Genomic DNA, 72,089 nt, shown 5'->3' with positions numbered 1-72,089 from the left:
ATTTATTTACCAGCAGACATGAACTTTGAAAAACATTGCATGGATTATTACAGGCTATCTGGTTCTATTATTTCCACTTAGGAATATAATTCATTTAAACAAAGGCATATCTGATTAAAATGCTGTGTAGAAGTGATCTCTTTTATGTTCTCAAAAAAGTGGCATGATGGAGGTAAAAAATAGTATTTTGATCTGAGTTTTTATGTGAAATTGAAGGTGCTGCCATTCTTTTTGCTTCCTCTTTATAACGACTTGTGTTTGTGATTCAGTCTGTGTGTGTATGTGTGTGTGTGGTGTGTGTGTGTGTGTAGTCCCACTTTTGTTAATGTTCTTCATTCTCCGTGAAATGAAAGCTACCTAGAACCATGGTCATTCCTGTGTCAGTTGCAACAACTGTGGTCACTGAGCAATTACTAGGCAATCTGACTGGTCCTAAGGGATAGTTGTGTTAGACCAAGATCTAAAAACCTGTAGAAGGGAATGAACTGAGCTGTACCAGCTGAGTGAACTGTAATACAGTTTGATCTTGTGTCACTGTTTAACCTGAACAACCAAATTTATAAACAAATAACTTATTCTTCAGAAGGATTAAATCCTAGAAATCCTTTAAATGCTGTTTTTTTACGTAACTGCTTTTTCTTGACAATTTTATTTTAATACTGAAATATTGTAGAACTCTAAGAAATGACATAATGACTATGGGTTTCTATGTTCAAATAAGGGCTATTTTCCTTTTTTTTAGAAACATCAACAATTTTTGAACTGGTATGTAAAAAATGTTATTGGTTTCCTTTTTAAAAAATTGATCCTACATATTTATGAGGTGTGTAACTGATACAGATTATTAATATATGCAGAAAATTTGAAAAAGTGATAAGATATGTAGCAGTAGGACATGTATTTTTGTTCCTTTTTTTCTAGAGGGGTAATAGATTGTAATGATCCATCTACGTCCTCTCCTTCAGTCACATCTATAGTTCAGTTGTGAGATTTTTGTCTGCAGTTGAAATTACTCAGCTGGAAGTAAATGAATTTCCTGCTTTTTTCAAAACTTTTTTGGTTATTTCTTTATCTCCATTTTTTAATAATACACCAACACTTGTTTTATACCAGGCACTGTGGTGTGGTAGGGGTACCTTATTGAACAGACATATGGGCTTCCTTGATGAGTTTCTAGTTCTGGACAACTTTTTCCTTCTCTTTTCTTTCATTCTTGTATTTTCTTACTGTTTTCTTCTGTACTCTTTCTCTTCCTTACCTTTATTTCTTTCCCTCCTTTTTTTTTTTTTTATTTTTTTTTTATTCCTTTTTTTTGTTTGTTTTTTTTTTTTTTTTTTTCCCTTGCTTTCTTTCTTTCTTTGTCAGGAAATTGCTAAAGGGCTTTCCGTTTTTGTTCAAGCTTGTCTAGGCTCAATAGATGAAACTCCTTTCTTTGCACTATAGTCTTTTCCCGTGGGAATTCAGGGACATTCATAACTTTTGGCCTGACTTAGCTGTGTCTGTATCTCCTCTGAGGAAAATTGGTTGCCAGCTGATGAGAGTATCATTTCCTCTACTGCCATGGAATCATACTCCTCTGCCTTTCATCATGCTGCCAAACTTTGTGAAGAGTGAATCCTTTGGGGAAAGACATCTTCCTGTCTCTGTCTACAAGCAATCATTTTTTGTTAAAACCATTTTTAAAAAATTGGTTTTTATATCTATGTACCTAAATTTATCTCCAATTTGGTTCCATTAGTCGCAGAATAGTTTTACCTTGCTGGCTGAGTATTTTCATTTCTGCTGAACTTTCCTCAGTGATGATTACAGGGTATTTTGCAGCAGTATTTTTGGGAAAGAGGGGTGGTGATAGACAAAAGCCTAATATAAATTCAGATATGGCCATTGTCCTATTGCTTTCTGACACAATGTAGTAACAAATCAATGTAATCAGGGTCACAAATGACAGTAGATAAGGATAAACAAGCTGGGTTTATCTGAAAGCACAGATGAATTAGAATTATGGGATTAAAATTGTCTTAGAGGAGTTCTTTTGATCCTTTTGGCTCTTTAAAGTTGAAAAGTAGAGGGGCACCTGGGTGGCTCAGTTGGTTAAGACTTCAACTCTTGGTATCGGCTCAGGTCATGATCTCACAGTTCTTGAGTTCGAGCCCTGCGTCAGGCTTTGTGCTGACAGCTCAGAGCCCGGAGCCTGCTTTGGATTCTGTGTGTCTCTCTCTCTCTGCCCCTCCTCTGCTCACACTCTGTCACTCTCTCTCTCAATAAATAAATAAATGTTTAAAAATTAAAAAAAATTTAAGTTGAAGAGCAGAAATGTGATATGTTAGAAATCATACAGTCAATTAATGAGAGCTGGGGCTAGAACTCATATCTCAATTCCCATTTTTCTTTTTTTTTTTAGATTAGATTAGATTAATTTGATTTTGTTGAGAGAGAGAGAGAGAGAGAGGCAGAGGGAGAGGGAGAGGGAGAGGGAGAGAGAGAATCTTAAGTAGGCTCCATGCTGTGCATGGATCATGTTAGATCATGACTTGAGCTGAAATCAAGAGTCAGACCTTAACTGACTGAGCCACCCAGGTGCCCCTTAAAGATTTATTTATTTATTTTATTTTATTTTATTTTATTTTATTTTAAATGTTTATTTTTGAGAGAGAGGGGGTGAGGGGCAGAGAGAGAGAGGGAGACAGAGGATCTGAGGCCAGGTTCTGCACTGACAGGAGAAAGCCCGATGTGGTAGCTCAAACTTACGAATCATGAATCATGACCTGAACAGAAGTTGGGTGCTTAACCAACTCAGCCACCCAGGTGCCTCTATTGATTTTAATTATAAGTAATCTCCACACCCAACATGGAGCTCGGACATACAACACCAGATCAAGAGTTGCATGCTCTAACCAACTGAGCCAGTCAGGTGCCCCTCAATTCCCATTTTTCTTTTCACCCGGCAGATATAGGAAGTAGGATATAGGGAAAATTATCTTTTGGTGGCGAGTTATCATTTAATGGAAAAGTATTGTCAAACCCCACTGGGATTCAGACTTTCATAACGTTCAGCTGAGAATCAGAGAATCTAGTTGCATATGATCCTGTACAACCACCTGAGATGCTGAAAAAGAACTAGTATAATAAAATGCCCCTATGAATATTCAGTCTGTGTCTTTTAGCTCCTGTATCCATAGATGTGGGTGTATTTATGTCTTGGCTATTGATGTTGTTTATTGCTTAGGAGAAACATGATTTTTCCCTAACCCCAAGTGTTGCAGTTATAGGTTAAAGTTGGAGAAGATAAATTTGCTTTTGGTCATTCAGGGAATAAGTGATACAATGAAGAGTTCTGGATATAAAAACCATAGGAAATAAGGAGTCAGAACTCCAAGTTCATCTACTTAATTCATTGTTATTTGGGGTGGCTTAGTACACTTGAATCTCAGTTCTGAAGTCATTTTGACTGTGGCTTTCCACCCCCTAATCACTAAGAATCACTTCTTCTCTGCTCCATTGATGTGGATATTAATTTTTATTGGTGTGGTAGCCAGGCTCCAAGATGGCCCCCAATGATCTCTTGCCTACTGGTAATCACGGCCTTGTATAGTCCCCTCCCAACATTGTATCAGCATTGGTCTGTGTGACCAATAGAATATGATAGAAATAATGATATGTCACTTCTGAGGTTACCTCATAGAAGACATTGTGGCTTCCTTCTGCCTTGTACTGTCGTCTTCATTCCTTCACTCTGGGGAAGACAGGTGCCAGCTCATGAGGACACTCATATAGCTCTGTGAAAGGTCCACATGGCAAGAAACTGAGACCTTCTACTCAACAGCTGGTGAGGAAAACCAGCTTTCTGCTAATAGCCATGTGAGTGAGCCATCTTGGGAGTGGATCCTCTAACTCTGGTCAAAGTTTCAGATAACTTCAGTACTAGCTGATTGTTGGAGTGCATGAGAGATCCTGCACCGGAGCCGCTTAGCTTAGTCATACTCTTCCTGACTCCCCAAACTGTGTAAATAATAAATGCTTGCTATTTTAAGTTGTTGTATTTTAGGGATCATATGTTACACAGCAGTAGATAGCTAATACAATTCACAAGACAAAAAGTTGAACATTCTCAATTTAAAAGCAATTATAATAACAATAAATATAGATGTTTGACCCTTATAAATAAATGCAGTATCTATACTTGGCCTGTATCAGTATTTTCATTTTATTAAACTGGTAACAGGAATAGAAAAGTCAAATGATTTATATTGGAGGGAGTGGTGGTAGCTAAAAATTGAAACATACTTTAAAAAATTTTTTTCTACTTCTCTTTGAACTATGGTTCTATTTTTTTTCTAATTTTTTTAAGTTTATTTATTGATTTTGAGAAAGACAGTGAGCTAGTATGGGTGGAAGAGGGGCAGAGAGAGAGAGAGGGAATCCCTAGCAGGCTCAGCCTTGTTAGGGCAGAACATGATTCTGGGCTCAGTCTCATGAACTGTGAGATCATGCATGATGTGAGCTGAAATCAAGTCAGATACTTAACTGACTGAGCCACCTAGGCACCCTGAACTATGGTTTTTTTTTTTTTTTTTTCAATGTTTATTTATTTATTTATTTATTTATTTATTATTTTTTTATATATATGAAATTTATTGACAAATTGGTTTCCATACAACACCCAGTGCTCATCCCAAAAGGTGCCCTCCTCAATACCCATCACCCACCCTCCCCTCCCTCCCACCCCCCATCAACCCTCAGTTTGTTCTCAGTCTCTTATGCTTTGGCTCTCTCCCACTCTAACCTCTTTTTTTTTTTTCCTTCCCCTCCCCCATGGGTTCCTGTTAAGTTTCTCAGGATCCACATAAGAGTGAAACCATATGGTATCTGTCTTTCTCTGTATGGCTTATTTCACTTAGCATCACACTCTCCAGTTCCATCCACGTTGCTACAAAAGGCCATATTTCATTTTTTCTCATTGCCACATAGTATTCCATTGTGTATATATACCACAATTTCTTTATCCATTCATCAGTTGATGGACATTTAGGCTCTTTCCATAATTTGGCTATATGGTTCTTTTAAAATATAGGTAAAGACTAAGTACAAAGTGACACCAACATATTCAAAAGAGAGAGTTATGGTTTGAGGACACTTTTATTTAAAGCGAAGTTTTCTCAGAGCTCTTTTTTTTTTTTTAATGTTTATTTCTATTTATTTTGAGAGAGAGAATCCCAAGAAGGCTCCATGTTAAGCATGGAGCCCAACATGGGGCTCAAACTCACAAACTGTGAGATCATGATCTGGACTGAAATTAAGAGTTGGGCACTCAACCAACTGAGCCATCCGGGTGCCCACAGAGCTCTTGTTTTAATATTAAATCGTTTCAAGTGGTCTGAGTCATTTTATCTTTACATGCAGGTCAATTATGCCACTTTCACTTAATAAATGTGAAGGAGGTTTCAATGGATAATTTAACTCAGGCCTGGATGTGAATATATATATACACACACACACACACACACATTATCAATTCAGCAAACATTTGTCAAGAACACCACTGCTGGTCAGGAGATACAAAAATAAATAAGGTATCTGTGCTTATGAATAGTTTATAGGTTAGTGGTGGGGAAGATAATGCAATAGTGCGGAAGAGTTCTGATACAGGATTCACAGGGAACAGGTAGATTTGGAGGAGTGCACTTAACCCAGCTTGGGAGTTCAGGGAAGACAAAGACTTTCTCAAAGGGGAACAGCTACTTTTTGTAGCATTTTGAATCTGTCTTGGCTGTTTTCTAGACACCTGGGTGGTATAGTAACAAGATTGTATGCTGCCTGCCTATTATTTTTCACATATGGGTAAGGTGCTCTCTGTTTTTCTACGGAGACCATTATTCATTGATATATTATTCAAACTTTTTTTTAAAGGACTTCCTTTTTCTTTCAACCAGACTAAATGGAACAGGATAGAGACATTAAGAAAAAGAAACCTTAAAATGCAAAACAAAACCCAGTAAAGAGAAGTGTTGGAAATATGAATTAGATTGAAACATACAATGACAACCTGTATTCTTAGAAAACATACAGGGTGTAGGATTCTTTAAAAAATTTTGTTAAACAAATCTTCTTAGCTATTTGTCATACATATTTTTAGCCACCAGTCAGTAAGAAATTTGGGTCAAAGTCCTGATTTGGCTTTAAAGGAAAGATTGCACCTGTGGATCAATTTGGTGGAATCTGGAACTTCTGTCAGTATAAGCAAGCAAATTTCAGACATTAGAGAGCCAAAGGAACTTCCAACATTGTTTCATGAATGAGGCAGTATGAATGAACAGGCTTTCATATCTTCATTTTGAACTCTGCCTGCAAATCACAAGTCAGCGGGCTCTTCTATCCAGAGAGACTGCACAGTGCCCGGAGGCGCTTGCTGCTGGTGCTGTGGGATAGATGGGGTAAAAGAAGAAGGGAGAGGGGGGCAAAAGATAAATGAAGGAGAGTAGAAGAAGTGAAGAGGGAGAGAAAGAAAGGAGAAGGAAAAGAAGAATTAATAACTATGGTTTGTTGTGCACTGTTAGCCACTGTACTAAGTACTTTGCAGAACTGATCTCAGTCCTCACAACAGCCCTATCAGGTAGTTACTGGTAGTACGTACCTGTTTCACTGATTAGGATATTGAGGCCAAAAGAAGGTCATTTGCAAGAGTCATACCAGTAAGTAAGTAGTAAGTAGCATAGCTGTGATTTGAACTCGGGTCTGTCTGACTCCCAAATCCAGCACTCCTAACCATAATGCTGGGAAGGAAATAATATTCACCTACTGTGGTGTGAGAGAGGGTCACCTGGACTGCTCCATGGCTGGCTTTGGGATTTTTTTTTTTTAAGTTTGTAGACAAGTCTTTAACAGAATGAAGATCCCTTAATTGGATTTGCCTGTTATCCAATATTGCACACCACATCGCATGCTGTGCTTCAGTTCCCTACATGAATCAGTTAGAATCTTCCCATTTAGTCTAATGAACCCTAATTTCAGACAAAGGTAACTGTCACCTTTTGTTTCATCCTGTGCTTTTATTTTTCAAATACCAGAGCCGACCTCTGAACTCAATCTGCACTTGCCTATTGATGCATAAATATCTCTAATATCACAGTAAATTAAATTCTATTTTAAAGGGTTTCTATTTAACAATCTGTCAGAACTTTCACAGTATTTGATTTCTGGTCTCCTTCGTCCAGTGACAGGTTTATCTCAATATGGCTTGATTAATGAAACCTTTTATTTGGTGTAAGCACACCTATTATTACCATAATCTCTTAATGCTTGCTTAGGCAACATTGAGGTCTGGTGGCAGGGACTCTCAAAACTTCTAGCTTCTTTAGCTCCACCAGAACATTGGGTGAGATTAACGGGCCAGGAGACTGATGCCCTCCTAATGGGAAGTATGGTAATGTTAATGTCAGCTAAATGATATAGCACTCTGGCTCAGAGGCTTGGCCAAACTCCCTTTTAACCTCTAGGGTTTAAGAAATGTTTCGGACTTAGTGCCAACAAATCCGCCTTCCTCTCCGTTGCTACCTTGTCCTTGCATGTCAGTCATTGGGGGGCGTGGCTGACAGCTCCCTTGGTGGCCGGGAAATTGCAATGTGCACTGTGTAGCTGAAAACTGGGATGAAGTCTAAAATAAAAGAATATATTGAAAAAGAGTGTCTTAATGAAGCCAAGGGGCCAGGCACTAATAGCTCTTAAGAAATAGAAATGACTTTATGATGGATATTCCACAAGCAACCTTTACAGAAAAGAAGAGTGAAACTGAATTATGTTTTGTTCCTGACAAGTATTTACCTCGGAGAGAAGCTGCCATTACTGCCAGATTACCTCCTTCGCGTCCTACATGCTTCCAAAGCTCTGGGAAAAAAATATTTTGGATTTCACCTAGACTAATGCTCTCACTCTGCTTTACTTGGCTATTAAATATTTAGTAACGTTAAAAGTGAGACATTGAAAATAAAATGTGAAACTTGTTTGTGCTGCAGAAATTGTCTTCTCTGCAGGTTTTTTCCTTTCTAATATTTTCTGCACTGGTAAAATGATAGGCTTCTGCCATATTATACTGTGCCTTTATTTGTAACCCTGTCTGCCTCTAATACTTAAAACATCTCATACTTTTTTTTTCTTTTTCTTTTCAGTTTGTGGTCATTGTGGTTTTAAGTGCAATAAAATCCACCTGGAGAGTTTTGCTGTTTTTAACTTCCTGAGGTAGGAAAGACAACAAGGTAATATTGGTAAATATTACTCAAGGTCCTAACAATAATAAAATAAGATAAAAGAAACAAGTTTGTCTGTATTTAAAAAGAGCATTATGATTGCTAAAATTCTTTGTTCAGACGTGAATAATTAGACAGAAAATAACCCCTGAAAACGATAGAAAGTAGTATTTGTTTATCTAGTGACTGTATGAACTTGATTCTTCATTTGAGTTTACAATTTGTTATTAAAATATATATGCTTATGTAGACTTTAAAATGCAGAAGTTCTCTTTCTGGAGTTTCCATAATGAAAAGGAAAACACTGTAGAAAGTATTTCTTTTAAAGTGGTGACATGAGATTTTTATTATCAATTTAGCTTTAACTGGATTAATTATAGTATACTGCATAAATAGTATGGTTTAACTACTTTCAAAATTAGATAGATGTTTTAAGAATATCCATTCAATAAAATAAGGAAGCAGATAACCTGGTTCAATTTAAAATGATGCTGAAAGTCAATCAAATAATTATCAATTAACATAATTAATAATAAGGATCTTGTGTTCTGTTTGAAAACTATAGAACATTTTTCTTCATTAAAAATGTTCTTTTGCAAGAAAATATAGAAACCTTTCAATGAGATACTGGGTGGAGGATTATTATAATTCTCCAACATGTTCTTAGTTTTTAGTTTATTTCACATCATGCTTTTTAACCTTCGACAACAAATATTGTTGTACCATGAAGACAGCAAATCCAAACAATTACATATGTAGTCCAAAGGCATACACAAGAAAATCAATATTTGACATCTTTGCAACTCCCTCTTTGCAGTAGCGTTCAATAGCTCTTATTCATTATACACTTATATCTCTTTCAGATTCGCCTTTGTCACTGGAAACCCATTTTTTTTCTCCTTTGACTTCCACATAACTTCTTTGCCCTGTACTTTTACAGATGCCTTCTGGCTATAAATACTAATGAAATCTCTTTGCTTAATTCAATTTTGCTGGTACACTTACAGTTATGACCTAACTTTCCCACGAGAGAGACTGATTGAACATTCCACTACCTTATGGATGGGAGCAAACATTCTTACAGAACTGGACTGACAATTTCCATAATTATAGAATTCACAGCCTAATGACCTTAAAAAACAATAAAAAGATCTCTTGTTAATTCCATTTCTGTTACTGACATTCAAGATATTTCATTTTTCACGGGACAACAAATTTACTTTTTTATTTTCCAAAGAGCAGTCTATCCTTTCCCCCCAGATTAAATTTTCTGAATATTGAAGTATTCCATTGAATATTTAGCATTTCTTTGTCTTTTAAAAGTTAGAATATTTATGATCCTTAGAATGCGTTTGACTGATTTATAGCAATCAATTATAAGAGTACGTTTTCAAATAGCCCTTTTAAAAATGAAGAATAGAATAATTAAAAAGATCACAAGTCCTCCCTTGCATATAATTATTTCATTATTTCATTACAGTGCAGAAATTATTTTTGCTGACTGTGAGCAATTTTAATTGAGCGAGATCTGTGTTAATATACGATAGCAAGCAGTTCTTCCTAAGAAATAAGATCACTAATTGCCTAAATTTTTATTCAGTACAGTGAGTCTTATGAGTCACATTGCAATATAACCTAATCACTAGGTAGAGTGGGTACAATACCTTTTCTGTAGTATAGATATCCTAAAAGCATAACCTGCCTGCTAATTTATTCTTTCAACAGGTTTATTGCCTTATTAAGCATTTGTTTTGTAGAAAAATTTTAACCTATCCAGTTATCACAAAAACTATGCTGATGAAACATTAAAATTCAGACTCAAAGTCTACTAAAGCTAGCACAAGTAAGCAAAGCTAAAACACAGCTTCTTTCATTCTTCTTAAATACCAAAATGCTCAGCACCCTAGCACATATTCTGGAAGCTTTTGGCTTTACAAATAAAGACTACTCTTCAGATATGGAAATCTTGAGAGTAGCAAGATAGCCTGCTATTAAGTGAAGTTAAATTAAATGTTAACAATAACTATATTCTTGCAAAAATTTAACATTCATCATAAATATTATAGTATCTTTGGCATATCTAAAATTTTATATGTATCTGAGATAGTTTCTTCCCAATAAATATCTTACATATTTTTTGTTATGAAAGAATGAATGAACAAATTGTAATAAAATTAATCAGAACACTATCTTAATAAAGAGACTGTTTTGATCAAACCCGAGTAAACATTTAAAAAAGTATATTTGTTTTTATGTATAGTTTAGTATTAAATATACTGTTGAAGGTTTAACTTAGACCTTAACCACTAAGTACTGTATTTGAGTGTATTCTTAGTTTATATATAATTTTTGAAAGTGGAAACAAAATATTGAAAAACTCAATGATATTTATGGGTAAATTAATTTATTCATTCAACAAGTATTTAGTAAGCATTCTGTGTGCTAGATAGAATTCTAACATGCTAATACTACTTTCCCGCACCCTTCCAAAAGGAGTGCTAACATATTTGCCTTCTTTGCCTGCATTCAGGTAGTTTGCTGCTAAACGGAGAGGCTGACCAGATTCGTATTTAACCACCAATGTAGAAATCACAGAGTTGTTTACAATTCTAATTTGTAGATTCATATTTAATGTGTTAGCAGTGACTAAAACTTTTTGGAAATCTCTAAGAAATGAGTTATTGAGAAGAGAACAATTTTTTTATTTGGAACTTTATCACTGGAGGCCAAGAATTATGTGTGTTATGAAATGTCAGATATGGCTATAGAAAGAGGCTTTTTCTGGTGAAGAAGTTCCAGGGAGGGTGATGTGATCTAGAAGAATAAGAACTAGACTCTGCAGAGTCCTGGGTTCTGCTACCGCTTTCTGTGAACTAGCTGTAAGACTTTGGGCAAGTCTTGAAACCTTACTGGACCTTAGTTTCCAGATCTGGAAAATGTTAATGATAATCCTTTCTCTGCCTCCTCATAAGAATGCTGTCACGATTAAAATAGTAGCTTCCTTTTTGTAAATTGAGAGTTGTAAATTAGAGCAATTCTTAACCGGGGCAGTCCAAGAATCCCCATGAAATTTTGCAGATTTGTATGTATATGTTCATTTGTACATCTTTCTGAGCATGAGGTCTGTAGCTTTTGTCAGATTCTCAAATTGGCAAGTGACCCAAAGAAGGTTAAGAAACACTGGATTTGAGAATCTCTAACATCCTTTCTACTCTTAAATTCAAATTTCATTCTCCCTTTCTGAATAATATATATGAAAGCACTTTGAAAGACTGCTAAACAAATGCAAAGTATCATTCTCCATCTCTCTTTATGGATGTAGCCTATGTAAAAGTCATAGCCTTACTTGAAAAGGTGATATTATATTATGTTGCATGGATTATTGAATAACATATTGCCTGGGGGAAGTCCTCAAATACAAGGTTCCGTATTGGACCCCTAGGAGAATTAGAGTGTGTCACAGAGGTTCAGAGAAAATAGAAGGAAATCTAGGTGAGAGTGCAAAAATATTTTATTTTTTTTATTTAAAAAATTTTTTTTTTTTAACGTTTATTTATTTTTGAGACACAGAGAGACAGAGCATGAACGGGGGAGGGGCAGAGAGAGAGGGAGACACAGAATCGGAAGCAGGCTCCAGGCTCTGAGCCATCAGCCCAGAGCCTGACGCGGGGCTCGAACTCACGGGCTGTGAGATCGTGACCTGAGCCGAAGTCGGACGCTTAGCCAACTGAGCCACCCAGGCGCCCCAGTGCAAAATATTTTAACATAGATTTAGTGGAGTTTAGTGGGGAAGCTCTAAACTAGTAATTAAACTAGCATGAGGCTATTGATCTAGTTCTAGTCTGGATTTTGACACCTATAGCTGTGTCTCAATTTCTTCTACTCTAAAATGATTTACTAATTCATACTTCACAGGATTTGGGGGAAATTAAGTTATTTAGTTAGATTAAATTACTTAGTATAGGTGAAAGTGTTTTTAGTCAACTGTACAGTGTTACAGAAAAGCAAAAGTTTTCTATTCAAAGGAGGAAATTCCCACTATTCAGGATTTCCTGATTATGGAGGGGAGTCACATTAGGGAGGGCACATTGGGTTAGACTACTCTTCACCAGTCAAAAAAACCTGCATAAGCAGAAAGTTGTGTTGTTGGTTTTTTTTTTTTTTAATTTTTAAAACACGCTTATTTTTGAGAGAGAGCAAGAGCACAGGGGAGGTGCAGAGAGAGAGAGGGAGATAAAGGATCCAAAGTGAGCTGTACACGGACAGCAGATGTGGGGCTCAAACTCACGAACCATGAGATCATGACCTGAGCTGAAATCAGAAGTTTAACCGACTGAGCCACTCAGGTGCCCCGGAAGGTTTTTAATCTAAGCAATCATTGACATGGGTTTCAGTTTACCTCTTTTTTTTTTTTTTTTTTGGATTTGCATCAGAACGGAATGAAAAGAACATTTGGTTCTAGAACTTGTTTGCTTTCTTACTGAGAGTATGAGTTTGTAGGTAGAGATAGAGATGGGATTTCATGAATTTTTATATTCACAGCCCTATGGCAGGTACTCAATGAAGTCAATTCCATTGAATGCCCTTGGGCTGGTTACTTTCTCTAAAGCGATGTTTCCTCTATTTGTAGGGGATAATAATAATTTAAAAAAAATCCAGCTACCATTTATTGAGTACTTTGTACCAAGTACGTTACATATGTTATTTTGTTTTAGCTTCACAGCAACCCTGTGAAAATATCCCCATTTAAAGATGAGGACTCTGAGTTCACACAAGATAGCGACTTAATACTATAACATAACTGCCTTACAAATTTATTGAAAAGATAAATTATGTAAGGACTGATCATACTTTAAAAACTATTAGGCTACATAAATGTAATGATGCTACTACTGCTTTTTGTTTTTTGATCCTTTGTCAGTTGCTCTAGCTTCAAAGAGTTATACTTATCAGTAAACATCTCCCCATTGAATCAAGAGGGTTCTTTGACCATAAGATTTAGTACATTGTGTCCCAGAAATGCAGATTTGGGTGATGGAATAAAATGGTTTTTGCTAGGTTATTTTTTCTAATGTTTATTTATTTTGACAGAGAGCAGGGGCGTGGGGTAGGAGCAGAGAGAGAGAGGGACAGAGGATCTGAAGTCCGCTATGTGCTGACAGCAGCAATTCCTGATACGGGGCTAGAACTCATGAACTGTGAGATCATGACCCTGAGCCAAAGTGGGATGCTCAACCAACTAAGCCACCCAGGTGCCCCTATTCCTAGGTTATTTTTGATTGTGACACACCTATTGTGTCACCAATAGCTGCTGCTGGAGAGCTGAAAGAGAGAAGGAAGAAGCAGAACCATGAATGGTTGATGAAATAAGACCCTTTGTAAATATTTTGCCTGGAGCTCCCCCCCACCTCCTCACTATTCAAATAGATTAAGATCATAAAAAACCAAGACATTCAGACCTAAAGCTAAGATTCAAGGTTGGAGTATCATCAATTTTAACTGGTGAGTGTAAAACTAGTAATCTTTGTGGGACCAAGGCTGTGAGTTTGCTCTGAATATCTTGGTTTTGTGGAGCTGAGATTCATATTCACTATAAATATGCCAACATTGAAATACTTTAAAGCTTCATAACATAACAAACACAGACTTATAATTATAGAAAGGCACTAACTACCAGCCTGTCATTAGAGGAAGGAGTGGGTAAAGTCAGGTTAGAGGAAAACTGTTGATTACCAAGGAGAGTTACCTTTTATTTCTGACAACTTATTTCTCCTTGGTTTAAAAATACCTTTTTATGAAACAATTTGATTTTTGTGCAATTTTTTTCTACTTAAAAAATTTATTAGGCGACCTAGTAGAAGAATTTGATCCTTTATTGCACCTCTACACATTCACTAATAATGATGGAAGATTTTTTGGTTGTCTAGTTTATCTGAGAGAGAAAATGAGACACACCATAAGAGAGGGTGGGGAATCTGGGCTCAGTGCCCAGGATTTTCTTTGCTATTTGGATCACTGTGTTTGCTAGAATATTTAATTAATCCCACTCTTGGAGTAATGCTTATTGCTGATGGCCATTGCTGAACTGAATATTAAACCATATGTAATATATCTCCAATAAAATTTAGATTTAAAGCCCTAAATGATGTATGTATTTGACAGTCCTTAATGAAAACTGACTAAAGGAATTTCAGAGAATGGATAGGCTTAACAGTAACTTCTTTTCATTCATGTGGAAGCAAGTTCAGGATTATAAAATTAAACATAGGGAATTAGCGCAATATTTGGAGTAGGATTGTACCAATTCTTGAATATATAGGTTGTTGTTGTTGTTTAAGTTTTGGCTCTTCTCCCATATCTCTGGTGAAGGCCTTTCCTGAAGTTCTTTAAGACCAGTTCTTTTTGGAGTACATTTTACCCATAGTTAGACCATCAGGGGATTCTCTGATAATTCTCTTTGAGTAATTCATACATGGCATGATTTTCTCTTATTATTGAACCGATGCCTCAGCAAAGGGTTAGAGGAATTCTGCTGTTTGTAGCAAAATCTTGTGCCAAGAGCATTAACCTTGAAGTTCTATACACTTGCAGGTCAGGCAATTACCACAGTTATCCTATTTACTTATTTAAGGATGTGGCAAGAAGAGCTTCCAAAAAATGGACTGATAAATGTGAGTGGAGGGAAAAAATCAATTTCCTTTTTTGAAAGGATAGATCCAGAATTGTAATGATGAAAGAATTCTAAGATTCAGTTAAAATGTCTCCTTGAACAGGTCAGGACAAATAGCCTGACGTATTGGAGTATGCCTGTGCAGTCAAGAGGGATAGAATGCTTGAAATGAGACAGTACTTAAGAATTTGATCAAATCCATTGGTCTTCAAACTTTGTAAAGGCTTGAGTTCCTTTATTCAAACAAAATCTCATATACTTAGTATGTAAAACAGGTTTAAGGGGAGCTATTCTCCTTGAAGCTGAAGAGGTCGCACCTGTTCATATGCTTTGCCTTCTTCCTTCCTTCTGAACTTTGAAAATCAGTCATCTAATCCAACTCTCTCATTTGACAAATATGAACATTCATTTCCAAGAGGAGTGAAGTGATTTGTCCAAGGTTGTATAATAAAAAAGTGTCAGGGTTGATTCTCAGACCAGTGCTCTGCTCTATTATGTAACTTTGTACTTGAGACACTCTGCTTCTTGCTTGGAACTTGGGGAAGAGAGCAATTAGGGAATACTAGATAAAATACTAGGGAATACTAGGGAAAAGTAATATGATTGTGAAGACAAGTGGATAACATGGGTCACAAATACTGTTCTCTGAGCCTAGAGCTCACCATCCGTAGGACAGCTATTTGTTGATTGTCTGTTATGTACAAGGAAGTGCTTGAGGCTACAAGGAAGTGCAAGATTCCACAATAAAAGAAGAAATAATGTCTTTACTATTCTTTGCCTTATATTTTCTCCTTAAAAATGTGAACAAAGTGATGGGATGCCTCGGTGGCTCAGTCAGTTAAGCCTCAGACTTAGGTCATGATCTCGCGGTTCGTGAGTTAAAGCCCCACATCCGGCTCTCTGGTGTCAGTGCAGAGACCACTTTAGATCCTCTGTCCCTCGGTCTCTCTCTGCTCCTCCCCTGCTTGTGTTCTCTTTCTCTCTCTCAAAAATAAATAAACATTAAAAATAAATAAGAATGTGAACAAAGTGATAATTTAGAGAATACATATCAGATATTCACCACATAGGCATAGACTGTGGAGACAGACCACATGGTTTGGAAGTCTGTCCCGACACTTACCTTGGGCAAATTACTTAACTTCTCAGTACTTCGGTTTTCTCATCTGTAAAGTAGGAATAATAAATTACCTGCATCATAGAATTGTGGAGGGTGAAATATGTACTTACATATAACTTAGAAAGTACTTGGCACCTAGTAAATACTAGGTGAATCTTAGTTATGATTATCATATCTTATGTCACTCAGAACGACAATTTAAGGGTCTCCTCTCAGTCAGTGTTTTGGTTTTGTACTTCTTATGCATATTATTAAAGAAATAATATGGAAATTATATTCTGAATATCTAAGTTACCAAAGCATTATCAATTCAATTTGGTAATCTTCATTTCTTATTTTATGCAGTGGTGTGTTTAATGCTATGTACTTGTCTTAGTAATTTGGGCTACTATAACAAAGTACCATAGACAGGGTGGCCTGTAAACAACAGAAATTTATTTCTCACAGTCTGGAGGTTGGAAGTCCAAGATTAGAGTTCTGGCATGAATCCTTGTGAGGGCCCTCTTCTGGGTTGCAGACTGCCAGCTTCTCATTGTACCTGACATGGAGGAAGAGCAGAGAGATGGAACAATTCTTGTGTCTATTCTTCTAAGGGTGCTAATCCTACTCATGAGGACTTTACTCTCATGACCCAGTTACCTCTCGAAGGCCCCTCCTCCTAATACAATCACATTGGGGGTTTAGGATTTCAGCGTATGAATTTGGGGGAACACAATCATTCCATTTATAATAATGCTTTAAGTTTAATGATAGTTCTTATACTATATATACTACATGCAGTATGATATACTTCACTTATTCATGACCCTAAGATGCTTTGTACATCTTAAAAGGGAATCTTGATAATTAGAAATATATGGCACTTGCCAGTGATAACCTTGTACATTACTTATTCTTTTCAATACATATGCTATCTTCTCAGATAAAAAGTAATACTGTGGGCATGGACAGGTCATATGTTTCTCTTCATGTTTCTAGAGTGTAGCCTTGTTCCTTGCACATAGAAGGCAATCAACAGATGTTTGCTATGTCATGAGTTCTGCTGTTAATGACATCTCTTCTCAATTTTAGTTTTTCTTTTTCTAATTTTAAACTGTCAGCCTAATTATAATATCTTTTATACTAATTTTTCTTTGTTCCACTGGATCTGAGGTTCATAAATTTGTTGAACCATGAATAAAAGCAAAAAGCTAGCACATGTAGGTAAGAGCCATATGCATTGCTTTAATGAATAGTCATAGTGACATATGGAGGAGGACTGCCCGATTAATTATTGGATTTGATGGAGTTGCTGCCTGCCTGAATGAGTTAGTCCAGGGGCCAATTTATAGTGGCAAAATTCTGTGATGGGCTGGTCTGACCGATAAACAAAGTAAATAAATGAACCAAGTTGACTCAGTAGCCCAGATAATTTGCTAGATTAGCATGAAAATATTATATTGCTTCTTAACAAGAAGATTTGCCTACATTTTGGAATTATGTAGAATTTCATGGTGAGATCCCATTTACATGTGTTTTCAATAACTTAAAAATTTTTTAATGTTTATTTATTTTTGAGACAGAAAGAGACAGATCATGAGCAGGGAAGGGGCAGAGAGAGAAGGAGACACAGAATACGAAACAGGCTCCAGGCTCTGAGCTGTCAACACAGAGCCCAACGCAGGGCTCGAACTCACAAACCATGAGGTCGTGACCTGAGCCGAAGTCAGACACTTAGGTCTGAACTACTCAGTTGCCCCGTGTTTTCAATAATTTAATAAATTTCTTCAACACATATAAACAGAATGTTTTAGTTTCTTTAAGAACCAATGGTGTGAATTGTCAGTCATGTTAATAGTCAAATAAACCAGGTGTTTTTTAGACTTTTTTTTGACTTTTTAAAGTAGTGAAAACCATGAGTACTAGGGAAAACAAATTAAAATTCCACAGGATATAAATTGAAAAGTGTTTTCTTCCTGCCACTGCTAACTCCCTTGTACTTCTTTCCTAACAATAAACAGTGTTACACATTAAAAAAATACTCTTCCATGAGGGTTGATGGGGGTGGGAGGGAGGGGAGGGTGGGTGATGGGTATTGAAGAAGGCATCTTTTGGGATGAGCACTGGGTGTTGTATGGAAACCAACTTGACAATAAATTTCGTATATTAAAATAAAAATACTCTTCCAGGGGCTCCTGGGTGGCTTAGTCAGTTAAGCGTCGGACTCTTGATTTTGGCTCAGGTCATGATCTCATGGTTCATGAATTCAGCCCCAAGTTGGGCTCTGTGTTGAGCATGGAGCCTGCTTGGAATACTCTCTCTCCTCTCCCCTGCTTGCTCTCTGTATCTTTCTCAAAAAAAAAAAAAAAAAAAAAAAACTTAAAAAAATAAAGTAAAAAATAAAAAAGAATTCTTCCAGATATTTTTGTGTATTTACGCAAGCAGGATTATATTACCTATATTCTTACAATATGCTTTGTCCCCTTAACAACATATCATAGACTTCTTCCCATATCAGAACATATAGATCTACCTCATTAAAAATAATTGTGTAATATTCATCTCTATGAATGTATCAAAAGTTAACAACTTCATGTTAATGGACAGTGTTTTGCCATTACAATCAATGCTTCAGTGATCATCTTTTTTTTAAATTTTAGTTTTAATTAATTTTTTAAAAATTTACATCCAAATTAGTTAGCATATAGTGCAACAATGATTTCAGGAGTAGATTCCTTAATGCCCCTTACCCATTTAGCCCATCCCCCCTCCCACAACCCCTCCAGTAACCCTCTGTTTGTTCTCCATATTTAAGAGTCTCTTATGTTTTGTCCTCCTCCCTGTTTTTATATTATTTTTGTTTCCCAGTGATCATCCTTAATAACATCTCTGTGTGCTGGTGAGATTTATCTGTAGGATAAATTTCTTGAAGTACAATTGGGCAGAAAGAAAGTGCATTTGGGGCGCCTGGGTGGCTCAGTCAGTTGAGTGTCCAAATCTTGATTTCGGCTCAGGTCATGATCCCAGGGTTGTAGGATCGAGCCCCATGTTGGGCTCTGCACTGACAGCGAGGAGCCTGCTTGGAGCTTTCTCTCCCTCTCCCTCTGCCCCTGCCCTGTGCTCTCTCTCTCTCTCTCTCAAAACAAATAAATAAACTTTTAAAAAGTGCATTTGAATTTTAAATAGATATTGCCAACTCACTCAAAATAATACATAAAAGTGTCTGTTTCCTTATTTGATGTTTTGCTAACAGTTTGTTTAAAAATTTTTATCTTTTAATAGGCATTTAGTTTTTCTGCTGCTCATTATTTCTGCTACCTAAATGTCTTTGGAGAACTATCTCTTTCCCACGTAGTTGATGGGATTCCATTAGGAATAGGCCAGGTGACTCAGTTCTGGCAATGAAGAGCATCAGTTCTTCCTGATAACTAATGACTTGTTTTTTTTAATGCCTTTATTTTTTACAGTTTTATTGAGATATAATTGACGAAATTGTATGTGTCTAAAAGGTATAGTGTGGTGACTTGCTCGACATATGTATTGTGTAATGATTATGGCAATCAAGTTAGTTAACACATCCTCACCTCACATAGTTACTCTTCCTAATAACATTGTTGTCTAGAGGAGGAAGAGCATGACCTAAGTTGTTCCAATGCCCCAAACTCATATGGGAGCACCAGAAGGAGGCACTCTTTTGCTGGACTGAAACCTGGGAGAATGTAGGCATGAGTTGCTGGCTGGTACATTGCCTTCTTGTTGCATACCAGTGAAGTTGAAACAACAGTGAAGTGTGGTGGAGCATACAGCTGAGAAATGGAGGAAGATGGTGCCTTCTAGATCAAGTTTAGATGAAAGTCAGAAAAATCTACCTCTACGCATTCACAAGTGCATAGGGACATTTGCCCTAAATTTTGACTTTTTTCTTAATGATGATTGTGAGGAAATATGTTCTCTTTGGCACCTGTTTCTCTATCCCAGCCTGTTTTGTTGTTGTTGTTGCTGTTGTTGTTGTTGTTTGTTTTAACTGCCTATACCCTAGAAGTGAGTCTGTGTGACATTAGACTTACCACTCTTTTCTCTCTGGGCCTGTTTTCCTCATTCAAAAAAAGCAATGGGAAGTAGAGGGTAGGCATGATCTAAGGTAACTTTCAGCTCTGCCATTCTGGTTCAACTGTGTTTCCCTGGATTCTGATCCTATAGGTGCCCAGGAGAGTATCTAGTCTGGTTGTTTTTCTCCAGGTGTCTTAGCTTTAATTTGAATGCCAGCTTCCAGCCTTACTTGTTTCAGTTCTGCTCCTGCTGCTGTTCCCTGGCTTTCTAGAACATCCCAGTACAGAGAGTAAAAGTGAAGTCTCAAGACCAGCCAGGCTCCTGGCTTCATGTCATAGCTCTACCACTTATTGGTCATATGACCTTGGTCAAAGTACTTCACTTTTCCATACCTCAACTTCCTCCTCTTTATAAAGGTTCTTGTTAGTGTTAAGGGGATTTTAGATGTAATACTTTCTCAGTCTGTCTTTTTTTAAGTTTATTTATTTATTTTGAGGCAGAGGGCACAGTGGGGGAGGAGCAGAGAGAGGGAGACAGAGAATCCCAAGCAGGCTCTGTGCTGTCAGTGCAGAGCCTGACACGGGGCTCAATCTCACAAACAGTGAGATCGTGACCTGAGCCAAAATCAAGAGTCTGATACTTAACTGACTGAGCCACTCAGGCACCCCAATACTTTCTCAACATCCAAATACTTTATCACAACACCCAAATCTAATTCAGGTTCTGGTACATTTTATGTTCTTAAAACTCAATTCTTTTTTGCAAAGTACTTCACATTAGCAAGTTGAGTAATTCACATTGGCAGATACAAAAACAACAGTGAAGTCCAAAGAGATTGAAATGACTTGCTTAAAATCACACTGAGAGTAAATGACAGAGTCAGGATTCAAAATCAGATTTATTGGCTCCAAATCTCTGTGCTTCTCACTATTCTCAGCAGTGATAACCCATATCTTATTTATTGGAGGACTTTAATACTCTCCTGATGCTTATGGAGATGTCCATCCTCCACCTTGGAATCTGGTTGGCTTGTTCTTTCTCAGGCAGGCATGTCTTAATGGGTTTCCTCTTCTAAACCCACCCATTCTGTTAGATAACCAAATAAAAATGTATCCTCACCTTCCCCAGAAAGAATTAGGACTAGTATTAAATCTGGACACTACTGTACTTTCAGAGCCTTTGTTTTCCAAGGCAAAATGGTTAGTGGAAAGCTAACTGGGTCTAGTTCTGATCCATTAATTCTTTCCTTTAGTAATTGTATGGCCTTGGCCAACTCAATTAATTTCTCTGGGCCTCAGTTTCTTTTATTTGTCAAGTAAGGATAATAATGTTACTAATATCTGCTTTATAAGATAACTGTGATGCTGGAGGTAAAGTATGGTAAGTGCTTGGTTATAGTACACATTCAATAAGTCACTGTTATTGTCAATAATAGTTACTTCAGTTTGTGGGAGACTGAGCTGTTATGGCCCTAAAGAGATTTGATATTATTTGGGGGCTACTCTCTGAGTATATAGTCTTTCAGTTGTGTTTGGGAGAGGATGGGGGAAGAGAGTAGTCTGGTGAGAAGGGCACACATTTTGGATTTAGGTAGTTCTATATTTGGATCTGATTGTGGCAGTTACCAGTTGTGCAAACAGGCAGGTTATTTAATCACTTTGAGCTGCAACCTCTTCATTTGAAAACCAGGGAAAATAATGCCAATTTCACAGAGGCTATTGAAGCAACTGAAATAGCATATGTAAAGCATGGCAGTGATTTTAAAAATTATTTGTCCTTAAAAAAATAAAAAAATAAAAAATAAAAAATAATAAAAATATTTGTCCTCCATAAGGCATTGTTAAAGAATGTCCCAACATTATATGTCATTGTGTTCCTCTTTGTGCTATTAGCACTTAGTGCTGCTATCACATGGTAGGAACTAAAAAAATATTTGCTGAGCTCTCTAAAGCTCTCTAATAAAATCTTTGAAAAAGAAAAAAAAGTATTTGTTGAACTGAATGGGCCCTTGAGTTGAACAGTAAAAACATTTTACACCCAAAGTTGTTTTTTTTTTGTTTTTGTTTTTGTTTTTTTTTTTTTTTTTTAAGAAACTGATATTTATTTTCTATCCACCTTATTTCCACATTCTGTTTTGGAGCCTGTAGAAGAATTGCTTAACACCACCCAGTGTTGTTCTTACCCATTCAATGGTCTGAGAATGAGAGCTGCAGACCAGTCTTCAGTGGCAGACTATGGGCTCTGGTCTGCAGTATGGAACTGCTGGATGGGCACAGAGGCCACCTGCGTGCCTTCAGGCCAGTCTGCAACCTGAGCTCGATAGCAGTAAACTCAAGCAGTTTGCTTGGGCTAGAGATGTCCATTCACCCTGAAATTCCTCCTTGGTCATGGCCTTTTCAGCAGTGGCCTGCTCTTTCTTTTCTATTTCTTTAGAATCTCTGTAGAAATAGATCAGGCATGATCTCCCATGGGTGTGCATGAGGGATGGTGGCACAGGTGCACAGAACTTCCCGCACCATCATGTACCACACGAGCCCCACTGAGCTCCCTTGTTGTTGCACAGGATGGCAATGTGCACATAGCATGGGGGAGAGTCTGTGATACACAGAGCAGTGGTTGGCAGGTTAACATAAGATGCCTCCATGGGAGGCTGGTGGTCAGCCCTGGCCTCAGTAACCACCAGAAGATGTGGTTCTTGGAAGTCTGCCTGGATCTGGTTATTGAAAGTTCTGGGAGTGAAGTACCCAGCAGTAGGAGTGGCTACAGTGGCACCAGCAAAATTCAGGACAGCCCACTGGCCGGTGTTCCTGGAGGCCGTGACACTGACACCAACTGGGTTTTCAATGGCAACAATGGCACAAGCCATCAGTGGAAGCTTCTTCCAGGTCCCCTTCAGATTTATGATGTAGATGCCATCACTTTAACTTTTGTAGATGTACTGTTCCATTTGGAAGTCAGAGTTGGTGCCACCTAAGTAGGTTCCTGCTGCAAGGAATTTAGGGATATCCTCTTCCTTCATTTGTAGGACATCAGAGGCTCTGGGCACTATAAAAGTTTCCCTTTAAGTTATTATGGGACCCTATGACCACACCATGTGGACCCCTGTCTGGGTGGTACAGAGTGGCATACCTAAAGTTTGATCACTGATACGCTCACTCTTCTGTGGCTGGAAATCCTAAAAAAAAGATAAAATGTTAAGGGAGTTATTATGCTGAGTAAAACACCCAGGCTTAGGAACTAGTGTGCATAAGACCTCAAATTTCTTTCTGGCTCTCAATATGAGAGTCATGATTGTTTCCCTTGCGTCATCCTCTGCATGTGGCTTTTCATCTTACATTCTGGTTTTGCTCCAGGAGACTACACTGTCTTATGCCAGGAACCTGATGAAAGGTCACACTCAGAATGGCCAGGCTGGGAAGAGCTCACTTAACAGCATAGGTCTCTAACTACATTCTCTAGTGCTCTACCTCAGTGAGGTAAAAGTAAGAATGAAAAATTCCAAAGAAGCCTAAAATTTAGATTTTGTCCTGAGAGTATAACTGGAAAGTTTTTTGTTCTGAGTTGTGTAACCAGGAATGGGTGAGTTTCTGTCATTTCCCCACCAAATAAAAAGGAATTTATGACGAATCATTGTTAAATACAGTGATGTGGACTTATTCTTTCCAGCTTAGTGTGACCCATCCCAACCTTTTACAGCCAGTTTCTTTAAAGACAGCATGAGAAACCTCAGTGTCCTCTGGAGGTGTTTGTAAATGGATGCCAGCCCAGCCTTTATTACACTGGGTTTATACATCATATAATTGCCCATCTTGATATACCTCTTTCAGACTCTGCTTGAGCAAGGGCAAAATGAGTTGAGGATTGTCTTTTGCTGCAAATCCTGATCTTTGGTATTTTTTGGTTGACAGTGCTTTATCTTTTTCCATGTTGTCCTTGGATTTCTTGAAGTTTCTCTTTTTTTCAGTCTTTTTTTTTTTTTAAATCTACATACATTATGTCAACTTAGGTTGTTATTCACCTAAATTCAATTCAAAGTACCATGGCAAAAATTTACTGAGCACTTGTTCTATATAAAGCATGATGGAGCTGTTTTTTTAAAGCTTCAACACAGAGTCTTTAGAGCTGTGGGATCCAATAGGGTAGCTATTATTGACATGTGGCTATTTAAACTTAAATTAATTAAAATTAAATGAAATAAAGATTTTATTTCCTCAGTTTACTAGCCATATTTCAAGTGCTTCATAGCCAAATATGGCTAGTGGCTACTGTATTGGGCATCACAGATAGAGAATGTTTTCATCATTATGGAAAGTTCTCTTGGACAGTGCTGTTATTATAGAGTTTCAGTTATATAGGACTTCAACTCACTACTTGTCTTTCATTTATGAGATAGTCAAAAACTCATATCTTTCAATGAGAATGTTTTTTAGCAATTCAAATAACACTTATTGAATTTTACTGTTAGGTACTATGGGAGATAAAAGGAAAAATAAAATATGTTTCTTGTCCTCAAGGAACTTAAAAAACATATATGTATCTTAAATTTAATGTTTTTTTAAATGTTTATTTATTTTTGAGAGAGAGAGTGAGCAAGTGATCATGAGTGGGGAGGGACAGAGAGTGAGGGAGACAGAGGATCCAAAGCAGGCTTTGTGTTGACAGCAGACGGCCCTATATGAGGTTCGAATTCACAAACTGTGAGATCATGACCTGAGCTGAAGTTGGACACTTAACCAATTGAGCCACCCAGGTGCCCCAGTAACTTAAAATATATGGAGGAAAACTGGCACATAACACAACTAATGAGATTAATAGGGTAGGATATGCAAAGTGATGTAGTAGAGGCATAATCAAAGTACAATGGACTCGTTTGAGGAGGGATTTCTTTTTTTTATCATTTAAAAAAATTTATTTATTTATTTTGAGAGAGACTGAGAGTGAGGGAGAGGCAGAGAGAGAGAGAGAGAGAGAGAGAGAGAGAGAGAGAATCCCAAGCAGGCTCCACATTATCAGCATAGAGCCCCACTTGGGGTTTGAGCTCATGACCCGTGAGATCATGACCTGAGCCGAGATCAAGAGTCCATGCTCAACCAGCTGAGCCACCCAGGTGCCTCTGCATTAGAATCTTCATTTGAAAGGGGGCGTTTAGAAAGGAAAGGGCATCAGGAAGGCAGAAAGTCATTTTAGGTGGCAAGGGAAGAATATGAGTAAAGACATGGAATAGGGAAAGCAGTTTTGTCTAAGGCAGGTAATATGGCATAGAGATTAAGAACATAGCCTCTAGGGACAACCTGTCTGGGCTCAAAAACCTGGCTTTACTTCTTTTTAACAAGTAGATTCATCTTTCTAAGTCTGTTTCTTCATCTGTAAAATGGAGCTAATAGTAAAACAGTAGCTATCTAACAGAGAATTTGTAAGGATTCAATAAGATACTGTTTTTGGAGACTTGGCACAGTGCCTGGCTTATATCAGACCACTAGGGGAGGAACTGGGGGAAAGTGAATTTGCAAATAACAGAGTCTGCCAACAATGGTTGAATTTAGTGGCTGAAATAAGATAGAAGATAATTTCCCTTTCAGTTAAAAATCTAGAGGTAGGCAATCCAGAATTGATAGGTTGGCTCTCTTCCACAAAGTCATCAAGGACCCAGTTCCTTCTAACTTTCTGGTACACCATCGCTAGGGTGTGGCCCTTGTCATCAAAGTCCAGGATGGAACTTTAGTCATGATATTCATGTCCCAATCAGCAAAATAAGTAGGCATCCTTTGTCTCTTATGGTTCCCAGAAGTTGAAACCTGACATTTCCACTTGCATATCATTGGCATGAATTCAGTCACATGGCCACATCTAGCTGCAGGGAAACTGGGAAACGTCTTTTTTCTGGGTGGCCTTTTTACCAGCTAAAATTTTTATTACTAAAATTTATAGAAGAGGGGAAATGGATATTGGAGGATATTAGCAGTCTCTGTTACAAAGAGGGACAAGAATGAAGCCAGATGACAGAGATCTTCTATGCAGTCTAAGGAGTTTGTACTTTTATTGCTTTGGCTCTGTGGAGCTACTGATACTCTCCACATAGGGAATTAATACAATTAGAGGCTGTTCATGTAATGGACTTGGACGTGGTTCCTCAAATCAGCAATACTCACCCCAGAAATACTCAGATACTTGCAAGAACAGTTACTCTTAATTAAAAAAAAAATTCCCCTTGAGCTTCTAACAGTCTTTCCCATTCTCCTTCCTCTTTAAGGAAGGAATGAGGTAACCTGAGGGGAGGAAATGTGAGAAGGCAATCCTTCCACCTGGCAGCTCTCTTTTAGACTTCCTCCAGTGCATCATTGGCGCTCTCAAAATGTGCTGAGAATGGAAATCAGTTCTTTATATGGGCAGGTGCCAAGCAAAGGGAATTGGTATCTTATTATCAGGATATCGTGCTCTTTCTCTGAGTACTTTGTGGTTACCCTAGACACTGCACTGTTGATGGGGTACCCGACTAGATTCTAAGCAGCTTGAGGACAGAATTCAGGTATTGAGTCCATATCTTCTGCATTTAACACAGTGCCTAGTGTAAAGCACGCATAAAATTGTCAGATGTCTGGATAAATGCTGAGTCTGTAAATGCTGCCTAGGATAGTGTTGGCTTTAAAGCAGTTGTACCAGGGCTTAAATCCTCATACTGAGTCTGTGGTGAAAGCATCTCAGGCAAAGGCTAAGAAAAGATTTATGTAAGGTGAAGACATAATTGTGTCCACTTGGAGTGTGGTTCTGCTCGGAATGCACTGGATAGTGAAACAATGAGATCAGGTCAAATAATTTGTGTTAAATTCTGAAGCCTGTCTTTTCTTAGTCTTTAATATTCTAGGCACTACTTTACTAAGACAATAAAAATATACTGAATTTGTGTGTTTACAAAATATATCTTGAGGTAAGCCCCTCCAAAAATGTTTTTATTTATTATTTATTTTTTTAAGTAATCTTTTTGCCCAATGTGGGGCTCAAATTCATGACCCCGAGATCAAGAGCACATACTCTACCTACTGAGCCAGCCAGGCACCCCCAAAAAGATTTGTTTTTGATGTTTATTTATTTTTGAGAGAGAGAGAGGGAAAAATAGAACAAGCAAGGGTGGGGCAGAGAGAGAGGGAGACAGAGGATCAGAAGTGGGTTCTGTGCTGACAGCAGAGAGCCCAATGTGGGGTCCAAACTTAGGAGCCATGAGATCATGACCTGAGGCGAAGTCAGACACTTAACTGGCTGAGCCACCCAGGCACCCCCCCACCAAAGATTTTTAAATCAACAAATATTTACTAAGTATGTGTAAAGCATTATGGTAAGGGCCAGAAGGAATAAAACTTACAAAGAACCAATCCTTGCTTTCAAGGAATTTACAATCAACAAACACTGTGCTAGGTTGTAGGAATCTAAGTATGGTTGACTAGACTCCTACTCACATGGGACTTACAATATGGTATGAAAAACAGACAGATAAACAGATGACTGCCTGTACTGTGATTTAGTGTTTGAACCTTTCTCAGAGCCAAATATACATATTTTGGTAAAAATCTGAAAAAAATCTGTACATTTGAGATTTTGTAAAGTCTGCAGACACATTCTAGTTAACTAGTATATAAAATGTTTTCGAGGAGTTGGATATATTTCAGGAGCGGCAGTGATGTGATATGCAACCAGGAGAGAGAGAGACAGGGAAAAAAAAAGAGGGTTGATCATTTTGAGGTGACATTAAATTATCTTTTGACACCAGCTGTATCTTTTTTATAACAGAAAGTGGAAACAACTCTGTCCTTGACCTTCAAAAAGAAATTGACTTACCTAGCTTAACTATTCAAACAAACAACTGTGTACTCTCTTCAATTCCTATGATGATTTTGATTTACTGTAAATGACTGAATTTAATGAACTAAATTATGCTATTTAAATGCATTTTGTGAATGGTATTGTAGTTTGTTACAAAGCATTATGTCTATGCTAAATTGTGCTGTAAATGATATGGTATGGAACATATGTGCTGTATTCATAATTTAACTGTTGCTATGGAGTACCTTCTTGGATAGGACATACTGAAAAAGGAGCCTTTATTTACCTGGTGAAATGAAGGTGATATCTCAGCAAATCACTAGGTCTTACTGACCTTGGCAGAATTACAGTGCTAATATTTTCACATGGATGAACTGTTCTTGAACAATTTCTCTAATGTATATGGCAGAAATAGGCTTTCCATTAAAACTGGGTATATATGGTATATCTTCTCTTTCCATTTTTTTCCCCTTCAACAAACATTTACTGCAGTCATTGCAAGGATAATTCCACCTCCATTAAGGTACATGTTTTCTCCTGGCCTCTCAAATGGTAGAGGTAATAGAATACAAAGGTTTGTCCTGCAGTTATGCTGGTGGTCTCTGAAAGGACTTGCATTAAATAACACACTGCTTTTCCTCTTTCTGAGTAATTCCAGAAACTTGAAAAAAGAGTAAACACTGGAGCCAAAATACCCCCTTATTACTGATACAGGATAAATTGGCTTAGCGTGGGAGCCAAATGGGCTTTCTAACAATATCCTGACTTCAGGTATGCTTATCTACTAGGTCTTGGACTTCTTTGCATGGAAGGACTGCTGAGGTAAGATTTTTAACATGGAAGAACAAAGAATTTGTGCTTTCTCTGGACAGGCTCATCTCAAGAGAAAAAAGAATTGAGCCAACTGGAGCACGTCTAGTTATTCTTTACAAAATTTACCAGTTAGGTTTGAATGTATGGGGGTAGAGAGAGGCCTTAGCTCTCTTCACAGGAAGGGGACATGAAGCATAAGAAAATCACTCCCCAATAACAAGTGTAGTTTTTTAAAAAAAGAATCAGTTTAAAAGTTTATTGCTAGAGAGAAATCCACAGGATTTGTTGCACATTTACGATGATGCTTCCATTTTTCCCCTCTAAGGAGTATCTTCATGGCAACAATACTTCTATTATTTAAAAAAAATGTTTATTTGTTTATTTTGAGAGAGAGAGAGAACATGGGGGAAAGCAGAGAGGTGGGGGGAGGAGAGGGGATGGAGAGAATCCCAAGCAGGCTCTGCACTGATAGCATGGAGCCCGATGTGGGGCTTGAACTCACGAACAGTGAGATCATGACCTAAGCCTAAAGTAATAGTTGGATGCTTAACCGACTGAGCCACCCAGTCACCCCAGTACTTCTATTAGTTGATGGAAGGTAAAGACATAGCAGTCACATTATAAGTTCAGGAAAAATTGCTTGGAATTTAAATGATCATTCTTAGTACTTCAATGCTGACTACTCTGCTATGCCGACATACATACACAAGACAGAGTCAAAAGACTTTGGTTCTAGGAGAAGTTTCATGATCATTAGCTCTTGGCTTAGACTGCCATAACAAAATACTATAGACTGAGTAGCTTAAACAACAGACATTTAGTTTTTGTAGATCAGGAGGCTGGAAATCTGAGATTAAGAATTTCAGCATAGTTGGTTTCTGGAAAGGACTCTTCCTGGCTTGTAGGTGGCTGCCATCTTGCTGTATGCTCACACATCCTCTTCTTTGTGTGCACTCAGATACAGTAAGCCAGCACTCTCTGCATAAGAACATTAATCCTATCAAATCTGGGACCCACCCTTATGACTTAGTTTAACCTTTAATAATTTTCTTATAGTCTTTGTCTCCAAATATAGTCACATTGGGGGTAAGGGCTTCAATATGAATTGGGGGGGTGAGGCATAATTCAGTCCATAGCAAGTTCATTGTGTGACCAGGCAAGTGATTTCTGTTTCATTTTCCCTTCCTGTGAATGGGAGTCCATGCCTTATGTACCCTTAAAAAGTTAACAGTACATCAAGTAAAATCATAGGCGTTAATACATTGACGTGTTTAAACTGCTAATAGTTACTGAGGGTAGGCTTTTCTTGTTATTACCCATCCGTGGTTCTTTTTTTTCTTACCTGCATATTCCTGGATGGTAGATAGGAAAGGTAAGTCTTTGGTCTCACCCCTTTAAGAAAACATCTTTTGGGGTGCCTGGCTGGCTCAGTCAGTGGAGCAGGCAACTCTTGATCTCGAGTTCATGAGTTCAAGCCCCACATTGAGTATAGAGCTTACTAAGAAAGAAAGAAAGAAAGAAAGAAAGAAAGAAAGAAAGAAAGAAAGAAAGAAAAAGAAGAAAGAAAGAAAGAAAACATCTTTTGGGAGCAGATAACAGCATGAAGCAGGCATTACACAGCAAGAAATGCCATTTTTCCATAATGACTTCAAACATTCAGCAACTAGATTTCACAACCAACCAATCCTCTGGCAGGAAACAAGAGTTCAGTTTTATTTTAATTGTTTTTGAAGTAGAGTTTTTGGATCAAATGCATGAAAGATTAAGAGAAGAAATCTATAAAGACCCATCTCTATACTGCAAAAGAATATCATAATGTCAACACTGGACAGAATATTAAGCTGGTGGGTGAGTTTTCATTTTAATGAGATTCTTCTGAATGTAGCTTAGAGTTAGGGGTATGCAAATGACTGGACAGTCAATTTTGATGAGTTGCTATAAGAAAAGAATTAGTCATTTTTCTGTCCTGTATTTGGCATATTTCTCAGAGGGATTCATTTAACATGTCTTTTTTTTTCCTATTTTTATTTTTTAATTTTTATTTATTTTTATTTTTTTTCAATATATGAAGTTTATTGTCAAATTGGTTTCCATACAACACCCAGTGCTCATCCCAAAGGGTGCCCTCCTCAATACCCATCACCCACCCTCCCCTCCCTCCCACCCCTCCATCAACCCTCAGTTTGTTCTCAGTTTTTAAGAGTCTCTTATGCTTTGGCTCTCTTCCACTCTAACCTCTTTTTTTTTTTCCTTCCCCTCCCCCATGGGTTTCTGTTAAGTTTCTCAGGATCCACATACGAGTGAAACGATATGGTATCTGTCTTTCTCTGTATGGCTTATTTCACTTAGCATCACACTCTCCAGTTCCATCCATGTTGCTACAAAGGGCCATATTTCATTCTTTCTCATTGCCATGTAGTACTCCATTGTGTATATAAACCACAATATCTTTATCCATTCATCAGTTGATGGACATTTAGGCTCTTTCCATAATTTGGCTATTGTTGAGAGTGCTGCTATAAACATTGGGGTACAAGTGCCCCTACATTTAACATGTCTTTTGGTAATATCCTCTCTATATTTATTTTAGAAGCAGCATGAAATGGTACAGCTAATATTTTTAAATATTGCAATGGCCAAAAAGTTTAATTTGAACTTGGAGCTCATCTACTTGCTCTTTTTTAAGATTATAACACAGAGTTGCTTTGGGAGCAGGGGCAATATGATTCTTATAAAGGATGTAAAACTGTTTGATAATACAATCTGCAAGTTGAATGTTGGAGCTGGTGTGTGAAGGTCACTGATGACTAGAGAAACTTCAAAGGTCTTTCTTTATGATTGGCCACTGTGAATGGGTATGGTTGAAGCAAACAGGTAGAAGTCAGTTTTGACTGTATGATTTCCCACATCAACAACATGGAATTATAATATCAGAGATTTTGCATTTTTCTGAATGCCAGAAACAGAATTTTGGCTAGTTATTCTAGCAAAGTGCTTGGCTGATACACAGGTAAGAGTCAGAGATTTGGGGAAGTAAAGTATATAATGTGGAGTGAACTCTTGAGATATGTATTTAGAGCCCCCAGGCCACACTTGCAGATGACAAAACCCAAACCAAGAAATAAAAATGATTTGTGTAGGGGTGCCTAGGTGGCTCAGTCTGTTGAGCACCCAGCTCTTGGTCTCAGCTCAGGTCATGATCTCATGGTTTGTGGGGTTGAGCCCCACATTGGGCTCAGTACTGACAGTGAGGAGTCTGCTTGGGATTCACTCTCTCCCTTTCTGTCTGCTCCTCCTCTGCTCTCTCTCTCTCAAAATAAGTAAGTAAACTTAAAAAAAAGAAAAGAATTAAAAAAAATAATTTATTTTAAGTTACCCAACAAATTAGTGATAGAACCAGATCTACCCTAGGTCTCCTTATAGTCCAATATTTCCTACATACAAGAAAGGGATGGGTATTACAGTCATTCTATGGAGAACTTAGGGCAAAGGAAATTCCTAATATGAACACCAAGGCATTTAGGATCGTAGAATCAGATGATTTGAATGTTTAGAAAGACTTAAAGATTAGGTCTTTAAATGTTGTGTAATTTAATGTCCTATACAACACTTGAATTCTGTGTGCAAAATCCCTGCCAAATGGGCAGTCAATATTTGCACACTTAGAGCAATGGGACACTTGATATTTGATTTTTAGAAAGTTTAAGAAAGGGGCACCTGGGTGGCTCAGTTGGTTAAGTGTCAACTCTTGGTTTTGGCTCTAGTCAAGATCGCACCACTAGTGAGTTTGAACCCTGCATCAGGCTCCACACTGACAGTGCAGAGACTGCTTGATATTCTCTCTCCATGTCTCTTTGTCCCCCCCCCCCACTCTCTCTCCCAAAAATAAATAAATAAACTTAAAAAAAAAAGAAAGTTTAGGAAGTTAGAAAGTATAGTGTTATGTTGGGCGTAATTTTTCTTCCTGCAACTTCACGTTATAGATTTTAGTTCTGCTTTCTATTGTTTCAAAAATCATGCAGTTAGCCATGGGAGTATTACCCTTTGTCCTCTTTCATATGTATTATCTTTTTTTTTTTTTAATTTTTTTTTTCAACATTTATTTATTTTGGGGACAGAGAGAGGCAGAGCGTGAACGGGGGAGGGGCAGAGAGAGAGGGAGACACAGAATCGGAAACAGGCTCCAGGCTCTGAGCCATCAGCCCAGAGCCTGACGCGGGGCTCGAACTCCCGGACCGCGAGATCGTGACCTGGCTGAAGTCGGACGCTCAACCGACTGCGCCACCCAGGCGCCCCATCTTTTTTTTTTTTTTTTTTTTAATTTTTAAGTTTATTTATTTTGAGAGAGAGAGTGAGCAGGGGAGGGGCAGAGAGAACAGGAGAGAGAGAACTCTCACACAGGCTTTGCACTGTCAGAGTGGAGCTGGATGTGCGGCTCAAATTCATGAACAGTGAGATCATGACCTGAGCCAAAATCAAGAGTTGGACAGACAGACACCACCCAAACACCTGCCCTACCCTGTCTTTTCTTCCATCAGTGATCTGTTTTAGTAGAACATACTTAAATGTCCTCTGGACCATCCACAAATATGCTTGCCACTAAAATATTTCAAGTTCATTGTGTAAAACAGGACTGAAAAATCTCAAAAAAAGGGTAAGGAAAGGGAAACTAGAGTCCATTATAGTTTATTTAGGCCAATTGTTTGATTTTTTTTATGTCTTTGCAAATGCTGGTTTCTGTGTGGGTCTCAGTATGACTAGTATAATCTCTTTGGCCAGGTTGATTCAACACATTTTCTAAAATGGATTGACTTGTTATCTCTGTATCTTTGTGAGATCTTTATTTTTGAGTACCTAGTGTTAAGCAAATTTGATGTATAAAAATCAGATTTAGACAAAAAGTTCAGAAAATGATCAATACACTCAAAGAATTCTTTTAGATAACAAGTTCTCCAAATGCCCGTAAGGTGTAATTAAGATTGAAAAAAGTTCTGTTTCAATTTAAAATCTCTGGAATACTTCAAGTATATAAAACAAGGCTCAGACATTTGAAAACTCCACGAGGGAAAATAGAATTAGAAACTAAACTTGTGGGCAAATAGAAACAGGGAGGTAAAATTCAAGGCCATCTGAATGTTACCATATTTTGGGGGCTGCAGACATGCACGGAGCTTTGCTGTTTGAGAGTTGGTGTGGAGCTTGTGGCTCAGCTTAAAAAATTCAAGTGTCATTTCAACCAATCAGAATTCTTTTGCTGATCCTGTTCCCTATTTTACCCAAGTGAATAAAAGCCAATGAAAGGATAGAGGAAGTGCTCACCAGAACTTATTTGTCTGGTTCAGGCCCCTGCCTCTGTACTTGCTGGGGTCTAATTTGATATTTTATAATAATGTTTTGGAGTATTTATTTTTACTTTGTTAAGAATTCAGGTGTTTTTTGTTTTGTTTTGTTTTGTTTTGTTTTGTTTTGAGAGGGAGAGGGCAGAGGGAGAGAAAGAGAGAAACTCAACCAGGCTCAAACTCAGCAGTGAGCCTGATTCAGGACTCGATTCCAGAACACTGGGATCATGACCTGAGCCACAATCATGAGTTGATTGCTCAACTGACTGAGTCACTCAGGTGCCCCTAAGAGTTCAGCTTTTTTACTGAAAAGGTTACAGAAGAGGTTTAGTCAAAAAGACAAAAGCCCATATCATCATCAGATGCCTCTAATTCTTTTTTCATTGCTTCCACTTTCTCAGCTGGGGCAGCAGTGGTGGAGGGAGCAGAACCTCCTGCTGGTGCAGCACCAGCTGCTGGGGCAGGTCCACCAGCCCCTACATTGTAGATGAAGCTCCTGGTGTTCACGTTGGGCAGGGCCTTTGCAAATAAGCCTGGCTAGAAAGGTTCAACATTTATACTTGCTGCTTTAATGGGAGCATTGATCTTAGCCTCCAATGGGCTCCAATGGGAGCAGTGATCACCTCATCGTCCTGTAGGATGAGGACCAAGTAGATGCAGGTGAGCTCCAAGACTGAGGCCATGGTGCAAGGGAGTGCTAAATAGGCGCTGACAGGTGCAGTGCTGGCCAAGTGGTTGAAGGGGAGGGCCTCATCCCCACGTGGCCTATGGCTGCTTCAGAAAGACCCAGCACCTTAGTGGCAGCTGAGGAAAAGAAGGAAACATTTCTTTATAAAGTCAATAAGTAGAGAATATAATTCATTATAAGACATCTGAAATATGATACTTAGTGGCAAAATAGACTATTTGCATCAGACTGAAAATTACTCTTAGAAAATCTTATCATAGGGCGCCTGGGTGGCGCAGTCGGTTAAGCGTCCGACTTCACCCAGGTCACGATCTCGCGGTCCGTGAGTTCGAGCCCCGCGTCAGGCTCTGGGCTGATGGCTCAGAGCCTGGAGCCTGCTTCCGAGTCTGTGTCTCCCTCTCTCTCTGCCCCTCACCCATTCATGCTCTGTCTCTCTCTGTCCTAAAAATAAATAAACGTTGAAAAAAAAATTAAAAAAAAAAAAAAAAAAAAAAGAAAATCTTATCATAGGAACCAAGCATGTGACTGACTTTGGATCAGGTCTGGACCAATATATTTTGGTTTCTGCTAGAGACATTTACAGTGTATCTACAATGCATTTAAAGGTCAGCACATTTTAGGGGTGCCTGGGTGGCTCGGTCGGGTGAGCGTCCGACTTCAGCTCAGGTCATGATCTCATAGTTAATGAGTTCAAGCCCCGCATCAGACTTGCTGCTGTCAGCACAGAGCCTGCTTAGGATCCTCTGTACCCCTCTGTCTCTCTGCACCTCACCCTCCCTCTCAAAAATAAGTGAACATTTAAAAAAATTTTTTTAAGTTAGTGTATTTTAGGCTACTTGATTTTTGATGAAATAGCTTCATTTTTTTCTTGGGTGTATAATTTCCATCAAAATTGGAAAATTTTTGGTCATTATTTCTTCAAATAGTTTTTCTCTTCTCTTCCTCTCTTCTAGGACTGCAACTACTCATGTATTAAGCTGCTTTAAGTTGTCCCACATTTCGCTATCCCACAACTCATTGTCTGTTTTTTTTTCAGTCTGCAATGTTAATCCTATCCAATGTATTTTTCATCTTTAGAAATTTGATTTTGGCCATTTTTATATCTTCCATGCTCCTTTCATGACTTAGTGAGTTTGGGTGTTAGACATTGTGAATTTTATGTTGTTTACATGCTTGATTCTTTTGTATTCCTATAAATATTTTTGAGCATTGCTCTGGGCATTCAAATAACTTGGAAATTGATTCTTTTGAGATTTGCCATTAAATTTTGTTAAGTGGCACCAGAGCAACTTTAAGCTAGAGCTAATTTGCCCCTACTACTGAGACAATATCCTTCTGAGTTCTCTACCTGTTGCCTTATGTATTATAAAGTGTTTTGTTTTGTTTTGTTTTTAACTCTGCCTGTGGAAAGATCCCCAGTACTGTGTGAGCTCTGAAAATAGTTCCACCTGCTCTTTTTCAGTGGTTCTTTTTTCAGCCTTGAGTAGTCTTCTCTTATGTATATACTGATGAACACTAAGCATGAGACTTGAAGGGTACCCTCTGCAGATCTTCAGAACTCTCTTCCTTGGTACCCTGGTACTCTCTCCTCCCTCATACTCTCTCCTCCCTGGTACTTGTCCTGTGTATTCTAGCCACCTTGGCCTCCCCAAATTCTCAACTCTCTCTGAACTCAGGGAGTTGATTTTATCCTCTTTTTATTTCCCCTTTTCTCAGGGATCATTGTCTTGCACTGCCTGTTGTCCAGTGTCTGAAAACTACTATTTCATATATTTGTCTTTTTTTTTTTTCTTTTAGTCACTCCATCATACCCAGAAGTGACATCCTAAAAGTCAGTGTATTTTAGGACTCTTAAGTGAGAAGAATGGTTTCCATCTTTCTATTAGTGTATCCTCAAAGTGTTTAATACATAGTGTTTAAAGGCATTTATATAAACAATGGAAGTCTTTCTTTGGGGAAATTAAAACAACACAACTTGATTGCATATCATGCTTTCATATTTTGCAGATGTTAATATTTAATCATATGCAGAACCATTTAGCTTAAGTGCATTAATGTAACTCATTTAAAAGAGGCCAGTAATTGTCCTATTAACTCCCAGTCTGGATGTTATCTGCTCTGCCCTGCTGGTAAGGCCAGAGGGGGACTCTTCTATTGGCACCCACAGAGATTGCTCTGATCTGTTGAAAATCCTGTTAAAATCTAATTACTTAGGAGAATCAGCCAGGGAATATCTAATGAGCTCTAGGAAACCCACTAGAAGAAATTCTGTGTTACTAACGAATGAAATGTCTTCTGTCTTTCAATTACACTGGTATCGCATGAATGTAATTGCTGCCTTATAAAATGTGACTCTTGTTTGTTTTTAATTGTGTGTCATGAATTTTTTTTGATCATGTGAAAATAACTTAATTTCTCATGGAGAAGAAATGATGATGTAAAGCTTAAGAAGGTATACTCTTTTCCTCATGAATATTTGATAACTTGGTATTAACAAATGCTTAAAAAAAAGTATGTACATTGTTTAATGAAACCACCACACAGGTGTGAAAAACATGATGATTAAAAGACATTGAATTTTAAGTCTAGAATGAAAAACATGTTCGTCAGGAAACTCTGAGAAGGATTAGTCTCTGCAGTCATCTTAAAAATATTGCCAAAAGAAATGGATTTCTTAAAAATGAAAATTTATTTGTCTCACTTATTTTGTAAATATATTGAGACTCTTAGTGTAGTTTATATTCCTTCTGTCTTTAACAGTTAGTAATATCTTTTTTTCACATCTAGCCTAACTTTGTATTTCAACTTTGTTGACTTCCATTTCTCTATATTTAGGACTTTGTTTTCTTAAAACTGGATGGTTGGTTAAAGCTATGGCCTTTGTAGTGAGGTAGATCTGAGGCATTCAAATCCTGGCTCTTATAGTCACAACAAATTTCTTAACCCCTGAGTCTCAGTTTCTATTTCTATGTGGGGGTGCTAATTAATATACACAGTACTGCATAAAGTTGTGAGGATTTTGTGAAGTAATGTGTAGAAAATGCTTAGCATAGTATTGTGCATGTTATAACTGCTCAAGAGATAGTTATTATTTTTGAAGACTAATTAAAATTTGGAATATGAAAGAATTGTGATATCTAAGATTCATTAAAAACTAATGTAGGGTGAATTTCTATTATCCTAATGTATTTCTATCACCATGTTCATATTAAATTTGTTGAAAAAATTAAAAAGGGTCTATTTTTAGTAGCATGTCAGTGAACTTCATTCCAAAGTTTATCAAGTTTTTAGCTAATGTGTCATTTTATAACATGGATTGATTTCAGCAGATGACACCAGAAACAAAATGTGGTTTGGTGATACATTACTTAGAAAAATATCTGTCTTAGTGATAAATTATTATTGGAATATTATATAAGATTTTAATGATTGAGGAGAAAAAAGACTATTACATATTATTTCAACAATTAACAATGTAACTATTATTTAAAATTATTATCTGGCCTATAGAACTCAGGCAGTTGAAATACTTAAATTGACAGTGCTTTTATTTTTAATCATTTGATAACATGTTAAAATTAGACTTTATTTTTTTGCCTAAAATATAGATTAAAACGGTTTTTAATCAGACTGTTTGGAAGTTGATACAGAAGTAGCCTTACAAAATGATTTTTGTGTATTATAGTTGAATGAGGAGGTAGAATTGTTATAATAATATTTTCACATAGAATAAGCTCTTGTACCTAAAATTTCTCTTTTGTATAATTCATTAATTCTTACAGCAATTTTATGAATTAGCCTTATAGTACTGTATTGTAGGCAATAAAAGGAGACAGAATTTTTGTATACATGTAGATCTGATTATATTTCTGGTATAAAAGATATACATACAAAGTATAACAAAAATTAGGATGTTTCAATAAAAGAATATTTAAATATTTAAAATAATTTGCTAATGTTTGTTAATTTAATACTTTACATGCATTTAATTTTATGATTGAGAGGGAATGGGGTTATTTGGTAGGGGGAGGATGTTAGAATTGATGAATTTTGATGGTTTGGACTATTTGTTAAGTTTATGTTATAATAAATAAATGTGGTAAACTCATTTTATCTGGCAGGAATTATTATGCTTCTATCAAGGACCAAACATCAGCTAATTAGTTCATTCAACAAATACTTATTGAGGGTTTATTATTTGCCAGAATGGAATTGTAATGTTGAACAAGACAAGCAGGGAAGAAGAATTAGCAGATTTATTATTAAAGCTAATATTTTGCCACATTGTCAGTTCATGAAACTTCATCCAGTGGAAATCCTTGGCAGAAAGTGCTTTGGTTGTTGATATTAGCATATGAAACTACTGGCTAAGCCTGGCTTTGCTGGGGAATTCATATATTAACTTGATTAATTTAGCACATCTTCATTAACAAGTTTCTGTTGATAACAGAAAACAAATACTTTAACAATGGAAGTAAAAACAAAAAAAGAAGTACTTTTATATCTTTCCCTTTGCCTTTCTTTCTTTTTTGGGGGGAGGGGCAAAGGGATCCCTGTGCCTTTCTTTAGTCAAACTCTCTGCTTGGCAAACTCAAAATGTCCAAATCTGTGACCCTGTTCCTGCCCCATCCCCAAACCCCAAACCCCACTCTGCCCCACACACATACACACACTTCCACAACTTTGCCTGGCATGTGGTAGGTGCTTACTGAGTGCTATTGAGTTAGCGTGATTAGTAATTCTGTTATTCTATTAGGTTATATTCCTAGTTCTGTTATTGATTTCTTTGTGATATCTGGCATACAGGCAAGTCACAGGACCCCTTAATTTTCCCGCATAAAAATGAACACTATGTTTCCCAAAAATCTGATTAAAATATACTGAGGATTGTGAGATATCAGTTTGAACCATATGAAATTGTGATATTTGATCATTTTTTTGACAAAAAAATTTAAAAATTTCATTTGATTCAACCTAATATTGTTTTTCTAAGGTGTTTTAACTTGACCAAAAATGTAATATAATTATCAAAATAATCACAATGCCAATTATGTCAATTATGTCGCTACTTATAGTTTTCCTTCTACCTTTCTATTTCACCTTGATTGCTGATTTTGGCCTTGCTTTCTTCACTGAATGGTATTTTATTACCAAAAAATTAATTGCATAATATACCTGTCACTCCAAATACTAAATTATATATTTTTTAATGTTAATGATCCTAGAGTCCAATAGGCTAGGTCTAGCAAGCAGTATTATTTGACTTCTTTAAGGACTTTTCAGAATCAGGAGATAGTGGGTAGTGTTTAATGTCCAAATTTAGTTATAGTTATAAAAAATATCAGTTTCTTTCAATGTTAGAAAGTACATGTAAAACTAATTTTTATTGTTTCTGACAAATTGGAAAATTTCATTAGCCTATAGTTTGAAAATTATTACTGTGTTTACCCTGAAACTTTACTTGAAACTAAAATTTTAAGCCCTGGTCCACTAATTTCTGATTTATTCTGATAATACTGTGAATAAACATAAGCTTCATGAGATATAGTTATGACAAAATGATATTTTCTCCATAAATTATTATTCTATCTCTGAAGAAACAGGAATATTCCAAAAGTTATCTTTTTCTGGAAAGGCCACAGACGATCATTCTTTCTTTTTTAATATAAAGCAACCCCACTGAATGAGCTAAAGCTCCCCTAAGGTAAAGCCTGAGCTGCTCTGTTTCACATCTTTTAAGGAAAGGTAACATAATTTAATTTGCCTAACATAGGGCATCTGGTAGATGGTTGGAGAAGAGAGATGTAACCAGCTCTTTATGCAAATACCAGGAAGTCCTTATAGCTACTTATCACTTAATCCAGGAGCCCTGAACAAGTAACTCAAATGAGTGGTTCCCAAATTTGGGGTCAGTGACAAGGCTTTTACTGGTTGTCAGCAATATGAGAAAAGAAAGGACAATACAGATTTCCCATAAAGCTAAATTTACTGAATAAAAGGACTGTTTATGTTCTTTTACATACTGTATGTATATATATATATATATATATATATATATATATATATACATATATATATATTTAAATAGAACTTATCTTTCTTTTTAAAGAAAATTCATTCACAGCAGTTTTAAATTCATAGGAAAATTAAGAGGAAGGTACAAAGATTTCTGGTATGTTCCCTGTTCCCCAACATGGGTTGCCTGCCAGATTATCAACATCTCTCACCAAAGTGATACGTTTGTTACAAATGATTAACCTATACTGATACATCAATTTCACCCAAAGTCCATAGTTTACATTAGAGTTTACTCTAGGTCTTTACATTCTGTGGTTTGGACAAATGTATAATGACATATATCCACAATTAGCATCATACAGAGTAGTTTCACTGCCCTAAAAATCCTCTGTGCTCCATCTGTTCATCCCTTCTCTTCTCCCCTCCCTACAACCACTGATCTTTTTTCTATGTCCATAGTTTCTTTTCCAGAATGTGCAGATAGTTGGGATTATACAGTATGTACTCTTTTCAGATTGGCTTCTTTGTAATATGCATTTAAGTTTTCTCCATGTAATATAGTCTATCTTTAATGAAATTATATTATTTTTCAGTGTTCCTATTTGACCAAAACAAAACAAAACAAAACAAAACAAAACAAAAAATTGTAATCCCATGTAACTCCTCCTAATACTTTTTGAAATGTCTTTGAAACTTAAAAATTTTGGAAACATTTATTTTATATTATTTTGGAAACATTTATTGTATATTATACATGCACATGTATATATTTATAAATGAGATACATAGGTGAAAATGCTTGGGATAGTAGCTGACATTCTATGCATACTTCCAACTTTAGTTCAACTGAAATGCTGATGTAAGCCTGATGGTTTTGTCCAGTTTTCCTTTCAGGAAAGTGAAGATAATAAATTCAGATTGGGACATTACTTGGCATTTAGTAGGTGCCAAATAAATATTTTTGAGTTTGTGGGATACTGAAGTAGAAGAGTCTTATAGGCAGATGGGTATGAAGGTCAAGAGTTCTAGAATGAGTTGTAGACAGGAAATCATTAGTGCGTATATGGTAACTGAAGTCAGGAAAGTATGAAGACAAGAGGATCTGGGACACAATGTAATGATTTTAAGGCTCATGATGCCATGCTGCCTCCCCCTCACATATGCAGAGGAAGCACAAAGGTCAGGACATCCTACAGTGTCAGTGTCCTCATAGCATTTGTTTGTACCATGTTCTCCTTAATATTTTGGACTTTTCATCCTAGATGAAAGAGTGAAAGTCTTTGGATTCCCCTTATTGAATCTTTCATTCCAGAGCTAGAACCTCTTTTCCTGTGAGTCCTTAGTCACTCTGGGTACTGTTGGTACTAGAGATAACCCTTTTAGGGCAAAAAAAAAAAAAAGAACTAAGAGATTATTTAGGTGCTCTTGAATGAAGTTGGGTTATTCTCCAATAATAAATAATAATACTCTGATAATAAATTATACTCTTCTCTGAAGAATGATCCACCCTACTAGAGAAGCATGCCCTCTTTGACAGAGCATGCAGCTTGAGAAGAGATGCATTTGGAAAGGTAAGGGAGAAAGGATACCCTCGCCTAGCCAGCCAGAACTAATGAAGCCAGCCTGGCAATCAATGGAATGACAGATGTTGTAGCCAGCTCACTCTCATACCCAACAGAGATGTATGGTTTTCTTACTCCAGTGTAAAAGGGCAGCCAGAAAGACCTTTGTGCAGCCTGGCCTTTGTTACCAGCTGTCTGGCTGTTGGTAGGACTTGTCTCTGTTTATAGTACCCTCCCTATTTCATCCCAAGGGTCACATTTACTCTATAAACCCCATTGTCATATGCTGGGTCAGTCTGTCCACTTGAATAGTTTTAAAGTTTTCTTGGCTTAATTTTAATTCCTGGACTTTTTGTTTTGGGGAATAGGCCTCAGCTAAGCTGTGAATTTGGAAAAATTCATTGTCTACAACTCAAATTTTTCCTGTGGCCCTCTCTTCCTGCCTCCCCTCTCCCTTTCAAGAGACCATTACATCACATGGGGACTCATGGTCCCCGTCTTAATGGAGAACAGGGAGACAATGTGATGAATCAGTGAACAATATTTATGGTAAATGAAACTTCCTTAGACCCCTAAAAGCTAATCTGTATTCCCACCCACACTTTTCTTCCAGTTTAAATGTAAGAGATATTCATCCTTAAGTGTAAGGCTTATTCTTCTATTTGTGCCCTAGATCTCATTCCCTCCTCCTACCTCACATCCCTTGCTTTATCTGTGATGCCCACTCACTCCTGTACTTTCATTTGCTTCCTCTCATTTTTATTTTATTTTATTTTATTTATTTTTTTAAAGATTTAAAAATTTCTTTTTTTTCAATATATGAAATTTATTGTCAGATTGGTTTCCGTACAACACCCAGTGCTCATCCCAAAAGGTGCCCTCCTCAATACCCATCACCCACCCTCCCCTCCCTCCCACCCCCCATCAACCCTCAGTTTGTTCTCAGTTTTTAAGAGTCTCTTATGCTTTGGCTCTCTCCCACTCTAACCTCTTTTTTTGTTTATTTTTCCTCCCCCTCCCCCCCACCCCACCCATGGGTTTCTGTTAAGTTTCTCAGGATCCACATAAGAGTGAAACCATATGGTATCTGTCTTTCTCTGTATGGCTTATTTCACTTAGCATAACACTCTCCAGTTCCATCCATGTTGCTACAAAGGGCCATATTTCATTCTTTCTCATTGTCACGTAGCACTCCATTGTGTATATAAACCACAATTTCTTTATCCATTCATCAGTTGATGGACATTTAGGCTCTTTCCATAATTTGGCTATTGTTGAGAGTGCTGCTATAAACATTGGGGTACAAATGCCCCTTCCTCTCTTTTTTAAATATCTGAGTTCTAATTTTGGTTTTGCCATCTGCTTACTGTGTGAACTTGGGGAAATACTTTCACCTCTCTGGACCATAACGTTCTTATCTGTAGAATGGAAGAGTAGACCAAATGATCTCTAACTCCTTTTTGATCTGAAGGCAAAACTCATGAGGCCTGATTTACCTTTGCATTCTCACATATTGACCTATCTGCCCTCATGATAAATTATGACTGGAATATTATATATTAATGATTGAGGAGAAAAGAAGTCTATTGCATATTATTTCAAGAATTAACAATATAACTATTTTTTAAAAGTTTTTATTTTAGGGGATTCTGGGTGACTCAGTGGTTAAGCATCCAACTTCAACCCAGGTCGTGATCTCATGGTTTGTGAGTTCGAGCCCTGCATTGGGCTCTGCACGGACAGTGCAGAATCTGCCTGGGATTCTCTCTCTCTCTCTCTTTCTGCTCCTCCCCCACTCACTCTCTCACTCTCTCTAAAAATAAATAAATAAACTTAAAAAGAAAAGTTTTTATGTTAATTCCAGTTAGTTAACATATAGTGTAATATTAGATTCTGGTGTACAATATAGTGATTCAGCACTTCCATACAGCACCTGGTGCTCATCACAACAAGTGCACTCCTTAATCCCCATCACCTAACAAAGTAACTATTTCTTTTTAAAATAAACTCAATCCCAAAGTGGCATATGAACTCACAACCCTGAGATCAAGAGTTGCATGTTCTACCAACTGAGCCAGCCAGGCATCCTAACAGTGTAACTATTATTTAAAATCATTATCTGAGTCAGAGGAAAATTTTTCTGGCCCGTAGAAGTCAAGAAATACTTGAAGCACCCTCAGGTGCTTAGGACTTAATATTGTTCTAGTTCTTCTTAGAAAGAAAAATAATTTTGTAACTCAGTTTACACTAAGGTATTATTGATTTTTTTAAAACATATTTCCTCCTATGTTAGTCAGAATCTTTTCATTCCAAGAGATGGAAACCCAATTCAAACTAATTTAAGCAAAACCATTTCCCAGAGGAGTAGCTAGCCTCAAGCCTAGGTGGCTCTATGGATTCAAACAAGATCACTGGGGCTCTGTATTTCTTTACTAATCAGGATAGGCTAAATGCTGTTTTAAATAAACAGCACCCAAATCTCAATAGCTCGACACAATAGAAATTTATTTCTGTACACATAATAGTTTATTGAGCATGTTCAGTGGGTAGCCTTCTGTGTGGTAATTTAGGACTTTAAGCCCATTTCATCTTCTAGCTTGCTACTTCTAGGGCATCTGAGTCTTCTGTGGGACTCTGAATCTAGCCAACAGATAGGGTGGAGGTGGGGGATATGGTGGAGGATCAATGCCACTGCCCGGAGTTCAGTCACAAAGCTATGGTTATCTGCAAGGGAGAAAGAGAAATACAATCTAAGTGTGACCAGAGGTAAGAGGAACAGATTTTAGTAAACACATAGTTACCTCTATTGCATTTTCTTTCCATTTCTCGGCTTGATTGTCTCTCATATATAATTCTTCACCAAGTTCTGTCCATATGGGAGCAAAAATGGCTGCAGGTAACCACAGACTCAAATCTTCCTACCTTATCAACCTCAGCAAAAGTACCCATCTTCCTTATTAGCTCCAGCAGAAAAGCCCATTCACCGACCAATGGAGGCTAGTGGAATGGATCACACTAGTTGGCCAGGCCTGGATCATTTTTACCCCTCCAGCATCATCCCTATCCAAACTCTGTGAGTGGGTTACTCCAGAAAAGAAGGATTCTATAACCAAAAAATGTAAGAGGAAGGGCTGCTATATAGGCAAAAACCAAGAAATGTAATCTATCTCCCTGTAGGAACAAGGACTATTTTAATTTTGTTAAAAACACTTTTTACTGCTCATGTCTTGATAATATGTAAAATGCCTCTTCTTCTTTCTGCCTGCTCACTCCTTCTGTCATTTACATTGATATGTGAATTTATTGATCTTACCAAACAAATGGGTACATATGGGGACAATATATTTGAGTAGTTGTGTTCCAGCATCATTCTGGGAAATGTTCCCAGAGGTACTATCACCAAGATAAGTCTGTTTAGAATATTGTCTATGTAAAGAGAAGAGGGCAATGCTTATCCCACAGGAATTAATCTTCAGTGGTAGAATTTTAGGCCCCTGATTGGGGAAGATGCTTTGGGCTGTGTTGCTGCTCTGAAACATTCAAATCAGGTCACATAAGTGACTCTGTGTAGATGAAAAGGCAGTGAGTGAGATTTCAGTGCACGTGCACCAGCTGCATGGCCGGATCCCATTGCTTGCATGGAGAAGTTGTCCCATGTATGGAGGAGTTTGTCCCATGTATGGAGGGGTTGTCCCATGTATGGAGAGGTTGTCCCGTGTATGGAGGGGTTGTCCCGTGTATGGAGGAGGTTGTCCCATGTATGGAGAGGTTGTCCCATGTATGGAGGAGGTTGTCCCCTGTATGGAGAGGTTGTCCCGTGTATGGAGGGGTTGTCCCATGTATGGAGAGGTTGTCCCATGTATGGAGGAGGTTGTCCCCTGTATGGAGAGGGTGTCCCATGTATGGAGGAGACTGTCCTGTGTATGGAGGAGACTGTCCTGTGTATGGAGGAGGTTGTCCTGTGTAGGCTTTTAAGACTTATGAGCAGAGGTCGAGTTCTGAATGCCTATATGGAAGTAAGAGATTTGACTAATAGGCCTACATAAGGTAGTGAAGCTGGAATTGATGCCCCTGTTTAGACCCTAGAAATTAGAAGTTCTTATAATCACAGGCTAGAAAAGTTCTCTGGTCCAGATATGTGGTAAAGAAATCTGCCATCTGTCTGAGAAATTGAAATCCCAAGTTTGTATTATCCATATGTGTGATATCCAAGTTTGTTCTACCTGTGTGATGTAGGATTCATAATCCAAGAAATAGTCCAGAGCCATTGATACCATAGTGAGAAACATGTTTGTAGAAACAAACCTGAAAATATATATCTTTCATACTTTCACAACCCAGGGCACCTACAACTACTATAGAATGGATCTCTGAAAATGAAATAGAAAAACATTACACACCACAAAAAGAAAAAAGCCTTCCTGAGGAAGAGACAGCAGATGCAGTCAACAGAATTAGTAACCTAAGAACCAAAAATAATGGAGCAACTTGAAAGAGGTAAAATAAATATGTTTATAAAATAATTTTAAAAATAAAAGAAGGTGGGTGCCCGGGTGGCTCATATGGTTAAGTGTATGACTTCAGCTCAGGTCATGATCTCGCAGTTCATGAGTTTGAGCCCTGCATCATGCTCTGCATGCAGAGCCTGCTTGGGATTCTCAGTCATGCTCGCTCTCCCCACCCCACCCCCCGTCCCTTCCCAGCTCTCTCTCTCTCTCTCTCTCTCAGAATAAATAAACTTAAAAAAGAAAAGCAATTCCATTTACAAGAGGATCAAAAAGAATAAAATACTTAGAAACAAACCTAACCAAGGAAGTGAAAGACTTGTACACTGAAAGCTATAAAACATTGCTGAAAGAAATTAAAGACAAATGAATGGGAAGACATCCCATGTTCATGGATTGGGAGACTTATTTGAGATGTCTGTACCACCCAAAGCTATCTACAGATTCAATGCAATTCAATCAAAATACCAATGGCATTTTTTTTGAAGACATAGAAAAACTCATCCTAAAATTCATTTGGGATCTCAAGGGACCCCAAACAGCCAAAACAATTTTGTAAAAGAAGAACAAAGTTGGAGGACTCACATTTCCTGATTTCAAAACATATTACAAAGCCACAGCAATCAAAACAATGCCATACTGGCATAAAGACAGATAAACCAATGGAATTAAATAGGGAGCTCAGAAAGAAATCCTCACATATATGGTCAAATGATCTTCAACAGAGTGGTAAGACCACTCAATGGTGAAAAGCAGTCTTTTCAACAAATGATGTCTGAAAAATTGGATATCCACATGCAAAAGAATGAAGTTGGGCTTTTGTCCTACACCATATGCAATTATTAATTCAAAATGGATTAAAGACCTAAACAGAAAACTCCAAATGACAAAATTCCTAGAAAAAAAACATAGGGAAAAAGATTTATGACATAGTACTTGGCAATGATTTCTTGGATATGAACACAGGCAACAAAAACCAATGTAAACAAATGGGACTACATCAAACTTAAAATCTTTTGTGCATCAAAGGACACATTTGAGTGAAAAAGACAACCCAAGGAATGGGATAAAATATTTGCAAATCACATATCTGATAAGAGATTAATATCCACAATATATAAAGGACTTCTGCAACTCAACAACAAAAATCAAACAACTTTATTAAAAAATGGGCAAAGGACTTGAAGAGATATTTCTCCAAAGAAGATATACTAATGGCCAACTAGCATTTGAAAAGATAACCCCTGTCACTAATCATCCAAAAAATGCAAATCAAAACTACAATGAATTTCATATTTTTTTAAAAAGTAGATTCCACATACAGGTAATATCACACAATATTTTTCTCTGTCTGATTTATTTCACTTATTTCACTTAGCATAGTCAAGTGAAGGCCCACCCATGTTGTCACAAATGATAGGATGGTAGGATGTCTTTTTTTAAATGGCTGAATAATATTTCATTACACTCACACACACACACACACACACACACACACTTAAACACACCCACACACCCACACTCCTACACACACCCTGTAATCTCTTTACCCATTCATCCATCAGTGGACATTTAGGTTGTTCCCATGTCTTAACTATTGTAAATAATGCTGCTATGAACATGAGAGTGCAGATGTCTTTTTGAGTTAAAAGAGATCAGTCTTCTGTTTACCAGAGGTGGTGTGGTGGGAGAAGGAATTGGAGAAAGGTGGCCAAAAGCTACAAACTTCCAGTTATAGGATAAATGCTCACTAGGGATGTAATGTACAACATGATGACTACATTTAACACTGCTGTATGATATATAAGAAAGTTGTTAAGAGAGTAGATCCTAACAGTTCTCATCATAAGGAGAAATTTTTTTCTTTTCTTTTTATTGTATCTATATGAGATGATGGATGTTAACTAAATCTATTGTGGTAATTATATCATAATATACGTAAATCAAATCATTATGTTGTACACCTTAAACTTATATGGTGATGTATGTTAATTGTTTCTCAATAAAACTGAGAAAAAAGTATTGTATACTAAATAAAACTACAATGAGATATCACTTCACACTCATTAGGATGGCTACTATAAACACACACACACACACACACACTACAGCAGAAAATAGTAAGTGCTGACAAGGATATGGAGAAGAAATTGGAACCCTTTTGCACTTTTAGTGGGATTGTAAAATGGTGCAGCCACTATGGAAAACAGTATGGAATTTCCTAAAAACTGTTCAAAATGGAACTACCGTGTGATCCAGCAATTTCTGGGTATGTAGGAAAGCAGAGTCTCAAAGAGAAATTTGCATACCCATCTTCATAATAGCCAAGAGGTGGGATGCAACCTAAATGTCTATCAGTGGATGAATGGATAAACAAAACGTGGCCTATACATACAATGGAATACTATTCTGTTTTAAAGAGGAAGGAAATCCTGTCACATGCTACAACATAGATGAGCCTTAAAGACACTATGTTAAATGAAATAAGCCAGTCATGCAGCGCCTATGTGGCTCATTCAATCAAGTGTCTGACTCTTGGTTTTGGCTTAGGTCATGATCTCATGGTTCATGAGATCAAGCCCCACATCCAGCTTTTCATTGACACCTTGGAGCCTGATTGGGCTTCTCTATCTCTCTCTGCCCTTCCCTTGTGCATGCATGTACAGGCTCTCTTTCTTGCTCTCAGTATAAATAAATAAACATTAAAAAAAAAAGAAATAAGAAAAAAAAAAAGAAATAAGACAGTCACAAAAAGACCAATATTGTATGATTCTACTTATATGAGGTATCTGAAGTTGTCAAATTCATAGAAACAGAAAATAGAATGGTGTTATCAGGGGCTGGGAGAAGGAGGAAAAAGGGAGTTATTGTTTAATGAAATGGAATTTTAGATTTACCAGATGAAAAAACTCTCGAGATTTGTTTCACAATAACATGGATATACTTAATATTACTAAACTGTACACTTAAAAATGGTTAAGATGGTAAAAACAAAACAGGAAAAAAAATAATGGAGAAAAAGAAAAATAATTCATATAAATATGTCCAAGTAACAATATTCAGTGTACATGGGTTTGTTATATTATTCTGTGCACTTTTCCATATGTTTGAAATATTTCACAAAAATGTAATTTATTGTTCTTAAAAGAAATCTCTGATTAAAAAAATCAAATAAGAACTAAATAAATGGAGCAGTATTCCATGTTCATGGATAGGAAGACTCGATCAACATTGTCAAGATGTCAGTTCTTCCTAATTTAATCTATAGATTCAATGCGATCCCAATAAAAATCTCAGCAAGTTATTCTGTGGATATTGACAAACTTATTTTACAGTTTGTATGGACAAAAGACCCAGAATAGCCAACACAATATTGAAGGTGAACAAAGTCAAAGAAATAATACTACCCAACATCAAGACTTGCTCTAAAACTACAGTAATCTGGACAATGTGGTGCTGGTAGAAAAATAAAGAAATAGACCAATGAAACAGAATAGAGAGCCCAGAAATAGATTCACATAAATATGTCAATTGGTCTTTGACAAAAGAGAAAAGGCAATGCAATTGAGCAATTTATTTTCAACAAATAATACTGGAAAAATTGGAGATCTACATAGAAAAAAATGAATCTAGGTACAGACCTTACATCTTTCACAAAAATTAACTGAAAATGGATCATATACCTAAATGGAATGCAAAACTATAAAGCTCCTAGAAGATAACATAGGATGCAGTGTAGATGACTTTGGGTATGGTGGTGGCTGTTCAGATACAACACTAGAGTCATGATCCATGAAAGAAATAATTGATGAGCTGGACTTCATTAAAATTTAAAAACTTCTGGTCTGCAAAAGAGACTGTCAAGAGAATGAGAAGATAAGACATAGAAGGGGAGAAAATATTTTCAAACAACATATCTGATAAAGGATAGCTGCTAAAATATACAAAGAGTTCTTAAAACTTAATAAGAAAATGACCAGCCAAGTTAAAAAAATGAGTGGACAATACCTCACCAAAGAAGAGATACAGCTGGCAAATAAGCATATGAAAAGATGCTCCACGTAATATGTCATCAGAGAAATGCAAATTAAAACAATGAGATATCACTACACACCTAAAATGGCCAAAATCCAGGGGCACCTGGGTGGCTCAGTTGGTTAAGCATCTGACTTTGGCTCAGGTCATAATCTCATGGTTCGTGAGTTCAAGCCTGACATCAGGCTTCAGGTCCTCTGTCTCCCTCTCTCTCTGCCCCTCCCCTACTCTCTCTCTCTCTCTGTCTCTCAAAATAAATAAACATTAAAAAAAAATTAGAATGACCAAAATTCCAAACACTAACAATACCAAACGCTGATAAGGACATGATAATGAGAATTTTTGATTGCTGATAGGTAGGCAAAATGGCAGAGTCACTTGACCAGTTTCTTACAAAATTAAACATATTCTTACCATATGATACAGATATCTCACTCCTTGGTATTTACCCAAAGGAGTTGAAAACTTATGTTTACACAAAATCCTGCACATGGATTTTTGTTGCTTTATTCATAATTCCAAAATCTGGAAGCAACCAGGATGTCTTTCAGTAGGTGAATAGATAAATAAACTGTGGTATATCCAGTTAATGGAGTATTACTCAGTGCTAAAAAAAAGAAAAGAGATACCAAGCTAGAAAAAAAAAATGAAGGAAACTTACATGCATATTAATAAGTGAAAGAAGGGCGCCTGGGTAGCTCAGTTGGTTGAGTGTCCGACTTCGGCTCAGGTCATGATCTCACGGTTCATGAGTTTAAGCCTCACATTGGGCTCTGTGCTGACAGTTCAGAGCCTGGAGCCTGCTTCAGATTCTGTTGTCTCCCTCTCTCTGCCCCTTCCCCGCTCATGCTCTGTGTGCCTCTGTCTCTCAAAAATGAATGAACGTTAAAAAAAATTTTAATAAGTGAAAGAAACAAATCTGAAAAATCATACAACTATATGACATTCTGATAAAGGCGAAACTATGGGGACATTTAAAGAATCAGTGGTTGCCAGAAGTTAGTGGATTGGAAGGGATAAATAGGCAGAGCAAAGAGGACTTGTAGGACAGTGAAACTATTCTGTATGATACTATAATGGTGGATGTATGCCTTTATACATTTGTCCAGACACATAGAATGTGCAACAGCAAAAGTGACCCTAACGTAAACTATGGACTCTGGGTGGTCATGATGTATCAGTATAGGTTCATGGATTGTAACAAACATATTACTCTGGTGCAGGGATGTTGATAGTTTTGGAGAGACTGTGAGTGTGGAAGGCCAGTGGGTATGGAAATTCCATCTATTTTCCTCTCAATTTTGCTATGAACCTAAAAGTGCTTTAAAAAATAAAGTCTTTTTTTTCGGGGTGCCTGGATGGCTCAGTTGGTTGAACATCTGACTTAGGCTCAGGTCATGATCTCACGGTTTATGGGTTTGAGCCCCATGTCGGGCTCTGTGCTGACACCTCAGAGCCTGGAGCCTGCTTCGGATTCTGTGTCTCCCTCTCTCTCTGTCCCTTCCCCACTCATGCTCTGTCTCTCTCTCAAAAATAAATAAACATTAAAAAAATTAAAAAAAAAATAAAGTCTATTTTTTTTAAAGGCAAGTATTCTGAAAAAGAATATTGTAGAACTTAGAGAAACGAAAAGCTGCATGGATGGTGTAATAACCATTACCATATTGACCAATATTGTTTTCTGGGCACATGGGTAGCTATATTTCTCAGTTCCCTTGTAATCAAGCAGCATTATGGAACCAGTTCTGGAAAATCAGCTTTGAGAGGAGGTCACTTTTAGTTTCAAAGTATCTCATTTCATATATAAGAAATTCCACTACTTGTTTCCTATGTGTTGACCAAGGAAGCCACTTGTTTGAGATTGTGAAGTGTCACCAGAGTAGAGGATGCATATTGCCTATCTTGTACCCTCTTTCCACATTCTCACTTTCTGGTCGCCTTGCAGCTTGGAATGGCCATGAGACTCATTTTGACCAATGAGTTGTATGGGAATGCCTGATGTAGGGCTTTGGGGAAAGTTTTTCTTCTTAGATTAAATAAAAGAGCTTGGTGAGGACAAGGCCTTTTATTCCTTTCTTTTCTGCTTGGAACAGTGGTGTGAGGATATTATGTTTGGAACCATGACATTTCTATCATATGACTAAGCATGAGGACCAAAGAGAGTGAGGAGCAAATAAGTAGAGCCTGTAGGGTTTTTTAAATAAAAATTCCAGTGTAGTTAACATACAGTGTTATATTAGTTTCAGATGTACAATATAGTGATTAAACTATTCTATTCATTACTCAGTGCTCCTTGTGATAAGTGTACTCTTAATCCCCTTCACCTATTTCACCCATCCTTGCACCCACCTCCCCTCTGGTAACCATCAGTTTATTCTCTATAGTTAAGAATCTTTTGTTTGTTTGTTTGTTTGTCTCTTTTGTTTCTTTGTTCCTTTATTTTATTTTTTAAATTCCACATATGAGCGAAATCATATGGTATTGGTCTTTCTCTGACTGACTTATTTTGCTTAGCATTATGCTCTCTAGATCCATCTGTGTTGTTGCTATTGGCAAGATTTCATTCTTTTTTATGGTTGAGCAATATTCCATTGTATGTATATACCACTTCTTTATCCACTAATCTACCCATGGACACTTGGGCTGCTTCCATAATTTCCCTATTGTAAATAATGCTGCAATAAACATAGGGGTGCATATGTCTTCTCAAATTAGTGTTTTTGTATTCTTTGGGTAAATGCCCAGTAATGGAATTTTTGGATGATATGGGTAGTTCTATTTTTAATTTTTTGAGAGCCTCCGTACTCTTCCACAGTGGCTGCACCAGTTGGCATTCCCACCACCAGTGCATTAGGGTTCCTTTTTCTCCAGTCTTGCCAACACTTGTTTTCTTGTATTTTTGATTTTAGCCATTCTGACAGGCAAATCATTGTGGTTTTGATTTGCAGTTCCCTGATGAGTGATGTTGAGCATCTTCCATGTGTCTTTTGGCCGTCTATATGTTTTCTTTGAAGAAATGTCTGTTGTATTCTGCCCTTTGTAAAAAACATTTTTTAATGTTAATTTTTTTTTTAATTTTTTTTCAACGTTTATTTATTTTTGGGACAGAGAGAGACAGAGCATGAACGGGGAGGGGCAGAGAGAGAGGGAGACACAGAATCGGAAACAGGCTCCAGGCTCTGAGCCATCAGCCCAGAGCCTGACGCGGGGCTCGAACTCCCGGACCGCGAGATCGTGACCTGGCTGAAGTCGGACGCTTAACCGACTGCGCCACCCAGGCGCCCCGATGTTAATTTTTTTTTTTTTTGAGAGAGAGAGAGAGAGAGAGAGCGAGCAGGGGAGGGGCAGAGAGAGGGAGACACAGAATCCAAAGCAGGCTTCAGACTCTGAGCTATCATTACAGAGCCTGATGTGGGGCTTGAACTCACCAACTGTGCGATCATGACCTTAGCTGAAGTTGGACATTCAACCAACTGAACCACCCAGGCACCCTGCCCATTTTTTTAACTGGATTATTTGGGGTTTTTTTGGTCTCTGTTATATGAGTTCTTTATATATTTTGGATACCAACCCTTTGTTAGATATGTCATTAGCAAATATCTTCTCCCATATGATAGGTTGTCTTTTAGTTTTATGGATTATTTTCTTTGCTGTACAGAAGCTTTTAATTTTGATGTAGCCCCAATAGTTCATTTTTGCTTTTGTTTCCCTTGCCTCAGGAGACAGATCTAGAAAAATGTTGCTACAGCTGATGTCAGAGAATTATTACCTGTGTTCTCATCAAGGATTTTTATGCTTTTAGGTCTCACATTTAGATCCTGAATCTATTTTGAGTTTATTTTTGTGTATGGTGTAAGAAAGTGGCCCAGTGTCATTCTTTTGCACGTAGCTATCTGGTTTTCCCACCACCGTTTGTTGAAGAGACCGTCTTTTTCCCACTGCATATTCTTGCCTCCTTTTTGAAGATTAATTGACCATATAATCATGAGTTTATTTCTGGGCTCTATTCTGTACCATTGATCTATGTGTCTATTTTTGTGCCAGTACCATACTGTTTTGATTACCATAGCTTTGTAGGATATCTTGAAGTCTGAGATTGTGATGCCTTTAGTTTTATTCTTCTTTTTCAAGATTTCTCTGGCTATTTGGGGTCTTTTGTGGTTCCACCCAAATTTCAAGAGTATTTGTTCTAGTTCTGTGAAAAATGCTGTTGGTATTTTGACAGGGATTTCATTAAATCTGTAGATTGCTTTGGGTAGTATGGACAATTTAACAATATTTGTTCTTCTAATCCATGTACATGGAATATCTTTCCATTTGTGTCATCTTCAATTTCTTTTTTTGTTAAGTTTGTGTGTTAATTCCAGTTAGTGTACGATATTAGTACGTTAGTACATCATACATTAGTACAATATTAGTTTCAGGTGTATGATATGGGAATTCAACAATTCCATACATCACCCAGTGCTCATCACAGTTGCACAACTTAATCCCCATCATCCATATCACCCATCACCCCCACCCTCCTCCCCTCTGGTAACTGTTAGGGTCAGGTGTAAGGCAGGGTAAAGATAGGAGTCAGAGGCTAAAAAATTTTAGCAGTCAAAGGCTTTATTTGGGAACTAAGTTCTCGGGCGAGGTTCTGTGACTCAGGGAGAGAGAGAGAGGAGTCAGGGAAGTCGCCCCCAGGTGTGGTGGGGTGGGGTTTTTAAGCTGCAGTGGTTTGGGGTTTAGGTCCGGGTGGGCCTTTTTTGCGTCAGGTCGTGCTGTGGCTCGGTGATTGGTTGACCTCCAATTCGTTCTGGCATGCTACTAGGGGCTTTTCTTTGGGTTGCGCTGGCAAGATGGCCGTCCCCTCTACTGTGGTTCCAAGGACATCCTAACAGTAACCATCAGTTTGTTCTCTATAGTTAAATGTCTGTTTCTTGGCTTGTCTTTCTCTTTTTTCCCTTTGCTCATTTATTTTGTTTCTTAAATTCCACATATGATTGAAATCATATGGTATTTGTCTTTCTCTGACTGACTTATTTCACTTAGCATTATACTCTTTACTGCAGGTCTTGTCATGGCAAATGGCAAGATTTCATTCTTTGTTCTGGCTAAATATTCCAGTGTGTGTGTGCACGCATGTGTGTGTTATCTGTATATATATGTCATATATATATATATATATATATATATATATATATATTGTATGTACATTGTATGTATATACTGTATGTACATATATTGTATGTACATACATCACATCTTCTTAACCCATTCATGTATCAGTGGACACTTCGTTTGCTTCCATATCTTGGCTATTGTAAATAATGCTGCAATAAGCATAGGGGTGCATGTATCCCTTTAAATTAGTGTTTTTGTATTCTGGGTAAATACCCAGTAGTGCATGTGTCATCTTTAATTTCTTTCATCAGTGTTTTATAGTTTCCAGAGTACAAGTCTTTCACCTCCTTGATTAAGTTTACTCCTAGGTATTTTATTATTTTTGTTGCAATTGTAAATGGGATTGTTTTATTAATTTCTCTATCTGCTACTTCATTATGAGTATATAGAAATGTAATACATTTCTGTATATTGATTTTGTATCCTATGACCTTACTGAATTCACTTACCAGTTCTAGTCATTTTTTTTTGTAGAGTCTTTACGGTTATCTGTATATAGTATCATGTCATCTGCAAATAGTGAAGTTTTACTTCTTCCTTACCATTTTGGATGCCTTTTTAAAAAAAGTTTATTCATTTTGAGAGAGAACGGGAGAGAGGGAGGGGCAGAGAGAGAATCCCAAGCAAGGTCTGCACTGTCAGCACAGAGCTTATTGCAGGGCTTGAACTCACAAACCGTGAGATCATGACCTGAGCCAAAACCAAGAGTCAGATGCTTAACTGACTAAGCCACCCAGGTGCCCCTTTTTTCTTGTCTGATTGCTGTGGCTAGGACTTCCAGTACTACATTGAATAAAAGTGATGAGAGTGGACATCCTTGTCTTGTTCCTATTGTAAGGGGAAAAGCTCCCAGTTTTTCCCCATTGAGTATGATGTTAGTTGTGGGGTTTTCATATAGGGCTTTTATCATGTTGAGATATGTTCCTGTTAAACCTACTCTGTTGAGGGTTTTTATCATGAATGGATGTTGTACTTTGTCAGTTGCTTGTTGCACACCTAATGAAATGATCTTATGGTTTTTATCCTTTCTTTTGTTGATGTGATGTATTGCATTGATTGATTTGCGAATATTGAACCACCCTTGTATCCCAGGAACAAATCCCACTTGATTGTGGTGAATGATTTTTTAAAAAATATTTTTGGATTTGGTTTGCTAACATTTTGTTGAGGGTTTTGCATCTATGTTCATCAGAGATATTGGTCTGTAGTTCTCTGTCTCTCTCTCTCTGTCTCTCTCTCTCTTTTTTTTTTTGTAGTGTCTTTATGTGATTTTGGTATGGCTTTATATGGTTTATGAGGGTTATTCTGCCTCATAGAATGAATTTGGACCATTTCCTTTCTCTTATTTTTTGGAATAGTTTGAGAAGAACAGGTTTAGAGCCTGTGTTATTGATGACAGTATTGAGATACTTCGCTCAGCTTTCAACTCGGGAGCATCCAACCTCCATACTTCTAATTATATAAAATAATTAAGCTCTTTATTGCTTACATCATTATTAATGGGGTATTCTGGTACATTTCACATCGAAATCACTTGTCTAATAGCTACCATTCATTGAACTTTTTGCATTTATACTTAGAGGTTAGTAGCATCTCAATTAATTTCTATAAATACCTAAAAGAGGGTATTACTATCCCCACTGAATAGATAAGAAAACCAAGACTCAGGGAGACTCAATAAATTTTTAAAGGTCACATAGCTAGTAAGTGACAGAGCCAGAATTCTAATGTACCACTAAATCTATTCGTTATATTTCCAGTTTCTTAAAGGGCAAAGGGTTACTATAGTTTTGGTGTGATGGGTTTCTTGGTTGAATTTTGTATAGAGACTGGCAGGTATAATGAATAGGCATTTCTCTTACAGTGAGAGTTTGCACAATACAAGTAGGATATATGGAGGTAGAGTAATTAGAGAACATGATTTGTATTACATGCAGCTGTTGGCTATATATCAGCTGCAAGAGAAAGATGGTTATTCACACAGCATTGGGAACACATGCATGTTTGTTTTGAGTTGCTGGCTGTTCATTTGACAACTTATTCTTGTGGTTCTCTTTTGGTGGTTATGAACTGTGCTACTGTTTATTTTGATTCTGTACTTCAAAAATACCAACTTATTAAAAATTTCTGCCTTATTTATCATTTGAAAACAATGGGTCTAAAATCTTAGTCATTTTTATCTAGTCTTGTACACTATTTAGGATTTGCTTAATGATGATTTTCACATTCAAAGTAAAATACACTTCTGCATTATAAATTCCTTTATCCCCCCCTTGTTTCCAGGAACCTGAAATTCTGCAAATCTTTTTCCCCATTGCTTTTACAATCAACTGCTTTATTTTTGAAATTTAATAAAATTTTTGTTGAGCTATAATTGACATTGTATTAGTTTCAAGTGTTCAATGTAATGATTTGATGTTTGCATATATTGCAAAATGATCACCACAATAAGTTCAGTTAACATCCACCATACATAGTTACAATTTTTTTTCTTGTGATGAGAACTTTCAAGATTCACTATCCTAGCTACTTCCATGGTCACCATGCTCTGTATTACTTTCTTATGACACTCATTTTTTAAGTGAAAACTTATACTTTTTCACTCTCTTTGAAATAGGGGAAAAGAGTCAAAAGGCACAATCATTTCTTAAATAACATTAGTTTCACAGAATGCAAATATTATATAATTATAGTTGAGAAGCTATATTTTAGGAAAAATACACATCAAATACAGGAGGAGATAGGCTTCGTTTTTGTGAGATCGTGACCTGAATGAAATCAAGAGACAGATGCTTAACCAACTGAGCCACCCAGGCACCCCAGTGTTTGTATTTTCAAATGCTTTCATTTAAACTTCTAATTTGAGTGTCATAAATATTTTAAGAAATGGATAGGACAAGGATTGTTGCCTCCCATTTCCAACAGAAGAAATTGTGGCTTGGAGAGATTTCATATTTAGTGCCATGGGAGGTTCTTTTCAGAGATCTTTCTGAAAGTCACTAGGTTCAGAGATATGGTGAAAACCTTACTTTAGTTCTAGTTTTTTGGTAAAAAAGATTGCCGTGATTTTGGAGGTTCCATAAAGTTAAATCTTGAGGGGCACCTGGGTGGCTCATTTAGTTAAACATCTGACTTCAGCTCAGGTCGTGATCTGATGGTTAGTGTGTTCAAGCTCCACATCGGGTTCCCTGCTGTCAGGGCAGAGGCCGCTTCGATCTTCTGTCCCATTTCTCTCTGCTCCTCCCCTGCCCATGCTGTCTCTCTCAAAATAAATCTTCAGTTCTTCTTATCAGAGTCAAGGGAATATAACACTTTGGGGCGCCTGGGTGGCGCAGTCGGTTAAGCATCCGACTTCAGCCAGGTCACGATCTCGCGGTCCGTGAGTTCGAGCCCCGCGTCAGGCTCTGGGCTGATGGCTCGGAGCCTGGAGCCTGTTTCCGATTCTGTGTCTCCCTCTCTCTCTGCCCCTCCCCCGTTCATGCTCTGTCTCTCTCTGTCCCCAAAATAAATAAACGTTGAAAAAAAAATAAAAAAAAATAATAAAAAAATAAAAACATTTTCCGGGGCGCCTGGGTGGCTCAGTTGGTAAGTGTCCCACTTCAGCTCAGGTCATGATCGTGCAGTTTGTGAGTTCGAGCCCCACCTCAGGCTCTGTGCTGAGAGCTCAAAGCCTGGAGCCTGCTTAAGATTCTGTGTTTCCTGCTCTCTCTGCCCCTCCCCTACTCACACTCTGTCTGTCTCTCAAAAAATTAATAAACGTTAAAAAAAAATAAAAACATTTTCAAAGGGAAGAATTTTCATGCTTTCCTTTTAGGACATTAGTCAATAAACTAGGTGAATGAGAACCTCTCACTGTGCTTGTATAATTAAAGGTATATATGTCTCTTAAACTAGTGAATAAAATTATGAAAGCCAGAGCATCCTTAGTCATGCCTGGTCCCCTTCGCTTGTCTTACTACATTCCGTATGTGCATCACAGAAGATGATGTACTGCTGGATGGAAAACACTGAATACAATGCTATGTATCAACAGGCTATCTGGGGGACTTTGCTTTGGATACCAATGAGGACAGTAATTATTAGTAGAGAGGGAGAAAAGATGATGGATAGTTGCCTGTAGATTGTGATGGGAGTGGTGAGAATAGGACTTCTTTTTCCTTGGGGTGGGCACCATGAAGTGTTATGATTGCTCTCAGCCTGTTGGGCTCACCATCATTACAACCTGAAAGTGTTTTGTGAAATAAAGAAACAGAAGCTGTAGTGCCACTATCCACAACTCATATCCATGCTCTTTTTTTTTTTTTCCAACCAATTAATGTCTCCTAGGTAATTTAATTCAGGAAAAAAATACTGTTCAACCAACTTTCAATATAGTTGACTCTCGAGCAACACAGTGTTTAGGAGCACCACCCCCCATGCTGTTGGAAATCCACATTTAACTTTTGACTCTCCAAAACTTTAACTACTGGAAGCCTACTGTTGCTGGATACCTCACTGATCATATAATCAGTTGATTAACTGTACTGTGCTGTATTTACTAGGGAAAAATCCACATATAAGTGGACCTACACTGTTCAAACCTGTGTTGTACAAGGGACAACTGACTCATTTTTGACACCAAACATTCAATGGTATGCCTACCCAACCAGTTTTGTCCTCAGTTCTTTAGCTGGGAATAATGTGAAATGCCTCATTACATGTCCCTCCTCAACATTTAGAATTTTGCTGAATCTTTTGTTCAAGGTCTAAGTTCTGCTTTATCCAGCCTTAGCCACTTCTTTCTGTGCCTCATAGTTTCAACATTCCTGTATTTTATAGTGTAAGAGATCATGTGAATAATCATAATTGATGATTATAATAGAGAGATGGGAAAGAAATGGAGAGGAGAAAATATGAGCTTTTAGGGGGGTTTATATGGCGCACAGCACAGAGGGACTTACTGTCCTATCATTTCTTAAGGACAATGCCTAGCCTAGTGTCTATTATATATAGTTGGTGTTCAAAAAATACTAGTTTGGGTCTACTTATTTATGTAGCCCTTTATAGTTTACATGATCTCCTTTAATTCTTAACTAATCCTGTGAGGAGGCCAGAACACATGGTATTTTCTTCATTTTTTGGATGAGGAAACAGAATCTCAAAGAGATTATGTAACTTCTCTGGGTCATTAAGCAAGGAAGTGGTTGTGTTTAGGATTTCACTGAATTTTCCTAATAAGGTAGGCATCAGATGAATGAAATAAATTAAAGAACATGTAGTAAGCTAATATAGCCAATTGCTATATGCTGTCAACATTCTTTGAGCTTATCCATAGTATATCTCTTAATTCATTAATTTAAGAAAAATTTAGGGAGTACCTGTTATGTGCCAGCCACTATTCTGGGCCCTGAGTATATATCAGTGAATAAAACAGACAAAAATCCCTGCCCTCTCAGAATTTGCATTATTGCAAATGCATTATATGCTGAGATATAGTTATATACTGAGATATATGGTTATATATACTGAGAGATATAGTTATATACTGAGTACATATAGTATATATATAGTATATATATAGATATACTGAGATGATACTGAAATAAAGCATTATATACTGAGATATAATTTCCTGCTGACTTGCTTTGTTACTAAAATGAGATAATTAATGTAGTAATTTAGTCCAAAATATGTGTGGCTACTATGTGCAAGGTACTGTGATAGGTGCTGAGAAAAAATAGTGATGGGCAAAAACAGGCACAAGCTTTGCTCTTATGGAGCTTATGGTTCATTGGAGGAAAGAGCTAAATAATGAGTGCTAAGTGCAGAGGAGATGTTCAAGGTGCTATGAGAAATACAAAGGGGGATTTGACCAACTAACCAAGAAAGGGCGGACAGGGAAGGCTTTCTTTCAGAAGTGATGACTGAGTAAAGATGAGTAGGAATTAACTACATGAAAAGCCTGAGGGAACAACATGTTAAGGGTGTGGTTGTAGGGAGGACAGTGGCACTTACAAAGAAGCTAAAAAAAAGTGATGTGGCTAAACCACAGAGAGGAAAGGGATTGATAAGATCTGAGACGTAGGTAGGGCCAGATTATGTGGGTTCTTGTAGGCCATTTTAAAAAAATTCTTTTTTTTTTTTTTTTTAATTTAAAAGTCATTGGAGTGTTTTAAGCATGAGGAGTGTCAGGACCAGATTTGGGTTTGAAAACTTACATACAGCAAGTGCCAAGAATAGAATGTGGGTAGTCTAATTAGCAGGTTATGGTAGTAGTCTATGCAAGAGAAAATGAAATGATGCCATTTTGGACCAGGGAAGATGGAGGCAGTGGATGGATTCACTGTAAAAATGATAGTATTCAATGTTGGTTTGAATATGGGCAGTGATAGACAGGATGTGTCAAGGATGACTTCCTTGAAGTTGAAGCTGAATGTTGTTCAATGAAGTATCTCTAGCGCCTAGCACAGTGTTTGGCACATAGTAGGTACTGCTAGCAGAACTGGGACTAGAATGAAATCACATGACTCCCGATATGATTTATTGTTCTTCCCCTACTGTTGGAGTTTCACACTTCGTGGTTTTAGGTCACTTAGGTAAAACAAAGTATTCGTTATTGGGTAGGTGGATGGCCAGAGGTAAGGACCAGAGTTGGGGACTTCAGGGAGAAGAGAGAGGAAGTGGAATTATGAAAGATATTTTCTGTCGGGCATTACATTGTTTTTCAGTAAAAGAAGCCATTTCTGCAGTTTTTAGGGGATAACATTTAATTTAAAAAATTATTATTAAAAACATTTTTAATATTTATTTTTGAGAGAGAGAGACAGAGTATGGGGGGGAGGGGCAGAGAGAGAGGGAGACACAGAATCTGAAGCAGGCTCCATGCTCTGAGCTGTCAGCACAGAGCCCGATGTGAGGCTTAAACTCATGAACTGTGAGATCGTGACCTGAATGAAATCAAGAGACAGATGCTTAACCAACTGAGCCACCCAGGCACCCCAGTGTTTGTATTTTCAAATGCTTTCATTTAAACTTCTAATTTGAGTGTCATAAATATTTTAAGAAATGGATAGGACAAGGATTGTTGCCTCCCATTTCCAACAGAAGAAATTGTGGCTTGGAGAGATTTCATATTTAGTGCCAGTAAGTGGAACTTGAATCATCTTTGAATTTCAAGTTCAATATGCTTTTCACTAGGCTATACTCAGTGTGTATAGACTCTTATGCTTTTCATGGGGTTGAATTGGAAGTAAATTTATTACAGGAGTATTAAGAATAAGTTGTTGAAATTTTAACGAGTCTATAAGACCTAGTGATCATGATCATATATTACGTGAAATCATGTATTTGTATTCACCTTAGAGTTGGTTTGAATTTTCAGAAATACGAGTAAATACTCCCCAGTAGAGCATATTTAAAGGTTATGTTGTGAGTAAACCAGCTTTTCAAATAGCCTCTTGCAGAACAGATTATTTGGCTCTTGTTCAAAGGTTTTAGACTCAGAAGTCCTCTTCTAAGCAGATATAACTGTCAAGTGAAAGGACTTGAGGCAGTGGGAACAGGAGACAAAAAGATCTTTGGCAAGTTTTCAACTTCCCCAGACAGTTCTCTACCTTGCCATTGCCTTTTCCCCTTCTCCAGATGATGTTTGTAGAGCAGACTGACCTTTCCCCTGGTCAAGGTAGTCTGCTGTTCACCAGCATCTGCTGCTTTCCGGGACTGGTAGAAGTTGGAAGGCTGTAGATATATTGTGATGTATTTGGCCTGTAAGTGTGCTAGCAACTCAATCTGCTGCCACCAAGAGATCCACACGTTTTAATTATGGGCTTAGTTTTTTAGTCTTTGGAATTATAGCATCTGCATGTATCCCTGGTTTGCACGTTTAGGGATGTGTTCTCATCTCAGTTTGTGAGAATTTATGTGCACAATTCCCATTAGCATTAATGGGAGTTGCATATATAAATCGCTGAATGTCAAAATGAGAATAGTCTCAAGGATGAATTAACCACATCTCTCTTTTCAGCTCTTCTTATGAGGTGATCTTCAGAATTTCTTTGGCAAATTTTTGACCATCTGATAACTGGCTTGTGGGGTAAGTCGTAAATAAAGCACAAAATCATTTTATTTTACCAGTTTTGTAAAAAAGATTTTCAGTGTATACACAGAATATTTATGTGCTTATTTTAGGAAATTCTCCAAATACTTTATTAAAGCTAAATGTTTCATTATTAAAAGTGTTAAAACATCATAAAATATATTAAACTATTGATAATCACCAATGAATGTGCTTTCATTCATTTAACATTTATTGAATTGCTACTATGTATCAGGTACTGTGCTAAACTCTGGGAAAACCAAGAGACACAATGTCTTTCTTAGTGATGAAGATAGAAATAAAAACAGTGACTATAGTTAATAATTATGTTTTGTATATTTGCAAGCTGGTAAGAGAGTAGATCTTAAAAGTTCTCATCACAAGAAATTTTTTTTTGTAACTGCATATGGTGACATGTCGACGAGATTTATTGTGGTGATCCTCTTGCAATATATGTAAATAGCAAATCATGTACACCTGAAACTAATATGTTGTATGTCAGTTATGTTTCAACGAAAACAGTTAAAGACAAGGGGCGCCTGGGTGCCTCAGTCAGTTGAGCATCCAGCTCTTGACTTCGTCTCAGGTCATGATCTCATGATTTGTGGTTTTGAGACTCACATCGGGCTATGCACTGAGAGTGGGGGGCCTGCTTCAGATTCTGTCTCTCTCTTTCTGTGCCCTCCCTCCCACTTGTATGTGTGCATGCATGCGCACGCACTGTCTCAAAGTAAATAAATAAACTTAAAAAAAAAATTAAAGACATGGGGCGCCTGGGTGGTTCAGTTGGTTAAGCATCTGACTCCTAATTTCAGCTCAGGTCATGATCTCACAATTTGTGAGTTCAAGCCCTGCATTGGGCTCTGCACTGACAGCTTGGAGCCTGCTAGGGATTTTCTCTCTCGCTCTCTCTCTCTGCCCCTCTGTACTTACTTGCTCTCTCTTTCTCAAAATAAATAAATATATTTTTTAAAGTACGTATTACCCCAAATCCACAGACTTAATGCAATCCCTGTCAAAATACCAACAGCATTTTTCACAGAACTAGAACAAATACTCTTAAATTTGTATGGAACCACAAAAGACCACAAATAGCCAGAGCAATCTTGAAAAAGAAGAATAAAACTAAAGGTATCACCATCTCAGACTTCAAGATATCCTACGAAGCTATAGTAATCAAAACAGTATGGTACTGGCACAAAAATAGACACATAGATCAATGGTACAGAATAGAGCCCAGAAATAAACTCATGATTATATGGTCAATTAATCTTCAAAAAGGAGGCAAGAATATGCAGTGGGAAAAAGACAGTCTGTTCAACAAATGGTGTTGGGAAAACCGGATAGCTACATGCAAAAGAATGATGAAACTGGGCCACTTTCTCACACCATACACAAAAATAAACTCAAAATAGATTCAGGATCTAAATGTGAGACCTAAAAGTATAAAAATTCTTGAAGAGAACAAAGGCAATTATTTCTCTGACATCAGCTGTAGCAACATTCAAGAGATCTGTCTCCTGAAACAAGGGAAACAAAAGTAGAATTGTTGAATCACTGTATTGTATACCTGAAACTAATGTAACACTGCATATTGACTACACTGGAATTAAAATGTAAAAATTAAAAATTTAAAAAGCTAATTCTGATGAAGTCTAAAATTATGTATTTTTTCTTTTGTCACTTGGCACTTTTGGCATTATATTTAAGAAACCAGTACCTTTATGAAAAGCCCACAGCTAACATCATCCTCAACGGGGAAAAACTGAGAGCTTTTTCCCTGAGATCAGGAACACGACAGGGATGCCCACTCTCACCGCTGTTGTTTAACATAGTGCTGGAAGTTCTAGCATCAACAATCAGACAACAAAAGGAAATCAAAGGCATCAAAATTGGCAAAGATGAAGTCAAGCTTTCGCTTTTTGCAGATGACATGATATTATACATGGAAAATCCGATAGACTCCACCAAAAGTCTGCTAGAACTGATACATGAATTCAGCAAAGTTGCAGGATACAAAATCAATGTCCAGAAATCAGTTGCATTCTTATACACTAACAATGAAGCAACAGAAAGACAAATAAAGAAAATGATCCCATTCACAATTGCACCAAGAAGCATAAAATACCTAGGAATAAATCTAACCAAAGATGTAAAGGATCTGTATGCTGAAAACTATAGAAAGCTTATGAAGGTAATTGAAGAAGACTTAAAGAAATGGAAAGACATTCCCTGCTCATGGATTGGAAAAATAAATATTGTCAAAATGTCAATACTACCCAAAGCTATCTACACATTCAATGCAATCCCAATCAAAATTGCACCAGCATTCTTCTCGAAATTAGAACAAGCAATCCTAAAATTCATATGGAACCACAAAAGGCCCCGAATAGCCAAAGGAATTTTGAAGAAGAAGACCAAAGCAGGAGGCATCACAATCCCAGACTTTAGCCTCTACTACAAAGCTGTAATCATCAAGACAGCATGGTATTGGCACAAAAACAGACACACAGACCAATGGAATAGAATAGAAACCCCAGAACTAGACCCACAAACGTATGGCCAACTCATCTTTGACAAAGCAGGAAAGAACATCCAATGGAAAAAAGACAGCCTCTTTAACAAATGGTGCTGGGAGAACTGGACAGCAACATGCAGAAGGTTGAAACTAGACCACTTTCTCACACCATTTACAAAAATAAACTCAAAATGGATAAAGGACCTAAATGTGAGACAGGAAACCATCAAAACCTTAGAGGAGAAAGCAGGAAAAGACCTCTCTGACCTCAGCCGTAGCAATCTCTTACTCGACACATCCCCAAAGGCAAGGGAATTAAAAGCAAAAGTGAATTACTGGGACCTTATGAAGATAAAAAGCTTCTGCACAGCAAAGGAAACAACCAACAAAACTAAAAGGCAACCAACGGAATGGGAAAAGATATTTGCAAATGACATATCGGACAAAGGGCTAGTATCTAAAATCTATAAAGAGCTCACCAAACTCCACACCCGAAAAACAAATAACCCAGTGAAGAAATGGGCAGAAAACATGAATAGACACTTCTCTAAAGAAGACATCCAGATGGCCAACAGGCACATGAAAAGATGTTCAGCGTCGCTCCTTATCAGGGAAATACAAATCAAAACCACACTCAGGTATCACCTCACGCCAGTCAGAGTGGCCAAAATGAACAAATCAGGAGACTATAGATGCTGGAGAGGATGTGGAGAAACGGGAACCCTCTTGCACTGTTGGTGGGAATGCAAATTGGTGCAGCCGCTCTGGAAAGCAGTGTGGAGGTTCCTCAGAAAATTAAAAATAGACCTACCCTATGACCCAGCAATAGCACTGCTAGGAATTTATCCAAGGGATACAGGAGTACTGATGCATAGGGCACTTGTACCCCAATGTTCATAGCAGCACTCTCAACAATAGCCAAATTATGGAAAGAGCCTAAATGTCCATCAACTGATGAATGGATAAAGAAATTGTGGTTTATATACACAATGGAATACTATGTGGCAATGAGAAAAAATGAAATATGGCCCTTTGTAGCAACGTGGATGGAACTGGAGAGTGTAATGTTAAGTGAAATAAGCCATACAGAGAAAGACAGATACCATATGGTTTCACTCTTATGTGGATCCTGAGAAACTTAACAGGAACCCATGGGGGAGGGGAAGGAAAAAAAAAAAAAAAGAGGTTAGAGTGGGAGAGAGCCAAAGCATAAGAGACTGTTAAAAACTGAGAACAAACTGAGGGTTGATGGGGGGTGGGAGGGAGGGGAGGGTGGGTGATGGGTATTGAGGAGGGCACCTTTTGGGATGAGCACTGGGTGTTGTATGGAAACCAATTTGTCAATAAATTTCATAAAAAAAAAAAAAAAAAAAAAAAAGAAACCAGTACCTAATCCAAAGTCATGAAAATTCATTTTTCTTCAAAAAGTTTTTGTTTGGGGCACCTGGGTGCACACTTTGCCCCAAAGTCGGTTAAGCGTCCGACTTCAGCCAGGTCAGGATCTCGCGGTCCGTGAGTTCGAGCCCCGCGTCGGGCTCTGGGCTGATGGCTCAGAGCCTGGAGCCTGTTTCCGGTCCTGTGTCTCCCTCTCTCTCTGCCCCTCCCCCGTTCATGCTCTGTCTCTCTCTAAACGTTGAAAAAAAAAAAAAAAAAGAACAAAAACTTTTTGAATTTTTTTTAATGTTTTATTTATTTTTGAGACAGAGAGAGACAGAGCATGAACGGGGGAGGGGCAGAGAGAGAGGGAGACACAGGACCGGAAACAGGCTCCAGGCTCTGAGCCATCAGCCCAGAGCCCGACGCGGGGCTCGAACTCACGGACCGCGAGATCCTGACCTGGCTGAAGTCGGACGCTTAACCGACTGCGCCACCCAGGCGCCCCAAGTTTTTGTTCTTATAATTAGGTCTGTGGTTCATTTTGAGTTCATTTCTGCACATGGTGTAAGATTAAGGGTCCAACTTCATTCTTGTGTATGTGGATATCCAGTTATCCCAGCACCATTGAAAACACTATTCTTTCTGTGTTTTTTTTTTCAATATATGAAATTTATTGTCAAATTGGTTTCCATACAACACCCAGTGCTCATCCCAAAAGGTGCCCTCCTCAATACCCATCACCCACCCTCCCCTCCCTCCCACCCCCCATCAACCCTCAGTATTCTTTCTGTGTTAAATTATTTTGCCATCCTTGCCAAAAGTCAATTGACCATATATTTATTTCTAGACTCTCAATTCTATTCCATCAGTTTAGATGTTTATCCTTATGCCAGTACAACCCTCGCTTGATTACTGTAGCTTTATAGTAAGTTTTAAAATCAGGAAATGTGATTCCTCCAACTTTGTTCTTTTCTTCTCAAGATTGTTTTGACTATTCTGAATTCCTTGAACCTTCATTTCCTTTTGGATTTTAGATTAGCTTGCCAATTTCTATAAAAAGACCAACTGGAATTTTGATAGGGATTGAGTTAAATCTATAGATCAGTTTGGGAAGAATTGACATCCTCACAATAGTAAGGCTATGAACACAGAATATCTTTCTATTTATTTAGTTTTTATTTAATTTCTTTCAATAGGAACAGTGGATTTTTCCATGAATGACATAGGAAGCCATTGGAGGGTTTTGAGCAGAGGGATAATATGATCTGACTTATATTTTAAAAGACTGAATTTGGCTGCCTTTTCTAGGATAAAACATACGAGGCAAAAGCAGACCATTTAGAAGGCTACTATGATCAGCCAGATAAGTGGAGGCTTGGATTATGGTCATAGTAGTGGTGATAGTGAGTAATGTAAAATCCAAGGTCTATTTTTTGGATACGGCTGACAAGATTTGTTGAAGAATTGGTAATGGGAGAAAAAGAGATGAGTCAAATGGTTAGTTCAAGGTTTTGGCTTGAGCAACTGGAAGAGTAGAGTTGCCATTTACTGAGATAAGGAAGACTTGTGAGAGAAACATGTTCATGGTGATTGGGGCAGGGATCTATTAGGAGTTTAATTAAGTATGAATGTTAGGTGTTAAGTATGGAATGCCTATTAGACATTCAAGCTGAGTTGCCAAATAGGCACCTTGGTATAAGAACATAAGAATTCAGGGTAGAAGTCCAAGTAGTATATATAGATGGTATTTAAACACCAGAGATTGTGTGGCATTATCTGGAGGAGGAGTCTAGACAGAGAAGAGGTCTCAGGTCTGAACTTTGTGAGACTATAGTATTAGAGATTAGGGAGATGAGACACATCTATCAAAGGAGACTAGAAGGAGCATCAGTGCAGAGGAGGAAAATCAAAGGAGTATGGTGTCTTAGAATTAAGTACAAAAATGTTTTAAGAAGAGGACTAATCAAGTTTGTCAAACACTGTGGGTAGGTTGAATAGGATGAGAACTGAGAACTGACCATTGGATTTATCTGTGGCGAGGTCATTGGTGACCTTGCCAAGATCTGTTTTGAAGAGGTGAGGAGTTAGCCTAAATTCAAGAAAGAATAGAAAGAGAAGAAATGGAAACTTTGAGTATAGACAACTCTTTCCAAGGAAATTTCCAAGGGGAATGGAAAAATGGAGAATTAGTTATCTTGAAGGAGTTGTGCTGTCAACAGAGGCTTTTATTTTTATTTTTTAATGTTTATGTATTTATTTTAGAAAGAGCATGAGAGTACAAATGTGGGGTGGGGGCAGCAAGTGAGAGGGAGAGAGAGAATTCCAAGCAGGCTCCATGCTCAACATAGAGCCCCACATGAGGCTTGATCCCATGAACTTGAGATCATGACCTGAGCCAAAACCAAGATTTGGACGTTCAACCAACTGAACCACCTAGGCACCCCTCAACAGAGACTTTTAGAAAGAATTTTTTACTTTAGAAAATTTCAAACCTACAGAGAATTTGAAAGAATCATACAGTGAACAATTGCATATTCTTCACCTAGATTCACCAATTTTTAATCTTTCCATCTTTGCTTTCTAAGTAGCTTATTGAAACATTTAAAAGCAAGTTGCAGATATCATGACATTTTACCCATAAATACTTCAGCTTTCATATCCTGAGAAAATTAATAATCATTCCACATCATCTAATGTTCACATTTTCCCAGTAGTCTCAAAACATCTTTTATATAATCTTTTATATTTTTTAAATCTGGAAGCCAAAGTTTACATGTTGCATATTGTTATGTCTCCTTAGTATCGATTAATAGAAAAGTCCTCCTACATTTTTTAAAAGTGAATTTTATTGTTTTGAAAGTTCAGGTCAGGGGTACCTGGCTGGCTCAGTCAGTAGAACATGAGACTCTTAATCTCAAGGTCATGAGTTCAAGCCCCACGTTGGGCATGGACCCTACTGTAAACAAAAAAAGAAAGGAAAAGAAAAGAAGAGAAAAGGAAAGAAAAGAAAAATGAAAAGAAAAGAAAGTTCAGGCCAGTTGTTATGGAGTATCCTATATTCTGGAATTTTCTAATTATTCATGGTATAGTTTAGTTTGTTTCTTTCCCATCTATGTATCCTGTTAACTCGAAGTTAAGTCTAGAAGCATAATAGGATTCAGGTTAAACATTGTTGGCAAGAATATCTTAAGTTACTTTATGTGTTTCACATCATATTTCATCAGGAGGCAGATAATTTTTTTTTTTTTTTTTTTTTTTTTTTTTTTAAATTTTTTTTTTTTTTTTTCAACGTTTTTTATTTATTTTTGGGACAGAGAGAGACAGAGCATGAATGGGGGAGGGGCAGAGAGAGAGGGAGACACAGAATGGGAAACAGGCTCCAGGCTCTGAGCCATCAGCCCAGACCCTGACGCGGGGCTCGAACTCACGGACCGCGAGATCGTGACCTGGCTGAAGTCGGACGCTTAACCGACTGCGCCACCCAGGCGCCCCAGGAGGCAGATAATGTTAATTGTCCACTATAGTGATGCTAAATTTGATCTCATAGTTAAAATGGTGACTTCCAGATTTCTCCATTATAAAGTATTTTCTCCACTTTGTAGTTAGTAAAAAAAAAAAAATCTATGGGGTAATATTCTATTGCAATACACACATTTGATTCATCAAGAGAGGGCTTGTTTTAAAGATAAAAGTAAGTACAGCAGATTTATTTACTGACGGAAATGACCTGGAAAAGAATGAAAAATTTATGATACAGGTGAAAGAAGGGACTGTTGCTAGAACGTTGTTCTTGAATAGATGAGAGAGGATAGGGTCCAGTCACAGAGCACTAGATTTTATTTTATTATTCATTTTACAGCGAGCAAGTGACAGAGAGAGGGAGAGAGAGAGAGAGAGAGAGAGGAAAGAGAGAGGGAGAGAGGCAGAGGGAGAGAGAGAATCCCAAAAAGGCTCCACGCTCAGTGCAGAGCCTGTCACAGGGCTCGATCTGACCTGGGATCATGACCTGAGCCAAAATCAAGAGTCAGATGCTCAATCAACTGAGCCACCCAGGTGCCCTGAGAACTAGACTTTAGAGAGAATCATAAACATTGTCTATGGTAGTTGGGTGGGGGGG

At 37.5% G+C, this 72,089-nt stretch overlaps 2 pseudogenes; both read right to left on the bottom strand.

Annotated features, from left to right (window-relative positions):
• Positions 1–20,225: 20,225 nt before the first annotated feature.
• On the bottom strand, positions 20,226–23,985 carry LOC115519725 (annotated as a pseudogene).
• Positions 23,986–34,312: 10,327 nt separating this feature from the next.
• LOC115522019 lies at positions 34,313–34,709 on the bottom strand (annotated as a pseudogene).
• Between the last annotated feature and the right edge of the window lie 37,380 nt (positions 34,710–72,089).

The sequence above is a fragment of the Lynx canadensis genome, chromosome C1, assembly GCF_007474595.2.
Source record: "Lynx canadensis isolate LIC74 chromosome C1, mLynCan4.pri.v2, whole genome shotgun sequence".
NCBI classification, from domain to species: Eukaryota; Metazoa; Chordata; class Mammalia; order Carnivora; family Felidae; genus Lynx; species Lynx canadensis.
The sequence above is the reverse complement of the archived record's forward strand: the minus strand, read 5'-3'. Positions and strand labels throughout refer to the sequence as shown.